The following is a 60,948-nucleotide window of genomic DNA, read 5'->3' on the forward strand; positions in this document are numbered from 1 at the left end:
AGAGATAATAATGATAGGTAGACATGAGACGTTGTGGGGATTAAATGAGTTAATACAGATAAAGTGCTTAGACCAGCATCACCTACTTATTTGTGGCCTATGATTAGGCTAATTGGGAGCTTACTCTGCGTCAAGTGTAACCCAGGTAGGCTCTCATTATCCCTAATGAGGAGATCAGGACATTAAAGCCTGACGGGGTGGAGTTCCCACCTTGGCGCAGTGGAAATGAATCCGACTAGGAACCATGAGGTTTCAGGTTCCATCCCTGGCCTCACTCAGTGGGTTAAGGATCCAGCATTTGCCATGAGCTGTGGTGTAGGTCGCAGATGCAGCTCGGATCCCACCTTGCTGTGGTATAGGCTGGCAGCTGTAGTTCCAATTGGACCCCCTAGCCCGGGAACCTCCACATGCCACTAGTGTGGCCCTAAAAAGCAGGAAAAAAAAAAAAGCTTGATGGGGTTATTCACCCACATTCAAGGTCACACACACACACACACACCTTGTTGAGGGCAGAGCCCTGATTAAAGACGGGTAGAGGGCTTCCTGGCAGCTGCCCCTGTTAACTTGCCCGCATCTCCCGAGACGAGAGGCTGGCGGCAGATAAAGGGGTGGAACTGCCAGAACTCAGCTGAGTCCCTAGTGAGGCTGAGGAGGAGTGGGGCTGGGATTCCACAGGCCAGGGGTTCCTCCTCCTGGGGACTTTGCATCCCAATGTCCCCGCACCCGTCAGGACCACACCCACGTCCCTGGGATTTTGGTCCTCTCCCGGGATGTCTGGTCCATTCTGGAATGCCAAGATAGGGTAAGTCAGGGAACAGAGAGCAGATATGAAGAAAAAAAATGATGGGGGAGGCTGCAGGCTGAGCCGTGGGAAGGAAGGTGGGTGGCCTTCTCGGGGGGGCCCTCCCCGAGCAGGGGACGCATGCGTCCCTCCGCAGACAGTCCTATTCGTATTGATCTACCTTATTTTCAGAAGCAAATTGATCTTGGCTTTTAACAACTTACCCAGGACAGAAATGCCTCTCGGAAGACTTTTCACATGGTAGACAGCCTGGGGTACCCGTGTTTGTGAGAACAGACCCACGAGACCGCCATCCTCTCCCAAGTGCCAAGGTCAGTGGCAAAGCCTCCAGCCGCAACCAAGGATTCACACCCGCAGTGGCCTTGGGACAGGAGCGAGCGTCTGCGCTTGCTTTTCACCAACCGCTTTTTCCCCAAGGGGCTGGGAGCAGCGCTCGGCCGGCCGGGTGGGAATGGAGGCGAGATTTGGAGACCTGGAGGAGGGTTGGGAAAATAAAGACTGCTCTCCCGAGGCAATGCACCGTGGAGAACCAGGGCCCAAGAGTGGGTTCTGAGCCGAGAATTCTGCATGACAGCCTGGCCTCCTCCATCCAGAAGATCAGCCCTGGGGGATCTGCCTGCCCCTTGGAGAGCTTGTTGCTAAAAACGTCAAGACTATTTGTGAACTTACAGAGCAGGTGGTGAGAGCTCCTCTCTCCCGTCATTAAATGGGGGTGGGAGGGGATGACCTCAAGCAAGTGTCCCCATGTCCCGGGGCAGAATGACCTGGGCACTGTGGATGGAGGGTGGGCGATCATGGCAGGGTCCTCCTGGTCCCTCCAGGGGTTGCCATGGCAGGGAAGGCTTGGGGCCTCCGATACCTGGGGCTCGGTGGCATGCGTGCTGTCATGTCTTCCCTGCACTGGGAGACAGGCTGTGTCTCTTAATAAAGGGAGGTAGATAGGAGTTATTACCCGTCACATGAACCCAAGATGAAATTTAGCCGCCCGAGGTGGGCATTCACCACGGATAAAAATCTGTCTCCCTGCCAGCTTCAAGTGCCGCTTAAAAAGCTAATGTATAATTTAAACTGGGCAATTTGGGAGCAGGCTCCCACCAGGCGCCGGCTAAGACTCTCCACCATGGGCCCAGGAGGAGGAACAGTCCAGACCTGAGGGGTTGGGGGTGGGGAGGGAAGGCAGGGGCTGGGTCTTCTTTTTTTTTTTGTCTTTTTAGGGCTGCACCTGTGGCACATGGAGGGGGGTCCAACTGGAGCTAGAGCCGCCGGCCTATGCCAGAGCCACAGCAACACAGGATCTGAGCTATGTCTGTGACCTACACCACAGCTCACAGCAACACCAGATCATTAGCCCACTGAGCAAGGCCAGGGATTGAACCTGCAACCTCATGGTTTCTAGTCAGATTCATTAACCACTGAGCCAAGATGGGAACTCCCTCGGAGTATTAACTTTATTTAGAAGTAGGGACTTGGCAGATTAATCCGTTAAGATGAGGTCGCATGAGATCAGGGTGGGCCCTAAATCCAATGGCTTGTGTCCCTGTAAGGAGCAGACACAGAGGCACACAGGGGAGGAGTTCACGTGAAAATGGGGGCAAAGGTTGGGATGATCCAGGCCAAGGATGGCTGGCAGCCACCACAAGTTGGAGAGAGGCATCAAGCCAATTCTCTCTGGAAGCCTCCAGAAGGAACCAACAACCCTGACAAGTTGATTTCAGACTCCCGGCCTCTGGAACTGGGAGAGGGGGCGTTTCTGTTGTCTGAAGCCATCTGGTCTGTGGTCATTTGCTGCAGCAGCCCCGGAAAAGCCAGGCACCCCCATCGCCTGGAGGGCCGGTCCGCTCAAGTTCAGGTTTTGTCCAACCTGCCTTAGGAGGGTCCTGGGTACCTAAGCCCAGCCCCCAACATCTACATGGCGTTTCCAAGAGGCTGAACCAGGGTCACAAATCCCATTTTGCGGATGGAGACACAAAGACCTATGGGGATGGGACCCGGCCCCGGCTTCCTGTGCCAGGCTTGGCCACAAGTAGGATGAGGGACAAGGCAGGATGCGGGGTGATTTCCAGAATCCCTCGGGCCCAGCCCCTCAGGAGGCTCCTCCCTCTACCTGGCTCAGCTTGGTCAGCACCAGGATGGGCAGCTGGCTCTCTCCTTGCTGTCACTGGCACCAAGCTGATGCCCTGATCTCTCCTGTATGACAGGGCTGAGCTTCCCTTGTTCCTTGCTTCCTGCAACCCTCAGCTGCTCCAAGATAGGAAACCTTACTTGTGTTTGTTTCCCCGATGCCCGCTCACTGGCTCCAGCCTCAACCTGGGGGAAAAGCTGCTAATGGCCCGTGGGAAGCTCCCCTATGGCAGCCAAGGCGCCCTTGGCTAGTGGCGGGCGGTGCAGCATGGGCACCCCGTAAACACGTCAATGATCATAAGAGGAAGTAAAGTTCATTGTCTGGGCTGTTTCGGGTACTGGAGGAAAAACAAAAACAATGTATGAACTGCAACGATGAAAGATTTACCGCATCCGTCAGCACCGTTAGAGGGGTTGGCTGGAATTATTGCAGCCAGGAAGAATTGTGTTTTAGGATCTGCCCCAGGTATTAATTTGTGGCGGGCTTATCCTGTCAGGAACATACAGTTCTGGTGGTGTTGAGAAGTAATACTTTTAAAGGGCCTGAATGCCAATTGGATGGGAGCTGGGAGTTGGCGCCGGGAGGCAGCTGATCCCCTTAGCAAGGTTTTCCAATAAGTTCCAGATGAAAAGCGGGAGGCTGCTGCGTAATATCATCTTCGGAGACTCTCAAACTAGATCTGTCCCCATCCATTGTGCCAGCTCGTGCATCACCAGCCTCCCCGAAGCCCAGAGTGACGCCTTCTCTCCTGCTCACAGGCCCCTTCTGGAAGGCTGCCAGCTCCGGGGGGTCCCCAGGGCCTAGATTCCTGAGTCCCATGGGGAGGTTGGGCATGGTGGGATCCACAGGTCCCTTGAGAGGCTGAGTCCTCCAGCCCTCCTCCTGCAAGTTCAAGGGAAAAGCAGAGCCGGCAGCCTGCAGACTATCCAGGAGAGGGCATTCCATGAGGCTCACCAGCCACCCCCTCTTCTGGGCACCTCTTCTCGCAGCCTGGGGCTGAAGTCTGCCCTGCCATTGCTGTGCTGCCAACGAGCCAGCTAGTCACCCCAACCCTTTCCCCCTTCTCCTTGGTGTTGGGGGTGTCCAGTCCAATCTGATTTTTGCCAAATGCCACAGGCAAAAATGGGGAATGGTGCCAAGGAGCCCACGGACCACACTCTCTCCTTGCTAAGCCTTTTCAAGTTTGCCTCTTCTTATATGTGAAGGCTTCGCGGGCTTCGTGAACTGTGTCCTTTTCATCCGCCCACTCGCCTTGGCCCAGGCCCTCCAGGAGCTGACATACTCAGGGAAGGCTGGAGCAGGGTGGGGAGGGGGCAGATGAGAAGGCTGGCATCCCTGAGGGTCTATAGGAACCAGCAGCCACCCCCCCCCACCACGTCCCACCCGGGGTCACAGCAGCAAGCGGGAACCAGCTGGAGTGGGAGAACCGGCCACAGGGAGGACATTGTAGGAGGGAAGGGGTGGGTCCATGTGGCTCTGGTGGCCCTTCCAGCCTTGTAAAGGGAGGACATGCAGGCGCTGGCTCAGCCAAGCTGTCGGGGGTCTTGGAAACTATCCCGAGACCCAGGTGGCACCAGGCTGTGGGCATTCCCGGCTGATGGGGAACTTATGCTTCGAGAAGCTCCACGGTGCTGAGTCCGGGCTGAGTCCTGCGGGTCTGGGGGTGGCTCATCGCCAGAAAGGGCTGGGCAGGTTCACGTGGATCGAGAGGACCCTGGAGGTCCAGCTCTCTGCTTCCGCCCCCAGAAAGCCTCTCTCCTCCATCAAGGATGAGGGGCAGGCAGCCCTGCTAAGCAGCAGGCATTGGGAGGAGGGAAGGAGCAGGAGAAGCCTGTCTGCCCTCGGAAGGGCTTTCCAGGGCTGAATCCGATGCCCCAAGGGGTTGGAAAGGCAACCTGGGCAGCCTGACTCAGAGCCTGGCTTGGGCTCCGAACCTGAAATAAACTGACACCTTGAGTTCTTCCTTGCCGCTGCCTGGAATGGGATGGCTGCCATTCTGGCCACAGTGGGCAGGGCCGGCTGAGGCAGGTGGAGCGTCTCTGGGGCTGGGGTTTTGCCCCTGGTCCTGCTTAGGATGCATGGCGGACACTCGCATTTCAGAAGCTGGATCAGTTCCTCTGAGCTGGAGGCACAAGCCGGGCTCCCTGTGGATGGGAGGTGAGAAAGGGTCACTTGCCTTCCTGATGAAGCGAGGGCCACTTTCAAAGGGTGACCACAGCTGCTGTGAAGCCGGGGTGGGGGGAGGTGTCTCACCCTGGTCACCAGCAAGTTCGCTGAGGCCTGAAAGGTTGTCAAGGCCAATTCCTGGGACAGCAAGACCTCCAGCTCCACTGACAGGGTCCTGGGGCCACTTCTCAGGTGGCTTCTTGAAAGCCACAGTCCTTGCTGCTGCCCAGGATGGGGCAGAAAGGGCTCTGAGGGACAGGAGGGCAGGCCAGTCCCACCCTTGTCCTTGACCGAGGTTGTTGGAGGCTGCTCTGGTCTGGGCATAAATCTGTCTTTCTCTGATTTGGAGCCAGAAGCAGAACAGCTGTAAAGGGTACATGAGGTGCAGGTGTCCTTATGGCCAGGAGTGATTTAAAAATGAAAGAACAATTTTCTCACATCGATCACATATATCAAGGTCATGTTTTCAGCCCCTTGCATGCCCCATCCTCGCCACCCCTACCCTTAGACACAAAGAAAAGGCATTTCTTTCCGGTCCCCTGGTCTGTGGCTTCAAGGCTGCATCCTAGATGCTCTTGGTCTCAGATTCCTCCAGCGCATGAGGAAGGGCAGTGGGGAGGGGGGAGGCAGGGACCGCCCATCCCTGGAAATCCAGTGGGTGGGTTTTATTGGCTGGGTTTGCCGTTTCTGGGTCCAGACCTTCACTGGGCTTGGAGGAGAGACATAGGACCTGGGTCCTATTTCTGAGTTTAGAACCAGCTGAGAACTGGACCCAGAATCAGAGAGGTTCAAAATCTCAGCTTTATTCCCATAAAAGCTGGCCTGGCCTGGGTGTAAGGCCATGGTGAGCTTCTCCACGCACCCTGATGGGTTGAAAATAATCCCAACATGGCAGCCATCCGTGGCTCTAAGAAAGAAATCCTGCCCCTTAGTCTCTCTGTAGAGATGCACCAATCAGGTGGCAACCTTCCCAGTGAACAGAGAGAGAGAAGGAGGGAGATGAAGCCCCGCCAGGAAGGGCTGAGCCGGGCACACGTGGTGGGTCATGTTCCCCAAGAGCCTGAAGGACCTTGAGAAGGAGTGAGAGAGGGGTGGGAGCGGGGGAGGACCCCCCTCCCATATCCTCAGCTGGCGTTTCGCTGATTGGAGGGAACGGATGCTTCTTCACCATGCGGGTCCGCTCAGGGCACTGCACGATGTTGGGCACACCCTGCTCTATTGCCTGTAACGCCCCAGGGTAAAAACCACCATGCCATCTTTCCAAACACCCCCTAGACAAGCAATATCACCCGACTGAGAGCCCCTGAGCCGTGGAGACCCAGACCAGGGCAAGGGGAAGACCCCCCACTCTCAGCAGTTTGGGGGAGGAAACAGGTTGAGAAGCCCCACCCTTTCCTCAAGATAACGTCTTTCAATGGATACAGGGATGCGGAGAAGGGGCAGATTTGGCCCCTGGAGTGAGGTGGGGGCAGGTCCAGTGAGGCTCAGATAACAGAAGGTGAGGGAAGCTAAGGAGATGATGGGCAGAAGCGGGCAAGAAGCAGAGAGGACTTTGGAACCCAGCGTGAGGTCTCTGCACAGACTGCCGGATGCTCAAGGGAGCCTTGGGGCGTTCAAGGAAGGGCCTAGCAGGTTTGGGCAGCCGTGACACCGAAAGAGCTCTACTCTACGCAGGAGCCGCTTTTTCTCCATGGCTTCCAAACACCTCAAAATGAGACCCTTCCTCGGTGGCATTCTTGAGGCTCCCTTACCGCTTATTCCACGCTTCTGGAAAGGACCCTTTGGCAGTTGTCAATTCCTGCAGTCATCCTGGAGGCAGGACTCTGGTCTAATTTCTCCCTGAGGAGAGGGGGGTGGGGAGTGATCCAGGGCTGGGGGTGGGGGTGGGGGTGGGAAGTGATTCAGTGCTTGCCCCGGTGTCAAAACCCAGGAAGTGATCAGCAGATGAATGAGGAAATGAGTGAATGGGTGAATGGATGAATGGATAGCACAGCGAGGGCCACTAGGCCACCGTCCTTCCAACCTTCCGGTCCACCTCTGAGTTTTCTCTCTTTACACCTGGTTTCAGGAGGAGCGGGTCTTTTTCTGACTCAACGCTGGGTCTCCCTGGTCTGGCTTCTGCTGGAAATAGCTGCCCCAGTGGCCATCCTCCTGAGGCATATGGAGGTTCCCAGGCTAGGGGTCTAATCGGAGCTGTAGCCACCGGCCTACACCAGAGCCACAGCAACTCGGGATCTGAGCCACGTCTGCAACCTACACCACAGCTCACAGCAACACTGGATCCTTAACCCATGGAGCAAGGCCAGGGATCGAACCTGCAACCTCATGGTTCCTAGTTGGATTTGTTAACCACTGCGCGGTGACGGGAACTCCCATCCTCCCCCTTAACCGCGCTGGAGCCCGCCTGGCCTCCGTCCACCCCAAGGACTACTCATGTGTTCATGTTAACTTTCTCCTGCCCTTCCTTCTGGCCTTTCCCTCACATCCGCTCTCCTCCGCCACCTCCTCTTCCTGTCTGAAATCACCATTTTCGAAACAGCCACCCCTGGATCATGACAACCGGGCCCTCTGCTGCCCCTCCCTTGCTGAGCCCCTGAGTTAGACGCCCCCTCTTGCTCCATGGCCTCTTTCCTCTTCAGGGGTCCACAGCACACGTTTTTCTCATTAAAACCATCCCATCTCTCTCTGGGAAGTCTCCACCACCACAATTAACTTTTTAAAAGGCTCCCTATTTATATATAAACATGAATGCCAGCCCTGCCTGGAGAGATCCCTTTATTTTGATGGGGCCAGGGAGGCACTTTGGTCCCAGTAGGATCTAGAGATGAGTTTCGTGTTGTTTAGAATAAGATGGTAGGACTTCCTAAGGGGTACAGCTGTCTGCATATGACATGAGTGGGAGCGGGCTGCCCGTGGCTGGCTGCGTTCAAGAATTGGGTGACCTTAGAGAGTTCATGGGGCAATTTCAGGTCAGAAACCTTCGGGTGGGAGGGGAGAAGCAAAGCCAGGCACCCCAGTGAGGCTTTAGCCCCCTGCAGAGGCAGGGGAGGGAGTTTAGGGCCAGGAAGAGCCTCTGCGGATGGAGGGTGGGACTGGCAGGGACCCCTGGCTTTGCTGGGAAGATGAATGGTGGTGTTTGGGTTGGGCTCTGCCGGAGGGGCGGGCCGGGACCTGGAGGCTGTCCACAGGAGGCTTCAGACACACAATTTCTCTTCCTCCCAGGGGCTGCCCTCGCTACATGGCAGGAGCACAGGCTCAGCTAGACCCCGGGTTGTCATGGCAATGCTATGCAGCCTTCACTATGCCCTTGCTGGGAGCAAGGGTGAGGATGGGCAGACCTGTCTGTACAGAAAGGCGGCTGCTTCTGAGGGAAAGACTAGGGCCCCAGGGCCGCTCCCAGCCCCGCAGGGGCCCGGTGTTTGCTGGAACTTTTCTGCAAACCCCCCAAAAGGAGGCATAAGAAAGTCCCTGGCAGAGTGGCTGGCACACAGTAAGTGCTTAAAAAATATGTTTTTTTTTCTTTTTTTGCTTTCTAGGGCCACAGGTGCATATGGAAATTTCCAGCCTAGGGGTTGAATCGGAGCTGCAGCTGCCGGCCTACCGCACAGTCACAGCAAAGTGGGATCTGAGCCACATCCACGACCCACACCACAGCTCATCGCAACGTCAGGTCCTTAACCCACTGAGTGAGGACAGGGATCAAACCCACATCCTCATGGATACTAGTCAGCAACAGGAACTCCCAACAAATACACATTTTGAAGTAAACAAATTTGGTCAGTTTGCTTAGGTAATGTTGAGGAGCAGATTGCATTTTGTAAAGTTTTTTTTTTCTTTCATCTCTTTAGGGCTGTACCTGCGGCCTATGGAGGTTCCCAGGCTAGGGGTCAAATCGGAGCTGTAGCCGCCGGCCTACCTCAGAGCCACAGCAACACCAGATCCAAACCATGTCTGCGACCTACACCACAGCTCGTGGCAACGCCGGATCCTTAACCTACTGAGCGAGGCCAGGGATGGAGCCTGCAACCTCAGGGTTCCTAATCAGATTCATTAACCACTGAGCCACGATGGGAACTCCCTGGGAACTCCCTCAAGTGACTTCTGAGACTAGACTATAAGAATGCCACGCACTTCCCCTTTGATCTCTTGCAGACACCAGCCATGCCGTTCTAAAGCCCAAATTATTTCCCGCAGAGAGACCCCACGTAGGTGTGCTGGCTGACAGCCCAGCTGAGGTCCCTCCCAACAGCCGGCACCAACCACTAAACTTGAGAGTGAAAACGCGTCCAGACATCACACTGTTTTTTTCATTGTTGGTTTTGGTGGGTGGAGGCAGTGCTAGACCTGCGTCATACGGAATTTCCCAGGCCAGAGATTCAATCTGTGCCACAGCAACCACTTGAGCCAATGTAGTGACAACACCACCGGATCCTTAACCAACTGTGCCACCAGGGAGCTCCCAGCTTTACACCGTTGAGTTGCCCCTAGTCGTCTAGTTTTCCCAGCCGAGACTCCAGACATCAGAGAACAGAAAACAAGTCCCCACAGAGGCCCATCCAAATTCCTGACCCTCAGAAACCCTGAGAGATACTAAAGTGATGATTGTTTTCATCCATTTAGCTTTGAAGTGACTTGTTACCTGACTAAAGATCACTGATGCTGTTAGCATCCAATATGAGGCTCCTCGCTGGCCTCCCTTCCATCTGGCTCATCTATAGCTGCCATTGATGGGAGCGTGGTCTGCCCAGCCCGCCAGTGGTTGCCAGGGTAACTGGGGGCCCTGCTCGAGGTGTGGGAGTGGATTTTTCAAGGAAGCGCCCATGGCATGGCTACTTTTCTCGGAGGAAACATTTACGTTTTCAGGTCTTGATCAGTACAGGAGACTCTGAGGCTCTTCCTTCTAGTTGTTATTCCAGCACCAGTTCTTGTGAGTGTAGCTACATCTGCTCTAGACTGAATGTTTGGGTTCCCCCAGAAGCACAGGTTGAAAGCCCATCCCCAACGTGATGAAGTTGGAGGTGGGGCCTTGGGGCGGTGATGAGGTCACAAGGGTGGGGCCCTCATGAGTGGGGTTAGTGCCCTTATAAAGGAGACCCCAGAGGGCTCCCTCCCCCTTTCCACTACGTGAGGACACAGTGAAAAGATGCCACAAATCAGGAAGAGGAGTCTCTTCAGACACCGAGTCTGCCGGCACCTTGATCTTAGACTTCCAGCCTCCAGATCCGTGAGAAGTAAGTATTTGCTGTTAAGCCCTGCGGTCTGTGGTATTTTGTTACACAGCAGACCAGACAGACTACCACACCCTTCCGTGTCAGCAGTTTGGACCAAGTGAATTCTTTGGAGTCTCTTGGCTCTGGACTTCTATGAGTCAATTGTTGACCCTGCTGTGCAAGGAAACTCTGAATCCGACCACGAGGGTTCCAGTACGAGTCTCGGGGAGGGGCTGGTAACCCTGTGGGGGGAGAGGGAGGGGGTTTCTCCCTCCTTCAGCCATTTACTAAACATTAAGGTGCTGGGTCCTGGACCTGAGTAATAGATGACACCCTGAACACTTTGCTTTCTTTGTTAGCTCCTTGTCTCTGCTGAGGGTCATTTACAAATGATTAACCGAAATCATTATTTAGATTCCGTCTAATCATGTTTCCAGACCAGCATGGATAACCACAGCTGTCTGGTCTGTCTGAGCAGTGACTGTCCTTAGAAGGGCTGGCTTGTTGATGTCCAGTCTACTAAGGGACGAGTGACCCCAGAATCAGGAAACTGGAATTGACCATGGCTTTGGTTTTCCTACCTCTAAGATGTCCCACCAGCGGACCCCAAAGCCAGGTTAGTTAAAGCAACTGGTCTGGCATCTGCTTCCTAGTTAGTGAGGGACTCCTGAGCTAGTAAGTCTTTAAAAGACTCATCCTGAGCCCCGGTTCCTTGGAAACTGCTGTGCTCGCCATCCAGGAGAATATCCTTTGTATTTTGTCCTTCTTCCATCCCAGCCTGGCCAGGTCCTATTCAGCTTCCACAGCACTTCCTCCAGGAAGACTGCCCTGAATTCTTCCCCAGCTTCCGCCACCAAAGCTGGTAAAGCAGCCCACCCTTGGGCTCGTGTGTGGCAGGTACTGGATCTGTCAGGGCTGCAATACACCCGTCTCCACCCCCACCAGAAGCTAGATGCCCTTGAGAGCAGAGACCAAGTCTGCTGTGCTTCTCGATCTGTTCCCAGCCCCCAGCGCTGCCCCTGGCTCATAGTAGGTGCTCAGGAAATACGTGTTGAACAAAGGGATCAAGACAATGCCCACATGCCAGCTGCTTCTCAGGCTCCTGGAGCGTGATGTGTGCGCATGCTCTCCTGAACGGACCACCAGGTGAAGTCTTATCATTACCATTAATGACGATAAGCAGCCAGATGCTTCCAGTTCCTCCGATGAAGAAACGAAGCCAACATCTAAAGACAATTTGGATCTTACTCAGATCTGTAAACTAGGAACAACTTGGATGAAAATGCAGCTCCCCTGCAGATGCAGCCAGAGTTCTAGAGACGGAAAAGCGTGATATCAAGGATTTTAGATGCTGTGGAAGATTTTCCCCAGGAAGATTGGAGGGAGAATCAAAGGGGGCCATTCCGTCCAGCTTTACTCTTCCCCTTCCTTAAGGAGGAAGATGTAACACTTGGCAGGAGACCCGGGACGTGGTGTCTGGGGAGGGAGGAGGCTGTGTTCTGCAAGGGACACAGAGCATCAGGTCTGGGGACAGGCAGGGAGCTATGTTCCCCCATCTGGGACTGCCAACCAAGGGATGGCTGTAAGTAGCTTTACAGGAGCTAAAGGAGGAAAAAAAACGGCCATGTCGAGGCTGCGGTGGGATGAGGGAGCGGTAAACTGTGAACTTTCTAAGCAGTGTCCCTGCGGGCTGGCTTTCTGTGGCTTCTAGAGCACTGGGTGGCTAAGCAGAGTCCTTGGTGTCATCTTGAGGAGACCTCGAAGTCATATTCTGCAAGAGGCAAGCTGCCCCTCCCTCAACACATCCTAAGCTCCAACTGTATACACTCTCTCCAAGTAAAACCCCACGGCATAATTGGGTGTGGAAGGAAGAATCGAGCGTGAGTATTACATTGTGAAAACCCCTAACTGCCTGGCCTGGCAAATGAATTAACTTGTTAAACAAAATGCATACATCTACATACATTTGAATACATGAATAAGATCAGCACAGACCCTGCCCGGGCCCAACTTCTCCCAGAGAGGGGAAGAAGGGGAAAAAAAGAGGAGAATGGAGAGGGGGGAAGAAGAAGCTGGGACCCCTCTGAGGCTACACCTTAAAGAGCCCACGCCTCTGCAGGCTACCTTTATAGATTAAACACAGAAAGCATCTCCCTGCTGCATTAAAAACTACCCATCAAAGCTGAGGACTCGAAGGAGCAGTAAAATCAATCTCATTGCATAAAGACAACAGCAAGCAATTGGCATGACATTTTAAGTAAATGCTACAGCCATTTGTAAATGTTCATTTTCCGGGAGACCCCATCTATTATATGACAGCTATTTTCTTAGCATCCCAGTGTGAAATCAGTCGGTTTACAGATAAGCCCGTTGAGGAGAATGGATATCAAGATGTAAAGTGCTATAATACGGACAATTTGTTACCGCTGCACCAAGTCGCTCTGTCATTACGTATCTGCCTCTTGCAAGGGTTGGTGACAAGTGGGCTGTCTTTTGCAGGTTGGCGTTAATGAGCAAGAGAGTCTGAACTGGGTGGAGAAGAAGCCAGTGGGGACCGGGAGGCAGCTGTGCCCATGGGGACCACAGACTACAAACTCAGAGGCAAGCGGGAGGAGACTTGATGCAGTCCTCGGGGTAGGGACTTGCCTTTTCCAGATGCTTCTTCCCCAAAGAGACCAAGGCGGGAGAGACGGTTCCAGCCCCAAGCCTGGTTACCAGTAAGGTCCCACTTGCCAGAGGGGACAGTCCATCAAAGGCCAGAAACATCCTTCAAGACTGATCGCTCTGCTATTCACATACCTGTGCTTCCCAGGCGCACAGCCAAGCCTGGCTCCTCGGTCCTGGACTTCCGTCCCCAGCTCCCTGTACCTCCTGGTGGAATGGGCCCACTGGGGCAGGGGAACATCCTAGCAGCTGCATTTCAGCCTGCTCCAGAGCTGCCCGCATTGAAATACGGCCTGAGAAAAATGGAGGGGCCTCCAGCCTCATAACTCACCACTAACTCTGACAACCGAGCCGTTTCCAGGGAGGAAATAAATGACCCTTCGGTAAACTTGGAGTTGAAGCTGAAGAGGTGCCAAGCTGGGCAGGTGACAGATCCCTCCAGGCTCGCCAGGGGGGCGGTTGATGGGAAGGACCTGGGCCTCGGGTGGTGAGAAAACCAAATGCTTGGTTTCAAGATGCATGGGAGTTCAAAGAGATGGACCACGGTGCTGGTCATTTAAGGCACAAATTTCAGGGGACCTAGTTACTAGGCAAGACCCTGCCAGATTTTATTGGGCCTTGTGCTTCCAGATTTTTTTTTTTTTTTGGCATTTGTTTTTTCATTCATTCAACAAACACTGGGGGCCTATCAGGTCTTTCCCAAGCAATCCTGACCCTTCCTGGGTTTTGCTTTCAGCCCGGGGCGAGCCATTTAGCCTGTTAACCCTTCTGGGGCCCCAACTCCATCCTCCATGCCTGTCTGTATCTGCATGTAATAGGACACAGATAGTTCTTGAACAAATCAATGAATAAATAAAAGAACAAATGGGTGAGCGCGTGAGTGTACCTGCTCCCCAGGTGCTGCTTCCCCGGTGGCTGCGGCCTCAGCAGGGCCTCCTCCCAGCACAGGAGGATTTGCTTTCACTGTGGTTGGTTCGGGCACAATTCCTCAAGAGGTATATCCCACGGCCTGAGTTTTAACCCAGAAAGAGTCCATCCAGCAATTAGCTCCTGTGACTCCTGGAGAGATGGGGAGAGGCAGAGTGGAAGCTGGAGGGAAGTTTGCAACTTCATGGTTAAGGGGCATCCATAGGCATGGCCTTGCCGGGTCCGAGGTGTCCTCCACGGTAGCAGCTGCTGTTTTCAACACTCAGGGTCCAGGCGAGGAGACGGCTGCCATTCATGGGTGTGTTGTGGGTCTCTCCAGAAACGCCCATCTGGACTCTGATCAGGCGTCTAGAAGCAGTTGGCTCAGAACCATCCTTTGCTGTCCACTCAACCTCATCCCAGGAGATGCCTTGAGGGTCCAAGGCCCTAAAAGTTGAGAGCCCAGCCCGCTGAGCTACCTTGGCAATGGCCCCCCTGAGCCCAGTGCTGTGGCTTTCAGGGCACTCGGCCCGTGAGGAGGGGCATGTGTCTGGGGAAGGGGAGGGTGACCCCCTCGCAGGTGGGGCAGGTCCCCCCACAGAGGGGAGCGGTGGCATCTGAGTTAGGCGCTCATTTGAAGCAGATGCAGGGGCGTGCACCTGGGTGGCTGGGTCCAGGCTGGTCTACACTGGGGAGTGCCTGGAGTTTACGAAGAAGCATATGGGTGCAAAAACCAGTTCTTCTAAGATAAATAAATGAGCAATTGCCAGCTGAGGTGCCACCACGAGTACTTAGCTAAATTAAGCAGTGTCATCCCCGAGGTAATTTAGAGGCCCCATTCGTCACCGCTCCTTCATCCCCTCTGTGTCACCACTGCTGATAGTTCTCTCTTGAAGGCAGAAAGTTGCCAAGCAAACCTCGAGTCACGTCCTCACGTCCACCCAATCAGCTCTTGCACCCAAGGGGCTGACATTCCAAGAGGCGGAGGTGCTGTTCCAAGGGCTCGATATTCCAAGGGGTTGACGATTAGGAAGGCCAGGGACCGACCAATCAGAAAGGCTGCCAGCCACTCTCACCAGTTATTTCGGCCAAACATCAGATGGGGGAGTTCCATCGTGGCGCAGTGGTTAACGAATCCGACTAGGAACCATGAGGTTGTGGGTTCGATTCCTGGCCTTGCTCAGTGGGTTAAGGATCTGGCATTGCCTTGAGCTGTGGTGTGGGTTGCAGACGCGGCTCAAATCCTGCATTGCTGTGGCTCTGGTGTAGGCCAGTGGCTACAGCTCTGATTCGACCCCTAGCCTGGGAACCTCCATATACCTCGGGAGCGGCTCAAGAAAAGGCAAAAAGACAAAAAAAAAAAAAAAAAAAAAAAAAACTCAGATGGGGGCAGGGGGGCGGGGAGGGGGCCTTGCCTTCCCTCTGGCTCAAAGCCCTTAAATACTATGAACTCTTTTTTTTCACAACAAACTTCAGAAGGAGAACCAAAGTGGACATACTTCTTCCCATTTCATACCTGGGCAAACTGAGGCAGGAGAGGAAAACAGTCATCTGATCCACTCTTAATGGACGATGATGGGTTTTGAAAACTCTCAGGTTGGATTCGATCCCTGACTCAGTCACTAAAGAGCTATGTGGCTTTATGCAACATCCCAATCTCTCTGTTCCCCCTCTTCCACTTCTATACAATGGGGCAGATGACAGCTACCTCCCTGGGCAGGAGAACATGGAGTAAGAATCCCTTCGCCTGCACACAACAGACATTTTCAAAGTGGGAGCCAGAAGGACTCGGTGTTGTCACAAGCTGCGGTGTAAGTGGTGGATGTGACAGGGATCCAGTGTTGCTGTGGCTATGGCACAGGCTGCAGCTGCAGCTCTGATTTGACCCCTGGCCCAGGACATTCCATGTGCCGTGGAAAAGAAAAACAAAAGTGGGAGCTGGTGACATCAGCAAGATGGTGGAATAAGCAGTCTGGGACCCTCCTTCCCCCCGTGACAACACCCACTCAACCACGATTCACAACTCCCTGTTCTGAGACGTGGGAGTGAGCTACAGATAAGTGGGGTGACTTACCTCAAGTCACATGGTGGATCAGAGCGAGGGGACGAGGTCCGAAATCCCAGTCTCAACTCTCAACCCAATGGTTTCCATAGCAACGGATACCAACCTGGTGACAAGGATGCATGATTTTGTGACATCTCAGAATATATCAAATTATCCGAAGGCCATCACAAAATAATCAAATCGCAAGCTCTGCTGTGCTTTTTCTTGGTGGGGTTGTCATAAAGATTTGACAACAATGACAAGATGTCAGTTTGGTTCTTAAGGAGTCAGGCATCCCAGGTTCAGCCCGTGGTGATGATTGCTGCCTTTAACTCTGACACGGGAAGAGTTTGAGTCAGATTCAATGACTTGAGCCTTTCCCAGTAACCCCCAGATGCCCAACAGCAATGGCCCCGGGCCCCTCTTCCCTGACTGTCCCCATATCCATCACCCCACGGCTCCGGTCCATCACCTCCACCCTCACCAGTCTCTCCTGCCTTCTGCCCACCAGACCTGAACAGAGTGGCAGAGATACTAAAGCAGTGCTTTTTCCATTTTAATGGGTAAAAGAAGCTCCCGGAAAGCTTGCGGAAATGCTGATTCTGAATGAGTAGGTCTTGGGGGCAGCTTATGATGCTGCATGCCTAATGAGCTCCCGGCGAGATGCTGCCGATGGCACTTGGAATCCAATGGGCTGAAGTGGTGATTCTCCCACTCTGGGGTGCATGGAAGTCACCCCCAGACTTTCCGATTCAGTTGGTCGGAGGCGGGGCCAGAGAACTTGCTTTTCTAACAAGTATGTGAAGGATGCTGACGTTACTGGTCCAGGAACCACACTTCGAGAACCACAGATGTTGGACCATTGGATCCTAAAGGATGGATGTGGGCAGATCGTGTCGAAAGCCCCCCATCCCAGCTCCCTTACTTGTCACCCCTGTGCCGGGACCAGGGGTCTCTCCATAGGGCCTCCTGTTTCCTCCCCACATCTCTCCCTGGAGGGGGCTTCCTCAGTGAGACCCCCTCTGACTGCAGGGCAGAGCCATCCCTCTGTTGCTGCACCAAGTACATACACAGAGCTAGAAGGAGAGAGACTAATTTTTGCAAAATCTGCACAAAAATCGGCTGAATTTATGTTTCCCTTGCAAGAGAAATGCTGCCGAGTGGAAATAAAATGCAGGATTCCTGGGCACTTCTATTACCCCTTCATGTCACTGGCAGTGACTGATGGCGAAGAGTAAGATTGCAAACGGAATCGCTTTCGCTTTGCCCAGAACAAACTCCACCCAGCGACAGAGCCTCCTGCAAATCTGTGGTCCTCCTAAGTGTCACCGACAGCCACTCTGAAGGGAGCCCGGAAAGCGGCCAACATCACCCAGCCCAGGCCCTGGGGCCATTCTTCACCTAAAAGCAGGGGCCCCTGCCGGCCAAGGGGAATCTGGTTTGATTTAATAGGGACCATTTTTCTTCCTTGTTTTAATCACGGGGTAATAACATAATAAACTCGCCTTTGTATAGTGTCTTTCGTTGCCAGTGTATCACCCAACACGTTACAGATTTAATAATAGAATTTCAGAAATAAATATTGGGGAATAATAATAGGAAGGATAAACAACAAATTTATGGAATCGTATGGTGGTTTATGGTGATAAACAATTCCTCAGACCGCCGGCAGCAGGAAATTAAGGGGTTTAGGAGGGAGAAGGGAAAAGAAAAGAGAGACGCCTCCAGGTAAGATGTGAGCTGGGGAGTTTCAGGGCACAGAGAGAAGGATGGGAAGTGGGCTGCCAGGGGGAATCCTGGGAGGTGGTTTCCTGCCCAGGAGCCAGGCTGGGGGTGTTGCGGGGGCGAGGGGGGGGGCAGCTTAACGAGGTGTGTAAGGTCCGTGGCTGGTGCAGGTGGTAGTCTCTGGAAATAAACACTGAAGGGCGAGGTACAGGATGCTTATTATCAATCAGCCTGGGTCACCGGATGCAGGGCTTCCCTGGAGGGTGGCCGTCTAGGGTAGCAGCTCTCTGTGGATGCTGCCTGCATTTCCGGCTCCAAGTCTTCCATGCAGGGCGTGGCTGGAGCATCCTCGAACCCCCCCCCCGCAATACAGCCCAGGGGATGTGTCTTGAAATTCAGCTTTGGAAGGAGGTCCTTTACGAGAAGGGAGAGTTGAGAGGAAATTTCTCTTCATGGATCAACCAGTCCGTCCCGGGCCTTGAGCTGGTACCGGCTGGAGGGCTCAGTAGGATCTGAGGTCTGAGGGGAGTGGACGGGAAGAAGGGACAGGCAGTGGTCCCGAGAGATGTGATCAGAATTTCCCTCGTACTTTGGCTCCCTGATCCATGGTTCTGATTGGAGAATTGATCTGTGATAATATCTGCAGGTCGTGTTTCTTGCCTGATTGTTTTTTTGGCCTGGAGATATATATATATATAAAACCTTTGAACAGTCCTGGGGGTTAGGGCACCGACCCCTCACACCGTCAAAATTCTGCACACTGTTCTCTCTGCCTCAAAAACAAAGGAATTGATAAATGACTCACCCGAGGGCAGGAAGCTGAAGCAGTCTAGACAGGACTCAAACCCGAGTCTTTTCATTTCACATACTGTGATCTTGAGTCGAACACAAACTTTTCTTGACGCTTATTTAATTTAATGATCTGGAAAATGAAAATACAGGTACTATAGCTACTGAAAAAAAAAATCTATGTGTTAAGTGGACCCACGCCGTTCAAACCCATGTTGTCAAAGGGTCAGCTGCCCTGTCTTTTTGTGTGGATGAGAAAATGGCAACGTGGAAGCTGAATAACTTGCCCAGGGACGGTGGGTAAAGGGGTGGCCAGGTCAGGACTTGATCCTTTGGTCCCGTGTGAAATTCATTTCCCCCTGCAGGCTAAAGACAACACGAAGCCAAAATTCTCATGGTGGCTTGGCGGTAATGAACCCGACTAGGATCAGTGAGGACCCAGGTTCGCTCCCTGGCCTCACTCAGCAGGTTAAGGGTCCAGCATTGCCGGGAGCTGTGGTGTAGGTTGCAGATGCAGCTCGGATCCCATGTGGCTGTGGCTGTGGTATAGGCTGGCAACTGTAGCTCCGATTCAGCCCCTAGCCTGGGAATCTCCATATGTTGCGGGTGCGAATATATTAAAAAAAAAAAAAGGCAAAAGGAAGCCAATGTCAAGTGCTCCAGGTGAGTAGGTGTGTAGCTTGGGCCCTCCTGGGCCGGTCTATCCCCAATCTGTGGACGAAGCACCAGGCTCAGTAGCTGAAGGCACCAGGCTTGGGACCTGGGAGAAGAAGCTACCAGGGCAGGTTGGCTGCGGAGTCCTGGGCCTGCTCCTGGGTCCCCCTGCGGTGCTGCCCTCTGGCCAAATGGCCCATGCAGGGGAGACCTACTTCAGCCACATCGCCTGCTTTGTACCAGCCACGGCCGGGCAGGTGGCCACCTGGAGTTGTTTTGTCCCCTCGGAAGCTCCTGTTGCCATGGTTCATGGCCACCTTAGACAATTCCAGACCCACGCAGGCTTGTAAACAAGTGGTGCTCGGTTGGCTGGCGCCTTACATGCACTTTAAATTTATCAGTCCTTTCATTGCCTTGTAAGAGGCGGCTGGGTCACACAGGGCATGTGTCCTTCCACCCAGAGCATCTCCAGGTCCTGCCTGCCGAGCAGATTAACTCTAGACCCAGCTGAGGGCCGCAGGGTGGGAGGAGCTGAGTGCTGGGTGGTCTCCCCTCCCAGACCCCCAATCTCCACCAGTTCATTTGATGCGCATTTCTTGAGCACCTGCTATGTGCCAGATGCCACACGACAGCCTCTGGATGCAGACTTGAATGCGCAGACAGAACACCTGCCCCCTCCAAGAACTGGCCCTGTATTTACAATCATGCTAAGAAGTGCAGGGATCCATGTAGACACCGGCACTGGGACCTGTATGAGCCTCACTGTCCACGTCTGTACAATGGCAGGGCTCGCTCGCCAGGTCCCCCCAGGAAAACAGAGCTGACTTCACAGCCCGGGTCCCCCTTCTCGCCTTCCTACGCCATGCTGTGACTGTGTAGCAGTGGCATTTGTCACCATTTCCTCCCTGTCAGCGCTGGCAGGTTGTGCCAGGATCTCCCGCTGGGAGTGCTGGAGTCAGACAACCGATTTGCATGTTATTCTTTTTAAAACGCAAAGATTTCCTTGCCCTCCCTGGGAAGTGGGGGCTCCCTGCTGGGGACCAGGGCCACCGATCTGGGGACTCTTAGATAGTCCACTCCCAGAATATCCAGGGAGCGGTTTCCTGATATCAGCCTTCCCTGGTTGGTCAGCCAGGCCCCCTGGGGGACAGGGTGTAGGGGTCCCCAACCTCACGGAGCAGAGATGGCACCTCAGGAGAGAGCAGGTGAGCTGCTCCCTTTATGCTGAGCCTGGAGCAGGTGCCCGCGAAGCCCAGCCCAGGCAGCCCTGGTTCTAACACCAGCTGGGATGGGGGACACCCCCCTGACTGCAGCCCCCTCCAGGCTCGATGGTCCCTTCGTCAAGCCCGCTTCTCATAAGGAACCCAACGGCTGCATCAGCACAGCTTTCGAGGCCCCACCAGGGTGGCTCCCACTGAAATGTCATCACCAGTATGAATCCAGAGCAAAGGGCAGAGCTTGAGCCCCCACTTTCTCATCTGCCAAATGGGGGCAATGAAATCGATGGGGCTTTGGGGAGATTTACAAGGTTCACGAGCAGAATCCCCAAGGCTCATGCTGAACCTCAGGAGCCCCAGTCTAACACCACCCTCTCCCCTGAGCTCACGGACCCGGATAGAGGTCAGAGTGACCGGCTTATCCATGGAGGCCGATGACCCTAGAGCTGGTGAACGAACACCACCCTTGGGCTGCCTGCTGCTTCCTTTTCCTTTTTTCTTTTTTGTCTGGCTGCCCCACAGCCTGTGGAGTTCCTGGGCCAGGGATCAGATCTGAGCCGTAGCTGCAGCCCTCGCCACAACTGTGGCAAGGCCGGATCCTTTAACCCATGTGCCAGGCTGGGGATCGAACCTACGTCCTGGCGCTGCAGGGATGCTGTGGTTCCTGTTGCGCCACAACAGGACCTTCAGCCTCTTTTTGTAAAATAACGCCTACTTGGAATGCGGCCAGGCCAGGTCATTTACCTAGTGCGTGTGGCCGCTTTTGTGCTCCAGTGGCCGAGTGGCATCTTTGCCACAGAGACTGTTTAGGGACACAAAGCTGGAAATCTTACTCTCTGCTCTTGTATAGGGGACAGTGGCGGACCCCTGTTCTAGAGCCCAGGGCTCCTGAGAAAACGGGCTTGGAGGGTACTCCCAGGGCCAAGGTCAGGGCTTCCTACGTTAGGTTCTGCCTGGGGAGAACTTGGCTGCTAAAGCAGAGTCACTGTCCACCTGGCAGACCCCGTCGTGGGTGGAAGGGAGAGCTGGCACCAGGAGGTAGCGAGTAGTGGCCTCCAGCTGGTCAAGGGAAGCCAGGCCCTGGCCCTGGCCGGAACATACTGACCAGGCTGGGACAGAAAGCCCTGGGGCCTGCCCTTCTCATCAGGCTCTTGGTGGGCGGTGCCAGGGAGGGGGAGGAGCACAGGCCCTGACTGGGGACATGGTTCAGCGCATGCCAGGTGACTTCCAATCCAATCCTTTGGGAAGCGTGAAGATGTCTGTTTCCCCAACACACCCTGCCCCCATCGGGAGGCTCTGGAAGGTTCTTGTCTTTAGACCCAGGTGGAAACTTAACCGTAGGAGAAGAAGAACCCATGTGCCTGAAACATCCTAAGTGCTCAAGAACGGCAGCTCTTACTATTGTTAACTGTTATAATCATAAATCCAAACGTCTCCTTGCTAATTCTACTCACTGGTCCTCATTCAACCTTCAAACAATTTAGAAGGCATCTACTCCCTTGGCAGTAGGAAACCTTTAGAAAAGTATCCGGGAGTTCCCGCTGTGGCGCAACGGGATGGGCAGTGCCTTGGGAGTGCTGGGATGCAGGGTCGATGCCTGGTCCGGCAGAGTGGGTTAAGGATCCGGCATTGCTGCAGCCGTGGCTGAGGTGGCACCTGCTGCTCTGACCTGATCCCTGGCCTGGGAACTCCATATGCCGTGAGGTGGTCAAAAAAAGAAATAAATAAAAATTGGAGATCTTTGCCTCCCCATCCCCAAGAGGCAGAGTGGCCGCTTGCCCCACCGGAGTTCTGGCCGTTTCCATCAGGGTCACGTCCCGGTGAAGAGGGTCTGTTTCATTGTCTCAGAGGTGAGCGGGTCTCTGATTGAAGTGGAGAAGGATGTTTAAGCCTATGCAGCTTTTCATTACAACAACCCGTTTGCAGAACTTCTGGATACTTTGAAACTTCCAGCACCTGGTAGCGAGCTTCCTGGAGTTCTTGGCTGATCCTTGCCCCTCGGTGTGGAAAAGGAAGCATGCCTGCTTGGGCCCCAGAGGTTTAATTCGGCTGTTGGCTCTTCCGAGCTGTAATTAGACACTTACTCATGGAACTTAAGGGAACCGCTTACCTCCCTGCGCCTCAGAGGTGAAATGGAAATAACCCCACCTGCCTGTGGGATTGTGGGGAAAAAATCTGTTCACGATTCCCGGCCTCCTGCCATGCGGCGGAGCTGGCGCACGTTGGCGGCGGCCGTGTCTGGCCCACGCCTCTCTGCAGTGCCGTTCGTGTATTGCTTTATGTGTTACCTTTGATAAATGGCTGGACTTTGATATTCTAATTGGTAACAGAAACAACACCGCAGAGGCCCAGGAGAAGCCCCAGGTCCCAGCTCAGCCTGGAGCTGAAAGGGTCTCCAACAAGAGGGAAAGATGGTTACCAGGAAAAGGAATGCAGGAAGCAGTTGGGAGAGTTTTCAGAAAGTGGGGGTCAGGGGAAAGCTTAGTTTTGAAGATGCGAGGTTGGGCTCCCTGGGCCTAGAAAGCAGACAAGGGAGTTCCCGTCATGGTGCAGTGGTTAACGAATCCGACTAGGAACCATGAGGTTGCGGGTTCGGTCCCTGCCCTTGCTCAGTGGGTTAAGGATCCGGCGTTGCCGTGAGCTGTGGTGTAGGTTGCAGACGCGGCTTGGATCTCGCGTTGCTGCGGCTCTGGCGTAGGCCGGTGGCTACAGCTCCGATTCAACCCCTAGCCTGGGAACCTCCATATGCGGCCCAAGAAATAGCAACAACAACAACAACAACAACAAAAAGACAAAAGACAAAAAAAAAAAAAAAAAAAAGAAAGCAGACAAAACAGGTGTCTCCTTGGGGATCAGGTGAAGGGGCAGGGATCCAAGGAGGGGGATTTCTCAGCTGGGAAAACCAGCCTTCTGGAATGTCCAGAGAGAGGGCTGGGAGGTGGCCGGACACAGGGGACCTTCAGTCTGGGAGGTGAGCAGGTTAATCACACCCTGAGCTGGACCAAACCAGCCCAGATGCCCTTGGAATCGGCCCAGCCCCGCCCCCCAACGCCTTCTCACACCCCCTCCCCCGAGCCCCACCCACCCTCCAGGAAAGCAGCAGCTGTGCCAGGACAGAGAGCCAGCAGCACAGCACGGTTTGTCACCTCCTGTAGCATTGTCGCCAGGACGCACCACCGAGTCCCCAGGGTCTCTAAGGCGTGTATGCAGATTCTGAGTGAGCAGCCAGGGGCCTGCTGGGACTCTGCCCATCTGACAAGCTTCTGTAATGCTGGGTGTCAGGACCACTTTGAGGGGTGAAGGCAGTGGTGAGCAGCTCTGCCGGGAGTCAGCCCAGGGTTCAGGTCCTGGGTGTGCTGCTTATGTCCCGGCTGTGTGACCTTGAGCACGTTACTTAACCTCTCTGGGATGCAGTTTCTCCTTTGGCCAAATGCAGGTCATAGAGCATCACAGGATGGCTGAGAAGATTCAGGGACAGGGGCACGTGAGCTCAGAGTCTGGGCTGTAATAAACACTCAACACCTAAGAGGGTTTAAGTTATTACTAATAATACATTATATCAATATCACAGCCTTATGAAGGCAGTTCCCGTTGTGGCTCAGAGGATTAAGGACCTGACATTGTCTCTGTGAGGATGCAGGTTTGATCCCTGGCCCCGTTCAGTGGGTTAAGGATCTGGCATTGATATGCGCTGTGGTGTAGGTTGCAGACATGGCTCGGATCTGGCGTTGCTGTGGCTGTGCCGTAGGCTGACAGCTGCAGCTCTGATTGGACCCCTAGCCTGGGGACTTCCATATGCCATAGATGTGGCCCTAAAAAAAGAGGGGCAGGCCTTATTAGGAAGATCATGGGAAGAGGGGAGGAGTATGGTTTTAAGGCTATTGCCACAGGCAGTCACCCCAAGCTCTGGGCAGTGACCCCCAAGGCAGGAAGTCTGCTCTCCCTATAGCTTTGCTATCAGGAAGGGGCGGATCCTATCCGTGGCTCCAAGGGACGTGGCACAGACCAGCCTCAGCCCCTCCTTGGGCCTGCTGGCCGTGAGTCTGTCACAGAAAGATGCTCGACCCATGCAGAGCAAAGCCAGCGGGCAGTGACGGTGGGTGGGGCAGAGGACCGCAGTGACATCGCCCTACCACACCCCTGCTTATAAGTGGATTTCCCAGGACTGAATAAGGGATCAGGTCTGCACGAAGGGGTAGGAAATTATCTCAGGCATCTGTTTATTTACTACCTACCTACCACTTAAATCACACAGCGGCTGGTGCAGCCTGAAAGCTGAGCAGCATTTTCCCAGCAAGTCCATGGGACACCCCCCTTAGGGGTGAACAAACATCCTGCCCAAGCCCACCTCGGACCTTGCTGTGACCCACTTCGTGCCGCACCGCTTGGCACATGTGTGCGCCCGTGGTGTGGTGGGGGAGGACCAGGGTAGATGGCGAGCCTGCCAGTGTGAGCCTTGGATGCCAATGGGAGAAGCCTGAGGAATCCACCTAGAGGCAGGTCAGCCTGGCGGCAGCTGGTCCAACAGAATTTCTCTGTGGTTGGGTTCTGCCAGCGTTACAGGCGGGATCATCCTGCATGGTGGGGGCTGTCCCGGGCTGTGTCGCAGGATGTTTAGCAGCAGCATCCCTGGCCTCTACCACCAGGTGCCAGGAGCCTCCTCCCTGAGTCACCAAGCAGAGATGTCTCCAGACCCAGCCGGGCATCTCCTGGGGGCTGGCATCCCGTTTGAGAGCCACTGCTGTGGTCTTGAGCCATCTTCTTATTGGATCCAGATGCCTCTGGAGGAAACGGGGGGCGAGGGTCTGTGAACTCTGCAGTGGGTGAGGGGTTAAAGGGACAGACAAGCCTCATCTCCTCCCTGCCAGCTATCGGGCATCCAGGGCTGAGAGCTTCTCAGAAGCCTGCTGCACTGAGGACCTCTGTTTGGAGAGAGGAGCCAGGCTGAGGAATGGGGAGTGGGGGCGTGGGGGTGATGGGCCCACAGGTGGCAGCCTCCGGCCCCCCACCCCCACCACGTGCCTCTCCAGGGGCCCTGAGGCTTCTGGGAGAAACATCTTGCGAAAGGGCAGGGCTGGAGCTGGCGCTGGGAGTTCTCGCCGGAGAAGCCGCGGGATGCGGAGGCTGAGTGGGGGGAAGAGAATGTTATCACAGAAACCTGATTTTTCTACACACTCTATCAGCTCCCCATCTGTTCCTTGATTAAATGTATTACTGTGCTCCCTCCCCGCTGCCCGCTGCCAGGACGTCTCCGGAGCCCTGATTACATCTGTGGAGAGAGCCTCAAACCTCACAGATGAGCGGGCCAATCGATCAGCCTGGCAGCTGACGTTTGTTTTAAAATCTGGAGGAAGGTTTGGAGCAGGAGCAGAGCCGTCGGGGGTGGGGGGGGGTGCGGTTCTGGATGGGGGAGGGCCTCTCGCCTCAAAGGGAAAGTCCCCCATCCTCTTTCTCAGCCAGACAAGCTAGGGCCCACTGGTTGGCATATGGTTGGCATCCGTATTGATTCGTAGCTCCGTGACCTTGACAAGGTCCTGCCCCTTCTTTCCTCCTCTTGGTCACGGGGGTGCCGGAGCAGGTGGTGTTAGAGTCTCTTCTAGGAGCAACTATCTGTGGCTTGCGACTCCAAGGCTGCTGCGTGGACCAGCAACCCCCGACATCCCCTGGGATCTTGTTAGGAATGCAGGCTCTCAGGCCAAGGCCAGGCCCGCTGAATCAGAATCTGCCTTTTAACAAGACCCTCAGGGGCTGGCCAGGCACATTAAAGCGTGAGAAGCCCACTTCGGCAGCTCCGTTCAGTTACTTCAGACGTGAACATCTGTGAGGACTCTCTCAAGGGAAATGCTCCACTACCTTCTCTGGCCTCAGAAAGCTTGTGTAGAAATATTCTTCCTAAGCAAGACTCTTAACCCGGAAAAGGAATCGGTTCTGAAGTCCCAGGCACTGCCTGAGGATTGCAGCCCATATTCAGCCACCTGCCTACACCACAGCCACAGCCGCACCAGATCCGAGCTGCGTCTGGGACCTACACCACACAGCTCATGGCAACGCCAGATCCTTAACCCACCGAGTGAGGCCAGGGATCGAACCTGCAACCTCATGGTTCCTAGTCGGATTTGCTTCCACTGCGCCATGATGGGAGCTCCTTGATCAACTATTTAATAAAAGCCTGGGGATAAAAAGGTGGGCGGGACCCACTTCCAGCCCCCAGGGAGCAATTCTGCAGTAGGAACAGGGAGACCCCCCCCCCATGGAAAAGATGCCCGAGGGAAAATCGAGTCCCTTGTGACAATGACCAAGCTTCTTCATCTCTCATCATGGCGTCCAACCAAGTTCCCGAGAGCAGGTCCAGCTGCTGTGACCTTCTGTGTGATGTTCTCAGGGCTACTGTAGTAAAGTCCTGAAAACACGGTAACTAAGACAAAGGTGGTCGCTCTCTTACAGTTCTGGAGAAGAAAGTCCAAAATCCAGCTGCTTCTCTCTAGGGAAGACTCCATCCCAGCCTCTTCCAGCCTCTGGTGGCTCCTGACATTCCTTGGCTTGCAGCCCCATCACTCCAACGGCCACATCATCTTCATGTCACCATCTCTTCTCTGTGGATATCAAAGCTCCCTCTGCCTTTTTCTTATAAGGACAATTGTGACAGCATGTTGGGACCACCTGGATAACCCAAGATAATCTTACCTCCAAATCCTCAATTTAATTACCTCTGCAAAGGCTCTTGTTTTCCAAATGAGATCACGTTGGCTGGTTCAAATTCGACATGGCTGTTTTTTAGGGGGCTGTTCTTTAGTCCACTACACATGCCAATCAAGATGTGGCCCCTTTGTGGGATCCTACTCTACACGGCTGAGACTCAGTTTCCTCTGTAACTGGGACAGTAATTTCCCCCAGGATGGCAGTGTGCGCGCATGTGCCTTGGCGATCCCTGGAGGGGAAACACAGCTGCTGGGCATCACCCCCAGAGTCCTTCAATCAGTGGGTCCGGGGAAAGCCTTAAGAATTTGCATTATGAGTTACAAACCTGACTAGTATCCATGAGGATTCGGGTTCAATCCCTGGCCTTGCTCAGTGGGTTAAGGATCAGGTGTTGCCATGAGCTGCAGCGTGGGTCGCAGATGTGGCTCGGATACTGTGTTGCTGTGGCTGTTGTGTAGGCTGGCAGCTGCAGCTCCAATTCCACCTCTAGCCTGGGAATTTCCATATGCCACAGGTGTGGCCCTAAAAATACCAAAAAAAAAAAAAAAAAGATTTGCATTTCTAACAAGTTCCTAGCTAATGCCACAAATCACTGGATTCACAAAGTGGTGATTAACCAAGTCTTTGAAGAGATCAATGTCGGTGAACAACCAGAAAAATGACACCCACCAGGGCTGCTTGGTACATTCTAAGACGGTGCGGCAGAAGGACCCGTCTCCCAGGAGAAGGGGAGCCTGTTGGGGGCAGGGCTGCATCCATCCATCTCCATCCTTCGTTTGCTGCTTGTGGTTCGCAGCAGCCAAGAGCCAGACACTGTGTGGGCGGGGCCTCGCCTCTGTCAATCCTCACTCGGCAGTCAAGGGCTTACCACGTGGCACTCAGATGCAGGTTATAGAGACCCAACGTCGGTGGACCGAATGTGAAGGAAGGTATGGAAATCCTGCAGAGGAGATAACAATGAGCCCTTCTGAGGGGGCTTCCGAAGAAGTGGTGATGCCCACAGGGTTTGGGGAGGGAAGTCAATTTGGCAGAAGCTCTGGAGAGAGTGGTGTTCCAGGCAGAGGGAACAGCCTGTGGGGGGCCGTGGGAGATGTCGTGTGGCTCAGTCCCCACATCCCAGAGCCAGGGCGGTTGTACTGGAGTTGGGCTGAGGACCTCGGAGCTGGAGAGCCTTTCCTGCCTCACCTGGGAGGAAGAATCTGCATCCTGCAGGCACCCTGGGGACGTTCCAGGGCTGTCTCTGGGAGGGTGACTTGTTTCACTTCCCCAAGACTGCCCTGTCCCCAGCGGGGGATGCGGGGGAGAGCTGCATGAGGACGAGACCGGACGCAGGAAGATGATGCTGGCAGCTGGTGAAACAAATCAGGCAACAGATGACAAGGGTCTAGACCAAAGCACACGCTGGGCGCTCATCTGGCTTGATGGATGAAGGTGCAAGAGAGCAAAAGAGCAAACCATCCATTGAGCCAGTTTCACTGCGGCTCGGAAGAGGGGGATTTGGAGGCCCATGCCAGGAATGGCCTGGTGTCCTTGGGCAGTTAACACGAAGGGCATCCACACTTCCCAGGCATCTCTGCATTTCCGCTCCCTTGGGGGCGGGGGGTGGGGGACACGCATCCTCTGTAATGACACAGCCCAGGTTCTGCCTAGCACCCCCACCCCCAAATGCTAAACTAGTTAATTTCTGTGGGGATTTTTCTTTAAGCCGGCATGACACAGGCTTTAAATCAATTTGAAATCCGTTGTCTACAGATCCACATGGAGAGGGTCCGCCGAGGACGGGCGCAATTATTCTCATCAGTCAATGGGGACAGGACAGGCGGCAATGGGTCCGGTTGTGCGGGGGAGACTCAAGTTTCCATTTGGGGGGATGACGTTAGAGGCTCAAGGCCACACCAGGAGGCCGCAATGCTGAGTGCATGAGGCATGGCCTAGGATGCAGGGAAGGGGCCCCCGAAGTGGGATCGAGTGACAGATGGAGACTCTTTTAACAGGGCTGGGGAACGCCTGGGGATGCTGAGGTCCCCACCATGTCCAGGGACTTTGGTCTTGGCTCTCAGTGTCGCTTTCCCTAGGATCCTAGGATTCTCTTTATTAAACACAGCAAGTTGATAATTAGAAAAGAAAGGGGCAGGATCTGGGCAGGACGGCGGCAGTGACAGTGGTGGCGGCGGTGGTGGGCAGGAGGAAGGTCAAAGGGACTCATTAGCAGACATGTGCAGCTGCTTTGGAGCTCAAGATCACTGCGAGTATTTATGGATAAAATCAATCTTGCCCCCGATACAAGGAGACAAGCCAAATTCACCAGCTCCATCTTCCCGTCCAAATGGCTCTCCTCTCCTTCAGAACACTGCTCTGTAATAGAGCCCATCCTGCCCTCCTCCCACCCCAGGGAGGTTTCCAATTTGTCTGCCCTAAAGTGAAGGACTTGGGAACACTGATCCTGGCCAGGTCAACTGGGGAGGAGGTAAGGGGAGAAGCTTCAATGAGAGGCAGCTGACATTATTTACCTGGAGTATCCCCCCCACCTGATTGTAGGCAGTGTTGCAAGATATAGCTTTGCCCCGCCCCTTCCTCAGCCCCAGAAAACACGCCCCCTACCCCCGCTCCCAATAACCAAGGTCAGTCAGATGACCTGGGTTGGCCAATCCCAACAGCCAGGGCCCAGTCAGGTGACACAGTTTGGCCAATCCCAACAACCAGAGCCTGGCCAGGTGACCTGGCTTAGCAATCTCAGAAGAGTCCAGTCAAGTGACTTGGCTTGGCCAATCCCAGCAGCCAGGGCCCAGTCAGGTGACCCAACCTGGCCAATCATACACTCCTTTGTAACTGTGGCGTGTGTAGTAAAAAGACGCAGGGACAGTTAGAGTTTGTTTGCCATGGCTCTTGCGACCAGAGCTGTGTCCAGTGACTGTGGTGACATAAGTATCACAGCCAGCCAAATCCTGCTGCCCAGCTTCCAGGACCCATTGCGCCCTACTTCCCAAGTATCTCCTCATCCTCCCAGTGATGCTGTGTACCCCAATACCCTTCCAGAACATTCCCTTGGTATAGGTTTCTGTTGCTTGCCACAAGAACCCTGATGGATTCAGAAGGAAGTTCTTCAAAGTCTGTGAAAGGTAGAAAAATGCCTCCACGTGGAGGGTTGGAATGAAGCATCCTTGGCCTGCCCAGAAGCCGGAAGGTGGTGCTGAGCTTCCCTTCTGCCGCCTCCTGGGTTTTCTGCCGCGGTGATTCCTTCTTGGAGGGTAAATAACAGAAAGTTGACTTTGACCCTCTTTTTTCCCAGGGAACATGAAGCTCTTTCATGCCCAGTTCTTAATGCCGCCACAATGTCGCCAAGACATGGGAAAGGGGAGCTGAAGGTCCAGCCTGCCCCCGACAGCAAGTCAGAGGAGGCATTAAAACCAACAACAGAACATCCCTCTTCCCACCGAGGGCAGCAGCCTGGCCTGATTTGCAGCAGAAATGGTCTCTGGAGAGGTAAGTGGGGATAAACCGTAACACCTCACCTGTCCAGGGCTCTCTGCCGGGTATGATTCTGTTAATGAATTCATTTCCCCCTCTCCTCAGGTCCATGCAGCAGGTGGTGCTACTGTCCCTATTTAATTTTATGGAAGTTTATTTACTTTATTTTATTTTATTTTTGGCTGCATCCATGACATTTGGAAGTTCCTGGGCCAAAGATCGAACCCACGCCACAGCTGTAACCAGAGCCACGGCAGTGACAATGTCAGCTCCTTAACCCACTGAGCCACCAGGGAACTCCAAGCGCCCATTTTAGAGTTAAGAAAACTGAGGCATAGAGAGGTTAACTAACCTGTACAAGGTAATGCAGGGGGTACGTGTTGAGATTTTGAGCACCTGGCTCTGGAGATCAGGAGCTGGCAGGAAAGCTGAGGAGGGAGGACCAAGGACAGGTGGCCTTGTGAGCCAGCACATCCTGGAGTGCTCGTGGGGGAGGCGGGGGTCTCCCTGGCCTCTCCGTTGATCCCCCTCGGATCAGAGTGGGTCACACCAGGTCCCCAGGGTGCCTCCCCACTGGCCAGAGCCCAGCTATCCTTGAATGACTGAACAAGCCAACTAATGACTTATCAGCATTGACTTTGGAAGTGGCCCTGTGGTGGGTACTGTCACCCTGTCTCAGCGGGAGCAGTAACAGGCTTTCCCTTCCAGGCCTGTGTTGCCCACTCAGCTAACTCCCATGGGGCTCTGGGGCCGGGTGGGGTCCAGGGTCATGGACCCCAGGCAGCTGGGCCTTTGAGGCTGGCCCCTCCTCCACTCCCTGGCCTCATTCGGGGTCACATATGCTGTCCCCAGAAGGGCATTCTGGTCTGTGGCTGGGACCATTTGCACTGCATTTCAGGGAGGAAGGGGGGCTGAGTGAGCCCCTGGGAGCCCAGGGGTCAAGTCTGCCAGGGGTCAAGCAAAGAAACAGATGTCAGATGGAATCTCCTCAGACACATAGAGAAAGTGGCCTGTGCCCCTTTCACACTCCAAGGAGATCGCAGGCGTGCCCTGGTGGCTCCCTCTGGTTCTGGAATCCTGTTTCCATGGATCTGGCTTCATTTCTAGACTGAATCTTCACCGCATCCCATGCACGCTGTCCTGGACCCAAGACAGGTCCTTTCTCGATTTCCAGCCAATAACACGAAGCCACCCTTCCTCCCCCTTCTGCGCGTTTTCAAAGCCGTTGGGGTTTGGAGAAGGTTGAGAACAGCTCTGCAACTTCCTGGTCATGACGTCCTTGCGCGTCAATCTCCATCCATCACTTTGTCCCTGCTGGTGGCCTGGCCCCCTCGCTCTGTCTTTCTCATTCTCCAGCCCGTCTCTTCCTAGTCCCCCTCCCTCTGACCTCAGAAGGTCTACCTTTTCCGCTGTTGTGAGAGAAGTGCAGCTTTCCCGGGCCCTCGCACTGACCCCAGGCCCGTCTCTGGGTCTCCTGACCCATCCAGGCAGCGGAACACAAAGGCGCTGGTGACACGAGGTCTGCGCCTCTGAAAGCAGGTGTGATGACCCACGGGGCAAAAAAAAAGCTTTGCCTTGAACGTGTAGTTTCATGGGACCTCATTACAGCTGCACAAGGTGGCTGCCGCTCACTGCACCATCCGCGAAGCCGAGGCTCAGAGGATCTGAGTGACTTGCCCTGGGCTCGCTGGGGCAGAGTAACAGAGACCCAATGTGCACTTAGCCTGGCTTCCTTAGGGCTGTCTGCTGGAGACGAGGAGGAAATCAGCCAGCTGCAAGGCCTGCTCTGGAGGCGGGTGGCAGCCAGAGCCTGGGAACAGATCTCTTGGCCGGTGGGGGTGGGGTGGGGGGGGGTGGGGGTCCCACGACCAAAGGGGAGGCACCTGCCAGAAGGACAATCAAACTACGGCCAATGGCAGTGAGGAGGGTCAGAGGTCAGAGATCAGACGAGAGAGGCCGAGAGACGCATGGAGCGTGGAGAAAAGGAAGGCTGGTGGGGAGCGGGGGCCAGGGGACAGGCTGGCCTCGGAAGGCCCTGTGCCTAGAATACCAAGCCCCCTGGATGTGCTGACCTCCATCCTGCAGCTGCGGCCCCAGCCACATGGGGCGGGTCACCGGCCTCCCTGGGGCTCCAGGAGTCTGCAAAACTAACAGACCCAGGGCCTGGCTGCCCCCACCTTGGCCACACAGTCCCCTGCCAGGCCCCCCTACCCCGGGTCCACAGCCTGCATTCCTGCCCCTCGTGGGCTCAGCTCCCCAGGGCCGGGTCAGGGGAAGGCCCTCCAGACGCATCTCCATCACGCCTGGCTCTGGCCGCTCCCTGCAACGCGCCCAGCAAATGAAAAACTCACGGATCAATGCCAGAAAAATGACTGTCCGCTCACCCTCGCCAGGGAAGAGGCTTTCAACTCACTTACCCGGGCGTGAGGAGGGAGGCAGATGGCGGCTCTAGTTTCTTAAATTCTGTCTTCAACTGGGATGCGCGTCCCATAGCTCGGAGCTGACTCATTCATTTATCTGTCGCCAGCCACTGAGGCGGCCACACCATATTGATGTGGCCACTGGGGTGTAAGGCAGACAGTAAAACGTACCCCTGGCTGTGAATTTGGGGTCCCCACCCAGCACCCCAGCACCAACGTGCCTCTTCATTAAAGCGGATGATGGGCAGATGCTCGGAGGACGGCCTGAGTGGGGACGAAGGGCCAGGCCTGGCACGGCTTTTCCTCTCCTCGTGAATATACATTAGGGCTGCGTTCGCACCGCCACTGGAGTTAAAGAGCTGCCGACACCTCCTTGAAAGCTTGGAGGAAAGCACGAAGCTCAGAAACAATTTGGCTCCTAGGCCCATCTCCACTCAGTGCATTTTCTCCTGCTTCTTTGCTTGTTGGTATAATTAAGGCAGTGGGAAGAGAAGGCGGGGAAAGGGGAGAGCCACGGCGGCCGGGCATGCCAGCTTCGAGTCACCAAGACTTGGGTTTGCAGCCAAGCTCCACCCAAAGCTCTGTGCCCTGGGCCAAATTACACAACCTCTCTGAGCCCCAGTTTGGTGGCCATAATGCTGCCTTCTTCAAAGGCCCGCGTGTGTGTTGGGGGGTTAAGGTGATTATGTGGGCAGAATGCTGACTGCCTGGCCCAGGGTTGGCTTCACCCATCAGTGTTCCGGGTATGAGCCACAGAAGCTGATTCTGGGTGGTAAAGAGACTTGCTGAGAGGCTCCTGGGAGGGCAGGGCTTTGAGACAAAGCGGCTGGAATCACAGCCAAAGTCACACCCAGGACTGGTCCAATGAGGACCTTCCATCTCCACGGGGTACCAGGGCATCTGGTTGTGGGTCCTGGATTCAGGGCAGCACTGAAGCCATCACACGGTGCTGCCCCCCGGGAACTGGATGGTGACTGCAGCCACCACCAAACATCAGCCCTCATCCCACATGTCTGTGAGCATCTCCAGATGCAAAGCCCCCAGAGGGGCACAACCGATCAACAAGTCTGGTCAAGGGCAAGGAAGGCTGGCAAGCAAGTTACTGGCATGTTTAGATTCTATACCAGGGAGGGGATTTGGACTGGATGGCCCCAATCATCCACGACCTTTATGCTCTGTGGTTACGGGAGTTGGGCAGACCAAGGCTATTTTTATCTGGTGTTGATGTCTGGGGCCGGCTCTGAAGGGTCCATCCCTGGCCTCGCTCAGTGGGTTAAGGATCTGGTGTTGCCGTGAGCTGTGGTGTGGGTCGCAGACACGGCTTGGATCCTGCATTGCTGTGGTTGTGGCGTCGGCCGTTGGCTACAGCTCCAAACAGAAGTGGTTGGAGTTCCCTGGTGGCCTAGTGGTTAAGGGTTCAGCATTGTCACTGCTGTGGCTTGGGTTTGATGCCTGGCCCCGGGAACTTCCACATGCTGTGGGTGCAGCAAAAAACAGAGAAACGAATGGAAGCTGGTGCCCACACAGCACTCAGGCCAAGGCTTGAGAGAGGGGGCCTCAAGTGTGAGCTTCCCCCAGAGCAGAGAATTTGGGTGAAGGTGTTGTATTCAGGGACTGATCCAGGAAGGATGTGAGAGGATGGGAGAACGAGAGGAACCATAATCCCTCCGTGGTCCAGGGTTCTCTGCCGGGGGCGACGCCAAGCACTTTCCATGGAAGGAGGAAGGAAAGGCAATGAAAGCGTTAGCGGGTGGGTTACCAATGCCGCAGGCACCTGAAGGTCATTCCCACGGAGACCAGGTGTTTCCCCCTCATCTGCCCAGGCTCAGCTGCCCCTGGAGGATGAAGAATAGCCTCCGGAGACTTGCAGGCTGCCCCATGTCAGAAGGCACAGAAAACGAGAACCTGGGGGATCTGCCTGCAGGTGGGCGCTGGCTGCCTCTGCGAGGGGGCAGGCTCCAGAAGCTAAAGAACATTCAGGCAGGTGGCCAGGGGACCTCCAGGACCCAAGTAGGCCCAAATAATATGTCCTGGGTAAGGTCCTCCTTCCTGGCCTCTCTCCATCACCCCGACCCTTTCACTCAGCCCGCCCAGGGCCACTTGGCTGCCCTGGGGAGATGGAGAAGCTGGCAAATGGCAGGAATCCAGCCTCTGTGGGCCAAGGGGAAGGAGGGAACTGGTAAAGGAAGAGGCCTTAAAATACCGCTCAACTGTTTAAGGATTGGATATCTGCACTAAATCTCGAGAAAAAGGAGTAATTACGCTGTCAGCAAAGGTGATATAATTTTTAAGACTCAGTTCCACAGCCATAATTTTTCCTCCTCCTTCCCGTGTCTCCCTGGGGGATTTAGGGACCAATTACCTGTCAGTTTGCTGAGAGGTGCTGTTCCCAGGCTGGGAGGCTTCACCTGCCTCGGCTCCTACGAGCCCCACTTGACAGCAGGGTGGCTGGGTGGGGGGAGCTGTCGGCTGCGAAGGGGCATACTGTCTTCAGCTGGAGGGAGGAGCCCAGGAGGACGGGGCACGGCTGGACCCTGAGCAACCCAGCATCAGGAAATGCTGCCCCCATTATTTCCCATTGAGGCCACCCCAGCCAGAGGCCTGGGGTGAGGCCCCGGGGCGGGGAAGCAGCAGGGGGCTGGGGTCTCAGGGCTATAAAGGGTCTTCTAACAAAATACAGGGTCTCTGGGCAGTGGGAGGGGTCTTTTAACAGAACCAAGCATCTCAGGGCAGGCCACGCCCTTCGAGCCCAGTATGCAGTGGCCATACAGAAGGAGTGGTGAGAATGGCTCTGCCATCGGGTTCAGCCCAAAGGGAGGGAGCCCTGGCCCTGTGTGACCTTGGGTGGTTAGTCAGCCTCTCTGTGTCTCAGGAGAAAATGGGCCAAAGCTGGGATCCGCATCATCAGGTTGTTGGTTATTATGATGTCGTCTTCCCCTTCTCCAGGGCTTGATTCTTGTTGGAGGTCACCCAGCTTCTCTTGAATACCTTGGCAGACAGGGAGCTCACTATGTGGAAAGGCAGCCCAGGTCCATTTTGGCCCACTCGGCGGATGCTGGCCGGGTCAAAGTGTCTTCTCTAGTATACACCCATTGATGTCGTTTTAACTCTCAGGTGTCACTTACGTGGGCTTTGCCAAGCTCTAGGGTTCGGGTGTCAACACCAGCAACCCCCCCTTCCCACCCCCCACAGGGAAATCCCAGCAGAGCCCTCCTTTAGTCTTCATGCTGGAGAAACAGTTTCTTCTCTGCCAACCCCTGGCCTGTGTGATCTGACTCTGGGAAACCCTCCCTGGCTGTCAGTCCTGAACTTAAGATATGCCTTGGAGGATCAGTGGAATCATCTCATCTTTATCCCTTTCCCTACTTTCTCCTCGTTCTTGAAACCTCAGGGATTCCTCGTAGCATCTCTCGAATAGAGGCCCAAATAGCTGGGGCCTCCTTCTGCCTTGGGCTTTCCCAGGAGGTGTTCCCATTCTGGCCAGCAGAGGACGCTGTGCTCCAGGTCATCCTGTGCCCCCAGGCTGTTGGGGCGCTGCGGGAGTTGGGGATTCAGAGATGGTCCGGACCCACCAGGAGCTCACTTCTCCTCCTGGGACTTCTTGTTCCAGGGGCATTTCAAGGAAGGGGATTAGGCTTTGATGAAGCTGTGTGGGCACCCTGGCAGATACCAATCCATATTAGCACAATATAAAGCCAGTATTTTGCCACTTCCTTGCCCTTCTCCCAGGCAGGGTTTAGCTTCTTCATCAAGATACAACAGAATCTAATGGCGAAGATGGGGCGTCCCTGGAGGCAGACTATCTAGCTTAAATCCTGACTCCCCTGCTCCCAGGCTGTGTGACCACTGCTCTGTGCCTCCGTTGCTTCATCTGTACAATGGGGCTGATATCTGAGTTCTTGCGAAAGTTAAATGAGTTAGTGCCTGTGGACCACTTAAGGAGCATCAGCCCATAGCATCACTATTTGTACCAAAGTGTCGCTGACCTCAGACTTAGGTACCACTCAGGGATGCAGACGTCCTGCAGGTAACTGTTCTGTCCTCTTTAGAGAGCAGTCCCATGATCATCACTGCTCAACTGTGCCCACCCTCCCCAAGATGCTTGTCAAGGGCTTCCTCCCACCCTCACCGATTTCTCGCTTGGTGACACTCCAGTTTCTTGAGCCTGTGGGTTGGTGTTTGCACAGTCCCCCTGTTCAGCTGATCTGCTCGCTCCCCTGGCCCTGACTTGGAGGGGTCCACACCCTTCGGGAAGCCTTCCTAGGTCTGTAGGATGAAAAGAATGAGCCTCACCAAAGTATATCCTTCAGACCCCACATTGCTTCCTGGTGGGTTAAGCTATCCTTTGAGTCCTTGTACCTCATAGACCTGGGACTTGAACTCATGGCGTGAGTAACTAGCACCCATTCTTCTTTCCTACAACTATCTTCCCTTCTCCCCATCCTCCCTGCTCCCACATAATGGCGTGGGTTCGAACATCAGATACACAAAGTCATGGAAATCACTCATTTCTTTAAATGTTGTGATCTGGGTATTTTATAGTGTTTGCCTCCCACTTCAGACTGTAGGTACAGTTTGAATTGCTGGCTGTAATGACCAGAAGGTTCTTTACTAGAACATCCAAAGCACTGGCATGGATGGAAGAATTGTCTCACCCATACTCCGCTTAGAGAAACCGCATATGGTAGCGCCAAGACCATGATGCCTGCATTGTTCTGGGCTCCTCTTTCCTTGCTGGGCTGCCCTGGCAGTGGTTCTCATGTGCCAGGCAGGAGCTTCCTCCCTCTTGTGGGTCTGAGGACTCCTGGTCTGCCTTCTCTCAGTCTCCCACCTCTGGCTCTTCCATTTCAGGTGGCTCTCCTTGGCTAAGTCATTCCCTCCGACCTGAAAGAGAGAGAGATGAAACACATGGGAAGGGGTATGCAGTGGAAAGCATTATCCGCATGCAACTTCTGTGATGTCGTTGCATCCTTCAGGAACTGCCCAGGAAGAGGAGGAAGCAGTAAAGGATGGAGCAGACTGGGGAAGGATGAGGAAGCTGGGAAAGCCGCGTAGAGGATAGTGGAAAATGCCAGCACTAGAAGTTGGGATGGGTTTTTTTCCTCCCTTCCTTCCACCCACACACCCACACACTGTGCACTGATGAGACACAGCGGGATCCAATGAGCTACCTTCCCCTTGGCTAGCAAGTTTCAGGGAGCATTTGCCTACAGACAGTCCTCGCCACCAGCTACCTAGGACTTTTCCTTAATCAGAGCCAGCCTCTCCACCCTTGAAGCATCTGGCTGAATATACCACAGTGATTAAAGGTATGGGCTTTTAGTCAGCCAGCCCGGGTTTACTCCCCAACTGGTGGCTGTGATCTGTATGACAGGTGTCAGGACCTAAGCTCTATGTCAGTAATGTGAGAGTAACAATATCGGCTCCGCATGGTTATGGAGGTATTTAAACACGACACGGTGTGCCAAGCATCTGATGTACAGAAATGCTTAATAAATGCATGGTTTCTATTTTTACTGGAAAGCAGACGGAGAGGACAGTTTGCCACAATTTCTCGACTCCCCACATCTTAGGGTGTCTGATTGCAGCCAGGCAGGGACACGCAGGTTTCTGGAAGGGAAGCAAAGCAAGGACCTCTCCCCAGCCCCGGAGGGCCAGCCCTGCGGCTAAGAACCATGGGAGCTGGATCCCCTGACATCATGCATGATTGAGGCAGTTGGGAAAATAATTAAGTGCTAACTTGTCATTTTTTTAATGAAGTTCTGGAGTTAGAGATTTATAATTGCTAATGAGCCAGGCTAATAATTAGTTGCTTTATAATGAGGGCGATGATCACTCAGACAGAGGCAGAGAGCGAGCCAGGCTCTGGCCTAATTTTTCTCCTGTAATTATGTGACATGCCCAACTGCCTGGAACTCCTCTTACCCTTCCGTCCTTCTGCTCCAGCGCGGTGCCAAGCTTCCCTGGCACTGTCCCCACTTCCCACCACCCTTCAGCTGCTGGACCCTGGTGTCCAGTGCCTCTTGCCAGGCAGCCATTTCCCAAGAGGGTTGGCATTGAGAAGCTACATGTCTCTGGGCTTCTCCCCAACCCCTGCACCCGCCCTCCACCTTGGAGAAGGGGTGGGAGCTCCTGTCCTCCCCTCTGGGGGCTCAGAGCCTGAGGGCGCTTGGCAGTACACTGCCCCGTAGCAGGCAGAGAGGGGTCCTGAAAACGCCAAGCCTCACACCACTCCAGATGATGAAGCAGAGCAGTTACCAGGGAGAGAAAGCCAGTTCAGAGGAGGCTGCCCACCGTCCATGCTCAGCAGTCTTCCCAGCTTCTCGAAGGCCGAGTAGGACGAGTCCTGGATGGGAAACCATAAAGCATGGTGTAGAGCCCATGTCCACCAATATGGGGCTGATGGACCCAGGCAAACCCCTCAACACCCCGGAGCCCAAGTTTGCCTGGGCGTAAAGTGACAGAGCTGCGCTAAAAAGACGAAGGTCTCCTCCAGCACGGAGCCTCTAGAGGTTGAGGGCTCTGTGACTTGGGCTTGGCTTTAGGATGGATGCAAGAGTACAGAAACTTCCAGCAGTCCTAGGGATGGGTTGCGGGGGGGTGGGCCTCTAACAGGAAGGAAGGGTCCTGGGAAACCAATGAGTGAACTGGTAAAGACAGATAATACCCAAGAAGACTCCTCTTTCACTATTTATTTGTGGCTCCAGACTCAGAAGAACAGATAATTTCTACTGCCTGGGGGTAGACCAGATCTCCAAGCAGCCCATGTCTTTATCCTCAGATACTAGGCATCTATTTAGAGTCAAGCAGGTGGACCATAACCTGGGGAATTCTGGTCATTCTTCCACGATGGGAATGGTTTTCACCCCTGCTTTCCCCCCACCTTCTGAGGTCTCCCAAGGCTAAGGGGGCTCTCTGTGATGTGATTGGGGACCAGTAAAAAAAAAACAAAAACAAAACAAACTGCACAAACCACAAAAGATACACAATTGTGATGGGGGTTTATATCCTGGGGTCCATGAGAGAATTCAGGGGGTCCGTGAGTGGGGAAAAAAAATACATCTTTATTTTCATTAGCCTTAAATAAAAGCTAACATTTCCTTTCATTTTGACGATAGGTGACAGACAAACCAGAGAGGTTAGCAGCACTTGAAACTTTTGCACCAACATAAAACAGATGTTTTCATATCGTACCACAGCTGTGGCCAGTATCTCAAAATATTATTTATGCTCATCACAACTTGAAACTACGGTAGTTATTAGACCTGCAGCTAGATCTTGTTTTTTAATGTATTAATGAAAGAGCACATGAATTACCATACGTTTGTTTTTCAAACGACAAATTGCTACAGGTTTGGCATGGATTTTTTTTTTTTTAATATTTGGATAACCATGTTTCAATATAATTGCTTTTTCAAATAACACGACATGTTTTCGTCTCCCTCTTCCCTCTCCCCACCCCATGTTCAAAATCCACCTTTCCTTTCTCCCCATCCCTTTGCAGCATGGGGCAGATTAGAGACTCCCTGTTGATGGAGGCATGATGTAGAGAAGCCTAGAACTTCAGGAGGGAGAAAAGATGTTCCTATGACCCAAGGATGGGAAGGAGAAGACACGAGGGAGAAGGGAGAGGCTGAGGGCACTGACCCTGCTGGCTCCCCACTGGCTGAGGTGGCGGCAAAGGTCTGAATCAGGCAGTGGGTAGACAGTAGGCATAACTCAAGCCCACTGAGTCCTGGAACCAGTCCATGTTGGGCTACATTGCTGGAACCAGAAAAGGAAACAGATGGAGTCTGAGTACACCCAGTTGTGGGGTTGGGGTAGGCATAGCAAGTGCCCCCACTCCAATTCACGATGGTTGTTGGATTCCTCCAATATGGCGCCGTCTTCAGAACTGGCCATTCATGGGCCCAACTGGATGATGAGATTTCTTGGTGCTGACACTCCTGCCCACTTCCTTCCAAGATAAAGAGCGTGTCCCAGGAATAAATGTTTGTTCATTTATTCAGCAACTATATTGAGACTCACACGGCATAGCCCTTGCTGTCCTGAGCTCAGGATAGAGCTGGGGAGACACCCATGAGGCAAATAGTACACCAATAATTAATGAGAGTTAATTAATAAATAATAATGAATAATAACTGAAGCCCAGGGCAGTAAGCAACTCTGAGGGAGAACTATATATCGTACAAAAAGCCTGGCTCTCAGCGGGCTCCTGGAGACTCCCACTGTTATATGTTACTTGCTTCTGATTGTCCTTTTTACGGCAAACTGAGAATTCAAGATTTGATTTTCTGGTCCTACAATGGTAACCACACACCCTGGATTTTTTAGAATAGCTCTGATTTCAAGAATACTATTCCTTTGTGCCCATAAACCATTGAAATGCCAATATTTCGGCAACCAAACAATACCTCTTAGATTGCCACCTCCAATTATGTGCACACAGAGCCTCTTGGGCTGTGGGTCCTGATTTGGGGTTTGGAAAATGTATTGTTGGGTGTTATACTGCTCATCCACTCTGGCTTCCTTTTCCCTACCTCCGGTCTATCTCAGACAGCACTACTGTAGGAAATGAAGAGTCATTGTGAAATTGGAGGAAGCAGAACAGAATGAGCAGGTAAGGCTGCAGCATAAAGAGGTTAGATATTACATTTTTGAGCCAAATGGGGAGAGAGTGTTTCTTCCCTGACATTAATATGGATAATTGAGCATTTTCTGTTCCCTCCCTGGACTGCCCCTCTTTAAAGTCTCTTTGTGTGTGTTGGAAGGGCCTAAGTTCTTGAGCAGATGGAAGAATTGGCCAAATTAAGTCTGGACGTGAAACTCTTTCTGCTTGGAAGGTGCAGGGCTCTGCCAAGGAGGCAGCCAGAGCCTTCATTTGGATGATCTCTGGCAGGGGTGTTTTTGCTTTTATTTTTCAAGTAAGAACAAAAATTTCTTTGCCAAGGGCAGGTGTGGGACAGACTTCCTGTCCTCTAGAAAATAGCCTTCACTCATGGTTGCATAACAATGGAGGCAAACAAATGTCATTTATTGAAGCCTTATTGTGTGCCTGGCCCCCAGGACAGCGTTTTATATGGGTTACTTCATTTAACCCTGACAGGGCTAGGAAGCATGTACTGTGTTTTTATGGAGAAACTGAGAATTAAAGGGGTAAATATTCGATTCCACGCAGCCCGTGCGTGAGTCATGGAGCAAAGATGTGAATCTCCACCTGCGATCCCAGCCCTCACTGGACTGTGTTTTTAAGGGCAGGACTACCCCCAAATTCAGTAACTTCCTTCCAGGCAGAAGGAAGCCTCTGGAAGATATTAAACTCCTGGGCAGATTTTAGAGAGTAAGGCAGCCTGGCACACCTCGATTCAGAAGTGAAAGGAAACTGGCCCTTGTGCTTATCTCATGTATGCTTGGTATTGTGCCAGAAGATTTACCCACACTCTTCTTCTGAAGATCATCACCGGAGTCAGGTATAATGATTCCCATTTTGTAGATGAGAAAACCGAGGCTATGCAGGAACCTAAGATTCTGGTCAGTATATGGAGGGACCAGCCTCCCGGCGCTAATCCCCATATTGAATTTATCCCTTCATTTAACAAGCCACAAGATCAGAGGGAGCAGGGAGGAGGTTGGTGAGGAACAATTAGCAGAAAAAATTTTAAAAATTCGATGAAGAGTAGGCTCCAAATGCCTCCTCCAGGAAGCCCACCAAGATTGGCACCTGCTTTGGTTTAATACCATCTGAGAGTCTTGAGCTCAGCAGATCCCTTAACCAAAAGACTTGTTGAGTGAAGCTGGTGGAAAATGGGATTGAATGCATCACACCTATTTTAATAGCACATTAAAAAGAGCAGGTGCCCTCTCTTGATCGGGGTCTTCCCACCCACCCCTTTGGCCCCGGTTCTGTCCTTGTCTCTTTCTGCCTGTCTCTTATCTATCACTCCTGAATGTCTTATCTTCTCTCATTAAGAGCTAGAGGGGAAAGACACCGCTCTAACTCTGCAGCTGCCTACTCACTGCTGCTGAGCTTCAGAGCACAGTATTTAAATCCTGTTAAATAACCTGTTTTCATGGGCAATCGCAGCCAGGTTAGTAAATTACCCACACGCTCCCTCTTTAGGCAAAACCGACATCCCAGGTCCGCAGAAAATTGGCCATTGTCCTCTAATGGTGGAATTGAACAGAGCAAATTGTTGCACTTTAAAAGAAAGTTGTTCCCACTCAGACAAAAAGTTCAGCCTACTGCTCTGGAAATTTCCAGTTCACGGCCCATTTCTCTCCAGGTATAAAGGAGAAAATAAATACCCTTGCAAGGCGAGTGATTAATTTCAGCCAGCATGTTCAAGGCTCCTGCTGCCGGCTGGCTCTTGGGCTCTTAATCGGTGGCCCTGGTCAGGTGGGGGGGCCCCATCTCTGGGATTTTAAACTGGCAACTTCTCGATTTCCACATGATTTTGAGCCACAGAAGGAACAGACTTTTCTCACGCTCTGGAAGATGGAGAGGCTGGTGGGCAATTACTCATTTATTTCCCCGAATCTTGGTGGTTTGGATCCTGACTTTTGCCATGATCACTGCCCTGCCTCCATACCTTTAATAGGCACCACTGTGTGCATGGTTCCACCTTAAGGGCCCTGCAGAGGAAGGGATGCTGGAAGGTGGGTGTGAACGCACTGCTGGATTCAGCAGCATCTATTGCTGTTTCTGAGGGTGGCTCAGAAGATGTCCATGTCGCCAGGTCACTACCGGAGGGTCCTGGTCTTGGACCACTTGTTTTTGTTACACTCAGAAGCCCCAGACATGGCACTACCTTCCCTCAATGGCCTGGCACCAATCATCTCTTATGAATCAGTCACCTGTTACCAGGTAACCAATAACCCCAAACTTGGTGGCTTTACAGCACTAACTGTGTATTCAGTCTTGATTCTGCCGGGTTGAGTTCACCCGGTCTGAAACATCTACCAACGTGGCCCAGGCTTCTCTGAGCCTGGGAGCTCGGCTGGGTAGGCCAGGCGCTGTCAGGTCTTGAGTGGCCTCAGCCAGGTCAAATGAGATGACAGGGGGCCCCTCCCCATATTGTGTCTCATCTTCCGTGGGCTTGTCCACAGGTGGTCTCAGAGTTCAGAGGGCAAGAGCAGAAGCCTCATGGCCTTAGATATAAACATTGTCCCATCCGTTGACAATGACCACCTTCTGTTGGCCAAAGCAAGATGCAGGGCAGTTCACATTCAAAGGGTGGTTGAAATAATGTTTCTCCAGCGAGTTTCCATCATGGCTCAGTGGTTAACGAACCCGACTAGTATCCATGAGGATGTGGGTTTGATCCCTGGCCTTGCTCAGTGGGTTAAGGATCTGGCGTTGCCATGAGCTGTGGTGTAGGTTGCAGCTGCAGCTCAGATCCCACGTTGCCGTGGCTGCGGTGCAGGCTGGCAGCTACAGCTCCAGTTCGACCCCTAGCCTGGGAACCTCTATATACCACAAGTGCGACCCTGAAAATACAAAAATAATAATAATGATGATGATGATAATGTTTCTCCTGAATTCACGTTCTCCTGGAACTTCAGAACTTCCTGTTTGGAAGTAGGCTTTCTGCAGATGTAATTAAGTTCAAGATCTCCAGATAAAAGTGTTCTAGATTTAGAGTGGGCCATCCATTCAATGACTGGGGTCCTGATTAGGAGGGGAAAAGACACAGGCAGACGGACACAATGGGAAAGACATGCGAAGTTGGAGGCAGAGATTGGAGCCAGGGGACCCCAAAGATGGATGGCAGCTCCCAGAAGCAGGGCACAGATTCCCCCACCTCGAGCCTTCGGAGGGAGCAGGGCACTGCTGAGAACTTGACTTTGGCCCTCTGGTCTCCAGAACTGTGAAAGAAGAACTCCTGTTGTTTAAACCGGCTGGGTTATGGTAATTTCTTACAGCAGCCCTAGGAAGCTAACGCAGGTGGCGGATAGACTCCCTCTCTTGATGGGAGAAGCTGCAAAGGGTGAGGATACAGGAAGTGGGAGAAACGGAGCCACGGTTTGCAATCTTGCACCTCGGCTTCCCAGTCATCCTCACTCTGTTCCTGCCAGGTACCTTAAAACTGAGGAACCATCACAGAATGCCAGCCGCCAGACGTTCAAGATGCCAAGTGGTTCTACTCTGCCCAGGCTCCAGGGCGAGTGTGTCTCTGTGAGCTGACGCTCTGGCGGCTGTGGACGCCTCTCCCCATCCAGCTCCAGGTCGCCTCCATCTCAGAAGGGGCCGAGGACGGCAGACGGCCCAGAAACTGAGGTCGCCAAGGCGCTGGGTACCACACTGGGCTTCTGGAGCATCTTCAACGGCTCAGGTCCTAGTGGCCTGAGATGACCAGGCCAGACCTGCTCCCCAGTCCTGGGTCCTTTCCACTGCCTAGGAAAGAGCACCCTTTTGGATTTTCTCAGCAGGATGCTGGAAAGAAAGTTTGGCAGAGACACCCCAGAGAGGAGCTGCTGTCTTGGGAGCCCAGAGGGTAGCTCAGTAGAGGGAGCCCACATGTTTTCTGAGTACCCATCTGGCGTGCATGCTTGGTATGGTTCAGACAGGCTGGACCACCAAGCCCAACTTGGGTTTTTTGTTTTTTGTTTTTTTTTGCTTTCAGGGCCACAGGTGTAGCCTATCCTAAACATGGCCACAGCAACATTGGATCCGAGCCGCATCTGCAACCACAGCTCATGGCAACTCCAGATCCTTAACCCACTGAGCGAGGCCAGGAATCAAACCCACATCCTCATGGATACTAGTCAGGTTTGTTTCCACTGGGCCACTATGGAAACTCCCACCAAACCCTGCCTTTGCGAAGCACTGTCCCCTGGGCTGTTGAGATGGGCTGGGGTTACAAGCACCACCCAGCACACCAGAGATGGGTGCATGGGGGTCACCAGCCAGGCTTCCTCCTGCAGGACCTGCATCTTCCCTTCCGTCTAACCAGTTCCTGAAAAGTTGCACTCAGGGCCGAAAGAGGCAAAGTCACCAGTGGAGACTGAAGAAAGAGCAGGGGTGGCAGGTGAGGGGAGAAAGACGGCATGAGAAAGCCACCAGAGGGCCAGATCCCTTAGGGAGGGGAGGTCATTCAGCACCTGGAGTCACCTTCGTTATTTTATTCAAGGGTATTGAGGGGGGAACAGTCTTATGGGTCTCTAAGAGGAGACTGATTGTCTGGCATCCAGAAATACAAGGAAACTGCCCCCTCCCCAACTCAGACTCTGGGCAGAGGGAGGGGGCAATTTCCTTCACTCCAGGGTGAAGCTTTTAAGGAAGCCCCAGGAAAGGGAGGTGACTCCTTTTTTTTTTTTTTTTTTTTTTTTTTTTTTTTAGGGCCACACCCACGGCATATGGAAGTGCCCAGGCTAGGGGTCAAATCAGAGCTGCAGCTGCAGGCTTACACCATGGCGACAGCGATGCCGGCTCCTTAACCCACTGATAAAGGCCAGGGATCCCACCTGCGTCCTCATGGATACTAGTTGAGTTCTTAACCCCCTGAACACCAATGGGAATCCTGGGAGGTGCCTCCTTAAATGCTGTGCCCTCCATGCCTGGTCCCAGCCTCCGTTCCTGCTGGGAGGCTCCCCGGGCATCTCACCGCCCCATCCCCATCCCTGGGGACCGGCTGGGAGGAGCCTGCATTTGACATAGGGGCTCTCACCTTCCCTGCTGGGCCATGGATTCCTTTTCCAACCTGGAGGCTCCTGGGGACAAGGGCTTGGCTGCTCTTTCCTCCAGATATGCTGGCAGGAAGGCGGGACCAGCTTGGGCCTCTGGACCCCAGATCATTAGCAACTTCCAGGCCCCTTCACGGCAGCCCACGCTGCTTCAGTTCCCCACAGGCACGTCACCCCTCCAGACCCCTTCCCGTGTAGGAGCCTTTGGGCACAATGGGGAGGCTTCCAGAAACCTCTCCTTTGGCAGGGCCAGGTTCAGCCTCCTCCTCCAGGAACCCAGGGAGCTGGGGCCACCTCCCTGTCCCAGCACACCCGCCTCCATCGCCCACAGCCTTCAGCCGCGGCACTCTGGACACTTGGGGCTGGGTCGGTCTTTGTTTAGGGCCATCCTGTGCTTTGTAGGATGATTAGCGGCACCCCTGGCCTCTACCCACCCAATGCCAGCGGCACCCCGCGCCAGTAGGACCCCTGCCTCTTGGTCTGCAGGAACCATTGCCCCAAGGACGGCCTTGACCTCCCAATTCTCGCATCATCTTCCTCGGCTGGAGGAGCAGCGTGAGCATTATTTCCAACTCGCACGAGATGCAGCAGGTGAGAATTGTGGTGGTAACGTGGGTACCGCTCCTCTGGGTGACTTTTTTATTTTTTTATTTTATTTATTTATTTATTTATTTTTTGTCTTTTTGCTATTTATTGAGCCGCTCCCATGGCATATGGAGGTTCCCAGGCTAGGGGTTGAATCGGAGCTGTAGCCACCGGCCTACGCCAGAGCCACAGCTACGCAGGATCCGAGCTGCGTCTGCAACCTACACCACAGCTCACGGCAACGCCGGATCCTTAACCCACTGAGCAAGGGCAGGGACCGAACCCGCAACCTCATGGTTCCTAGTCGGATTCGTTAACCACTGTGCCACCACGGGAACTCCATGGGTAACTTTTTTAGAATCAGTTTCCTGCCCCCAGAGATGCTGCTTCCGGATTTCTGGGGAGAGGCCCGGGAATCTTGAACCAAAGAGCCCACACGAGGATGGACAGGGAGTTTGGGGTTAGTAGATGCAAATGGTTACATTTATTTATTCATTTATTTACTTTTTTTAGGGCTACACCTGAGGCACATGGAGGTTCCCAGGCTAGGGGTCAAATTGGAGCTACAGCTGCCGGCCTGTGCCACAGCCACATGGGATCTGAGCCACGTCTGCCACCTACACCGTGGTTCATGGCAACACCAGATCCACGGAGCGAGGCCAGGGATGGAACCCCCATCCTCATGACACTATGTCGGGTTCTGAAGCCACGGAGTCACAGCGGGGACACTAACATTGGCTTAGTTCTTTTTTTTTTTTTTTTTTCAAACCATTACATTCAGAATGGATAAGCCATGAGGTCCTGCTGTTCAGCACAGGGAACTCTATCTAATCCCTTGGGATAGAACATGAGGGAAGATAATATGAGAAAAAGAATGTGTGTGTGTGTGTGTATATATATACATATATATTTATATATATATATGTGACTGGGTCACTTTGCTGTACAGCAGAAATTGACAGCACATGGTAAATCAACTACACTTTAATTTTTTTTAAATTCTTTTAATGAAAAGAAAAGAAAAGAAAGCCCTCTCAAGCATCCTAATGTGGGTAGCATGATGTGGGGGACTCCTCACTTTATTTCGTTTCAGTCCCCAGACCCACAGCACACACCTCCGGGCCGGTCTGACATCGGGGCCCTTTGTCCCTGTGCAGGTCCTGTGAGAGGTGTGTGCAGGGAGAAGCTAAAGTAAGGATTAGGGGGTGGGGGCCAGAACTTCTCAACCAGGAGGGACCCCAGGCTGCCACTGGCTCCAGAAGGCTCAGGACGGAGCAGGTGGGGGTGGAGGGAGCTGAAGGGCCTGGGACCAGGAGCCCTGAGCACCATTGGGGGCCACCTGGGGAATCTGCCCTAATGGCCCTGGGGAGGAGGACAGGGTGGGCTGGGCCAGTGGCCGTGGAGGCAGGGCCTAAGGCTCCTCCCCACTCCCATGCCTGCCCCGCGTAAGGACTTACAGAAACTAGAAGATGCCAGACGGACTCCTCCAAGCCTGCGCCCCTCATCCCATCCCGCAGGGAAGGTGAAGAGGAGTCAGGGGTGCAGGTTCAGGAAGGTGTCCAGGAGAAGCTGATCCTGGGCGAAGTCCAGGACTTTGGGTCCTCCGCCAGCCCCATCGCTTTGAAGTCTCCAGACTGTCATGTCAGAGAGAAGCAGGCAGAACCCTTAGCTGGACAAGAGCTGGCAGACACCAGCGCAATGATTAGAGCCGCTTCAGATCATTTTTGTGCCTGTCTTGTCACCCAGGCCCTGGTGATGGGATTCAATCACGGGCTGCTGGCACGTGCAGGGAGCTGGCCCAGAAGCCATGGTCCCACCCTGCACTGGGACAGCTGCTCCCCCTGCCGCTCCCCGCTCTTTCCTTATCCCAGAGGCCAGGCCTGGGTGACCAGGATGGTGACCAGAAACGGGGGCCACCTGGCCTCTCAGAGCCACAAAAACCAGAGGAGCCGCCTACAGCGTCAGTGGAACCATCTCGCTTTCATGTTCGAAAATTAATGCCCAGAGCTAGTCGGCAGGCAAGCAGGAGCCAGAACCAGCCTCTGACCCCGACAGCGGTGTGCGGCCTGTGGGCTCAAGCTCCATCCTCATCTCGGAGGGAAGACATCATCCTCAAAGCCTGGGCTTTGGGCCGGACTGTTGGGTTGGCACCCAAGCTCTGCTGCAGACCAGCTGTGTGACCCTGGCAATGTGTCTCAACCTCTCTGTGCTCCACGTGTCCTCATCTATAAATGCGGAGAGTGAGAGGACTGGCTTTGGAACCCCTCCTGGGAAAGAAGGAGCGACGTGAGCTCCTCTAGATTCATGTAGAAAATCCCTTACGAGCCTGGCCCAACGTTCACCTGACGTCACTGAAATAAGGAATTAGCCAAGGAAGAAACCGGACCAAGAGAAACCCCTGGCAAATTTCTGAAGACTCCCAGGAATGTTCCCGAAAGTTGGGGCAGAAGTGGGCAGGCTGTTCCCAGAGACCTGGACTTCCTGATGGAGCCTGGACTCCCTCTCCTGGGCCTCTGCGCCTCAGGGTGGCAGACTGGAAAGCACCAGGCTTAGGGGTCGGGAGACGTGGGTTTAGTTTCCACCCACCAGCTGAGTGACCTTGAGCTAGTTTCCTAACCTCTCTGAGCCTATTTCTCTGTCTACAAAATAAAGCAAATAACACCTATGGGATTCCAAGGTCAAAGACAATGTGTGGAAAGCTGTGAGCACAGGGCTCAGAGTCTTGCAGCTGTGAAGTTTTTCTAACCAACTACAGGCAAATCCCTGACCCCCTGGAGCCACAGAAAAATAGCAACTCACCCAAGGGGGCAGAGAGAACTGAGAGAGGAGGTGGTGAGTGCAGAGCAAGCTGAGCAGAGGCCGGTCCAAGAGGAGAACCTTCCAGAGCTCCCATCGAGGCGCAGCAGAAATGAATCCAACTAGGAACCATGAGGTTGGGGGTTCGATCCCTGGTCTCACTCAGTGGGTTAAGGAGCCGGCGTTGCCATGAGCTGTGGTGTAGGCCCTGTAGCCATAGCTCTGATTGGACCCCTAACCTGGGAACTTCCATATGCCATGAGGGCAGCCCTAAAAAGCCCCCTCACCCCCAAAAAAGGACGACCTTCTTGAGTTGCTTCTGTGAGTCATTAAAAGCCATGTTTGGTCTCCCGAGGTACCGCAGTGAGAGAGCTGTCATGAAATTACCTTCAAATGTGGTGGCAGCTTTCCCCAGACACTTGTTCCTGACTCCTGGCTTCTAGCATCTAAATTTCCATTAAGGAGCCACCGTGGCTGCGGGCAGGCTGGGCCCATTCTTTCCTTGAAAGAGATTAACTCTGCTCACGGAAATTTGATTTTTTTTTTTTTTTTTTTTTTTTTTTTTTTTGCTTTTTAGGGCCACACCCGCGACATATGGAAGTTCCCAGGCTAGGGGTCTAATCAGAGCTGCAGCTGTCAGCCACAGCCACAGCCACATGGGATCTGAGCTGCCTCTGCAACCTACCCCTCAGCTCAAAGCAACACTGAATCTTTAAACAGTGCAAGGCCAGGGATTGAACCCACATCCTTGTGGGGACAACGTCAGGTTCTTAACCCACTGGGCCACAATGGGAACTCTGGAGCGGGATTTTTTAACTTGGGCATGAGTTGGCTCATGCAGGAGAGCTTCCTGGAAATTGGGTGTTAAAGTCTCCAGCTCTGCTTTCAATTCTCTTGCAGGCTCAGCTGGGATGGGCTCAAGCCCTTCCGGTTACTGCTGAGAATCTAACAGAAGCCCTCAAGGGTTTACAATCTCAAGTTTTTAGGAGGTGGCTGCTGACCCGTTCTCCCTACACAGAGCAAAGCAGAAGAGAATATTCCAGACAAAGGTAAGATGGACAGAAGAAATTTTATTCCTACTGATTTCAGAATCAGCAGAGTCCTACCTGAAAGGTCCTTTCCTTGGTCACATCTGCTCACTCCTTTCCTTGCCCGAATGACTCCTCTTTATCCCTCAAAACCCTGAGGAAGTGCCGCCTCCTCTGGGAAGCCTTCCAGGGAGACCCCGAGGGCTCAGATTAATCTCTCCTCTATCCTGGAGTTATTTATTGGTGCGTGTGCCTATCTCCTAATTCATTTATGAGTTCCTCAATGACAGGGATTTTTGTCTCACTTGTACCTTTGGCTTTTATCTGGCAATTGAACTTGACTGTCGAGCTGCTTAGAGATGGAGACGTGGACCAATGGTTTTTGGAGTCTCCCTTCATCATCCTGGAGTCTGGGAATTGCTCTTTTTCCACAAGATGAATACGTGGGCTATTTAGTGAGGAAAGCAAAAGGATCATTTCCTGACCTTAATATGCAAACTGAGAATTTTTTCTCAGCGGCTAATAATCTAAGGGCTGCCTAGATGTCCCCTGGCAGGCACAGGGCTGGGAGGGCTCTGTAGCTCCCAGACTTTGTAAATGGCCTTAACCATTGCCAGAGCCCAGGCTTCCAGAATTAAATGTTGCACGTTCATCTGAGAGGGATCTCTCTGAAGCTCTCCCTTTGAGTCCTGCATGGCTACTGCAGAGAAGCTACCGTTAAGGCTCAGCCTCAGCAGAAAATGGAAATTGAATGGCGCGCTACCTGCAGGTTGGGCATTGAAAGTGGCTGTATGCTAATGAGGGTACCTGTGGACCTCGAGGGGCCTGGTGGGAACACTCTGTGTCCTGCCAGGAGGCTGTCACCCCTCATGGGTCAGTCATCATATTGCAGGACCTTGGGCAGCTCTGCCAGCAGTACTGTCACGGCTGGTTCAGGCTGCTTCGATGACTTATCACATCTGTATATCAGAATGAGTGGGCATCACTCAGGTGAGTTCTGACCCCAGCATCTGAAAGTATTTCCTTCGCTAGGAGTCTGTTGCGTGGGGCTGTCCAAGGTGCCCAGCATGGCTAAATCAAGCGACTTCTACTTATGTTGTTGAAACCCATAATTCTAGAACTTTCCTTGGTTCTCCTCTCCTCCTCCAACTCCTTCCTGGAAACTCTGAGTTGTGAAAGCCTCGACCCTGGGACTGGACCTTGAAATTGCTTTGGGGCTCTTCCTTAAGGAGACCTAGACGGGTTATGGCTTGTTCTGTACGCTCTCTCAGGACCAGGTAGAAAGAGACAGCCCCGGTCAGACTTTCAAATGCCAGATGAACGGGCCCCCTGGCATCCTGTTAGATGCAGATCCCAAATCAGTAGGTCACAGGCGGAGCCCGCTTCTGCATTTCTAGCAAGCTCCTTGGTGGAGTACCTTGCTTGAGAAGCAAAGGTTTACAAACATCGTTGAATTCCACCCTCACTGCAACCCCACATGGAGGGAACAGGGACCAGCGATTCATAAGCACCTGTTATGTGCCAAGTAGGGTAATCAGCTTTGCAGGGGGGCCCACTCAGGACTTTCAGAGGGCAAGCCAGAACCAGTTGGTCACTCCACAGAACAAAATTTAGTGGGTTTTTGCTTTGTTTTTGTTTTTTGGCCTTTTAGCACATGGGGACACTGAGGTCTGCAGAGGGGGGAGGCCAAGGGAGGAGAGGTTGGTTGCATCAGGGCAGGTGCAATGGCATGGAGTCCAGGAAGGCTTTGAGGCTCTTGGGGGTGGGGGACACCCTTGCTCTGGTGGAGAACCCCAAATTCTCATCCTTCAACCCAAAAGTCCGTGCACAGAAGAGTCCCTTCAGCTTCAGGGGGCTGGTTCACATCCGGATGCCCAGAGCCCTAGGTAGGATTGGAGATCTGGGCATCAGGCAAAGCAGCTTGAACTCTGATCACATGACTCTTCCCCACGTGTCCAGATTAAAAGGGATGGATGACCAGCACAGCCACGTGGACCAGCATGACCTCAGAAACCCTGATCACTGAGGTTGTCATGATAAATGACATGGTGCAGCCGAGACATTCTCTCTGTCCTTTAAAACACTTGGGCATCAACTCACATTTTCGGACATGATATAATTAAATGATAACAATCATTTGGGAAAGAGGAAGGAAGTTTTGTTTGTTTTTTGTTTTTTAGGGTCACACCTGCAGCATATGAAAGTGCCTGGGCTGGGGTCAAATTGGAGCTGTAGCCGCGAGCCTACACCACAGCTCATGGCAACGCCAGATCCTTAACCCACTGAGCAAGGCTAGGGATTGAACCTGAATCCTCATGGATATGAGTTGGGTTCTTACCCACTGAGCCACAATGGGAACTTGGGTCTTCTCAAGTGTTAGGGCAGAGCAGTGCCGTCTATGAAATCTCATCTATTCCTCCATCAACCCAAATAGCTGGACATTGTTCTTCCTCCCATGGCAGAGCTGAGAAAATGCCAACTCAGCGAGGTTCAGGAATTGTTTGAAGCTGCACATGTACCATCCGTCAAGGACTGAAATCCTTGTAGCCTGTGTTCTCTGCATTACGTCTCTGTCTCTAAAATACCACCTTTATGGGCTCCCTGTAAACATGCTGCCTCGCCTATGGTTAAATCCAGCCCAGCAGGAGTGCCCAGGGCGGGCAACGAGAGCCATCACTGCACACACTCATCCTACTACCCACATATTGCTACTGGGCACCACACTAGGTGTTGGTGCAAAGATGGCATTCCCAGGCCCTCCCTGCCCACCCTTCCCCCATGTCCCCTCTGCCTGTGGCTGGTGTGAACTAAAAACTCCCACATGGTGCCAAGGACTTGCCCAGACATGGTGCTTTAGAGACCAGACCAAACTTCAGCCTGGCTTCCACCTGTGCTGTAAGGTGGCTCCTGCTCCTGTGTTGAGTTTCTGCTCAGGAAAATCCAGGAAGGGCCAAAATTTGTGTTCAAAATGGCCCTTTTCCCTTCCCCATAGCTCCCTTTGTCCCCAACTCTGTTCCCCCTTTAAGACCCTCAATTGGAGTTCCCCTTGCGGTACAGCAGAAACAGATCCAACTAGGAACCATGAAGTTGCAGGTTCGATCCCTGGCCTCGCTCAGTGGGTTAAGGGTCTGGCGTTGCCATGAGCTGTGGTGTAGGTCGCAGACGTGGGTTGGATCCCGTGTGGCTGTGGCTGTGGCGGTGGCTGGCAGTTGCAGCTCCAATTCAATCCCTAGCTTAGGAATCTCCATATGCCGCTTGAGTGCGACCCTAAAAAGCCAAAAACAAAAACAACAGCCAAAAAAAAGACCTTCAATTATCTTTGTCTTAGAGTTTTTTGGGTTGTTTTGTTTGTTTTCGCTTTTTTGAGGTCGCACCTGCAGCATATGGATGTTCCCAGGCTAAGGGTCGAATCAGAGCTGTAGCTGCCTGCCTACCCCACAGCCGCAGCAATGCTGATTCGACCCCTAGCCTGGGAACTTCCATATGCCATGGGTGCGGCCCTAAAAAGCAGAATAAAAGGGGGGGGAGTTAAAGGGTTAACCAACCCCTAACAGCTTTGGGGTGTATCTTCTAGTGCCCCTTCCCTACACCCTGGTTACGGGCCGAGCTCCCTGAGGGAGCCACTCCTGGCTTGTTATCCAAGAGGTCAGACTGAAACATGAGAAGGCTGGCCAGGGATCTTCCACCCCAAAGCTGGACGCCCTCCTTCCTCTTAGGTCTCGGTGAAAATAGTGTCACTCTAAAGCTGCCTGTGGCCATATTCCCCAGCAAGGAAGCAGAACTCGTTTGCAACAGAGGGGAAGAAGGCAGACGAGATCCTGCACTGATGCGGAGAAGACTCTTGACTTTGAACCGTAATGTCTGCTTTTAACCCAAGCAACATCTGGCAGTTCGGATTCGCAGTGATTTGGGGTCGAAGGGGGTGGAGAGGGCATGGTAACAATGTGGACCATGAAAGCGCTTCTTTAGAGAAAGCAAAGATGCTTGCCTGGAATTCCGCCGTGGGAAGGAGGCTCACGCTGACTCTCTGCGATTGCTGGTGGCCGCCCTTGTCTGGGTGGACTGCATTTTTCTTTATTGAGGTAGATCCGTTGAGCAGGAAAGGGCTTATCAAAGGTGGGGAGAAACTCGGTGACCGTTTCAAACATCTCAAGGTGGGAGAGACGAGAGCCTACTCTCAAAAGGGAGCGCAGGGCTTTGCCTGAGTTAAGATGCTTTCTACATCATCGTGGGTCACTGCCGTGTCTCCCGACCCCAGCTGTACATGAGTCACCTAGCTTCCCAGCTTGAAAAGAAAAAAATTAAAAAGCCTCTTTCCCTCACCGGGCCGATGTAATTGGTTTGGGGTAAGGTCCAGGCATTGAATATTTTTAAAGCTCCTCAGGTGACTCTTCAAGGTCGTCAAGGTCAAGAGGAAGCCAGCAGTTCTCAGAATTCAGCAAATATCACATTCACCAGGAGGACTTGTTAAAACACACTGCTGGGCCTCAGGCCTGAGTGTCTGATTCGCCAGGTTTGGGGAGGAACCCAATAATTTGCATTCCCCACAAGTTCCAGGCTGTTCTGAGTCACACTGGCCTTAAGTATGATTGATTCGTTAAGAGTCCGTTAAGAAAGCAGACAGGTGTCTGGATTTCTTTAAATATCGCTTTCGAGTTGTTGCTACTGGCATATAGTAATTCATAATTCTTGATCATCTTTTTCAAGGTTGTTTTAATAAAACCCTGTAGTTTCTACTTTTTAAGGAAGGATAACGAGGGAGGACTCATTTCTCTGCTGGCCCTGACTGCGGGGATTACATCTCCTTGACTCACCAGGCTGGACTGTAAGCGGTCTTTCCTCGCCCTGGGGTTAGCTTGCCTCAATTGCAGACCAAATACCAAACAGGAAACATTTCTGAGTGTTGGGCTTCTGGATCAATCCCTAAGGTTGAGTGGCAGGCGACCAATACTCCCGATCTCCATCCTGGAAGTAGGCGGAGCCCATACAACTGGGATCAAGCTAGTCACACGCCCAGAGGGAACTTGAGTATCGAGGGCATGATGGAAAGGGGCTCCAGGGAAAAATGGGTGGCCATGGTAACAGCAACAACTAAGCATCCTGGGGCCCGGAGGTAAGGGGTGGCCATGCATCAGCATCCAGGCCATTTTTTTCCTGCCCACCCCTGTCTGATTCCTCTTCATTTTCCCAGCCTGCTTCTCCATCCTTCCCATCAACTCCATGAGCCTCCTGTTTCCTCTCCAAACAATCTCTTTTTGCAGAAGTCAGCCAGTGTTGGCTCCCGTGGCTTACTACTGAGAACATATTGGATGCCCTGAGAAGGTGCGTGGTAGGGGAATAGCCTAAGAGTGGCATCAGAATTTTCAGACGGCCACAGCATAGGGGGAATAATGGGTAAAGAAGTTCCCTAAGGACACTCACAATTTGTCATTACAGAGGAAAGCCTGCATGTGGGGAAGCTTAAGGGGCTGATGGAAGTAGATTGGTCAAAGGGCAAGGGACCAGCGTTGGCGTACAGGGACAAGGTAGCAGGTAGACAGGAAGTGGTACCTAAGAAGCTCCCAGGCGGCTGAGCCTTCCCCTGAGTGACAGCTGTGCCAGATGGAACATTCTATTGTTGGGGTAGTGGTGGTGATGATTTAATTAGATCGTTCCTGCTTTTTCTCTCTCCCTCGCCTGGTAGGAGGATTAGCTTTTTCCCCTATTTCTAATGTTGGTTAAAAATCGACAGGGCCTCATAGGAAAGCCGTGAGCAAAATGTTATCACCATATTTCATACAGCCTAAGACACCAGTGATTGTACGGCACACCATTATTTTCTGAACCAGGAAAGAAAAAAAACCTGCCAAATAAATTGTGACAGTGACTGTAAAATGAGCCCAATTCCAGAAATATTAAAGTATGAAAAAAACTGCATCTCAGAATCAATAAAATATGGTAATAATAGGAAAATATGCCCCTCAGCTCTTAGTTACTAAGCCCTATGTCCTGCTCTTTGCCTCTGTTTCCTCCCAGAATCCCTCAGGAACACCACGTGGCAGGTGCCATTACGATCCAGCAAAAGTGAGGCTTCGGAATTTGAGTAAATTGGTCCCCCAGCTAGCAAATGATGGGTGCTGAAAACTGGGCTCCCTGGCTTTTTGGGGGTGAGCTGAGGAAAGAGTTGGAACCAAGAAAGGGCCTTGTCTTCTCATATATCACTAGCAACACAGATGCTCAATAAATAATTGAAGGGCATGACTGGTCCAAAGAGGTAAAAGGTATTCACTTGACTTTTGATGGTGGAACAAACTCTGCTCCCCTCCGCTGCTCACTCTTTCTGAATATCTAAGTACAAGGTAATCGGTGGACACACTCTCCTTTTGAAAATGAAAGCACTGTAGTTAAAGCTGAAGTCCCTTTGACGACTTGCCTTGATCAAGTCTTCTCCCCTTCCTGCTACCCAGAGGTCAACGAGATAGCCATTTTAATGTATGTACTTCTGGATGTTTCTGTGCTTTTATGTCCTCATGTGGAAATAGGTCTATTTCCACATGTACGGAAATTATATGGTATTGTACTGTGGGGTTGTCTCCTGCACTTTTTTAAAATTACCTTTCTTGAGACACAATTTACCTACAACAATGATACTCAGTCTGCTCAGTTTTGGAAAATGTACACCCATACAACCACAACGCTGAAAATCAAAGAACAAAGTATTCTCATGGCTATTTATCTCTGCTCAAAGTGCCAGCTCTAGGCAAACTCTGATCTGCTTTCTGTCAGCACAGGTTTGCCTTTCCTAGGATTTCATACAAATGGAATCATACAGCAGGCACTCTTTGGTGTCTGGGGTATTTCACTCAGCATAATGGTTTTGGAAGTTCATATAATTGCTGTACATTTCAGCAACATATCCTGAGCTGTGCTGAGTTCCACTATATGAATAAGCTACCGTTTATTTATTCATTCTATTGGTAGAGGATTAGGTCAATTCTAGTTTGGGACTTTTATGAATCAAGCTGTTATGAACATTAGAATACAGGTCTTTGGGCATTTTTTCACTTCTCCTAATATGTCGAGGTGGAATTGGTCAGTCATATACTGTGTATGTTTTGCTTTATTAGAAACTGCCCAGTTATTTCCCAAAGTGGCTGGACCGTTTTTCACTCTCACCAGCAATGCATGAGAATTCCAACTGCTCCACATTCTCACCAACCTGTGGTTGTAAGTCTTTTTAATTTTACTTCTTCGTGTGTGTATATACTAAAATTAAAAAGACTTACATATACATAGTGGTATCTCATTGTGATTTTAATTTGCATTTTCCTGATGACTGACAATATTGAGAATCTTTTCATGGGTTCATTTATTTTGGTGAAGTGTCTGTTTAAACCTTTTTTTTTTCCCTATGGAATTGTCTGATTATTGAGTTGTAAAAATTCTTTATATATTCTGGATATGTCTTCGTCAGATATTTGTATTGTGAATATTTTCTCCCAGTCTGTGTCTTACCTTTTCATTTTCTTAATGGCATTTTTGAAGAGCAGAATTTTAAAATTTTCGTGAAGTGTAACATCAATTTTTAATGCTTTTTATATCCTACGAAATTTTTACCTATCCTAAGGTTACAAAAGTTTCTTTTGTGTCTTATTCCAGAAGTTTTATAGTTTTAGACTTGACATTCAGATCTATGATCCATTTTGAGTTACACTGGAGATAAAAAGATGACAAGATTCTGTCTCCGTATTCAAGTTCATGGCTTAATGTGGGCGATGCATAAGTCAACCAACAATTATAACACAGTGTGGAAAATGCGACATAGAAGTGTGCACACGCACCTCACTGCCTTTAATTTAATTACATAACTGTAAGTGATTGCACATAAAAAGCTAACACTAGGGTGTGAGCATATCTGTTGAGTGTGGACTGAGCAGTGTATGGCGTGAGGTAAGGATCAAGGTGCACTTATTTGTGTGATGCTGCCCCCTGCTGCCCCATTCACTTTTCAGCCCCTCCTAACTGGTTTCTAAACCTGCTGAGGCAGAGATCTCAGTACACTCCACTTTGATAAATTAGCCATTTATCAGTCCTCATTTTCCTTGGTGTCTCTACAGTATTCCAACTCACGTACCACCCTTTGCCCACCTCCCCTGTCTCTCTCTGTCTCTGTCTCTCTCTCCCCCTCCCTCCCTCCCTCCAGGTGTGTCTCCTCCAGGCTCACGATCTTATATCACCCATATGTCAAAGACATCCACATTATTCCAGCACCAGCCCATATATTATTCCTGAACTCTCAAATGGTCTGCCCAAATCCATCCATCTCCATCTGGTTGTCTAGCAGGCAGCTCAAACTTAGCCTGTCTAAAGAAGAACCACTTCTCATCCTTACTGCTCCTTGATCTCCTGCATCTCAGTAAATGGGACATGTCTCATGGTTGATCAGGCCTCTTTGGGCTGAGTACCTTGGCCAGGGAACATGAGTCAGCCAAGTCAACTCTGGGCATGCCGAGTCCAAGGAAAGGGAGTGGGGTTTCCATGACTTTGCCCCCTCCCCTTCTTTATCATTATTGTTCTGGGGCATCTTGAATCCTCTGGCTATCTCCAGATAAAAATCCCCTGGACCAGCCCACTCATTGTGGTGGTCTGCCTCCCAGATGCAGAGGCGACCTGGATGCTCTCGGATGGAATAAAGAGGAGTTGGTATTCTGAGTACTGACTTTCCTGGGTTCAAGGCAGGAAAGACACCCATCTTTTCTCTCCCCAGTCCCAATGCCCATCCTTCTTCACTGCCTTTTGAATTCCTACCCATCCATCATAGCCTGCCTTTCTAGTGAACCAGCCGTGACCACCGTGTGCCCCATGGTGAGCTCACTCACCCTGGGACAGTTCTAGCCTTTGCCGTCTCTCCCATTCAGTTGGCACCAGGCAGATGGTACCTTGTAGCATTAGCTTTTTATGTGCACTTACATTTATGTGATTAAATTAAAGGAGGTCATGTGTGTGCCCGCCTCAAGCTAGCGCTTTTCATACAGTATCCTAATTGTGGGTTGGCTCATATGTCTTTCGTATCAAGTCGTGAGCTCTTTGCATATGGAGATACCGATATCCTTCATCACCAGTGCCTGGCACCTTGTAGGTGTTCAATGTTTGAACACCCAGCTGTTGAAACTGTAAAGCACTAAATACTCCTGGAGCAGGGGATGACAAGTTTTAATGATGCTATTGATAAGTAGCCTCCCCAGCGAGGACCACATTGTCTTCTTCTATGAGCTCATCACAAGACACAGCAGGTTCTCACACACCTGGTGGCCAACGCCTACACCTGCCCGTTCATGTTAGGGAGACTCTGGTTGCCCCACATGTCCTAGCGTATCTCCTGGAATGTGCAGCCAGAGCCGGGATCAGAAGAGGAGGCTCCTGCCCCCCTGCTCTGCCACTTATTAGCTGGGTAACCTGTGTGTGTCCCCTATCCTGGTCCCCCAACCTCTCAGAGCCTGCCTTCTCATCTGAAACATGAGAGCTGGGCAGCTTGATGCTGAGGGGCCTCGGACAGCCCCCCATCTCAACACGAAGCTGTGCTGCTGGCAGGGACCAGGGAGGGCTGGAGTGTCAGGCAGATGTTCACAAATGCCACCTCTCCCACAAGGAGCCTGGGGAGAGGAAGGGAGGGGGTCAGTAATCGACAGCAGGGGGTGGTGACAGAGAGGAAGCTGAGAGCCAAACCCACCTCCCTTTAAAATTCCAGGCTGGCGGTGTGTGTCTTGGGTAAAGTTCAGGTAATTGTGCCTTCAGCTCGCCTCCCCCAGCTCCCCCGCCTCCAGCCCCGCGCTGGGCGGCACTGACAGGGTTATAATAATTGGGTGCCGCTTCTTAGATTCATCAGCTCCAGCTTCCTGAAAGGAACGTTGCAATTAGCCATTCTCACCCTGTAATAAAGTCTTTAATATCCACTTTCATGGTTCATATTACAGTCATGCAGGCCTGTCCC

At 52.7% G+C, this 60,948-nt stretch overlaps 2 long non-coding RNA genes across 2 annotated transcripts; both read left to right on the forward strand.

The window, feature by feature from the left end:
- Positions 29,865–39,260, forward strand: LOC110255909. The gene is made up of 3 exons (XR_002336868.1): positions 29,865–30,117; positions 30,288–30,481; positions 37,738–39,260. It is a non-coding gene; the product is annotated as an uncharacterized LOC110255909 (long non-coding RNA).
- Positions 46,980–58,197, forward strand: LOC110255974. Its single transcript, XR_002337004.1, has 3 exons — positions 46,980–47,160; positions 50,851–50,999; positions 54,695–58,197. It is a non-coding gene; the product is annotated as an uncharacterized LOC110255974 (long non-coding RNA).

The sequence above is a fragment of the Sus scrofa genome, chromosome 12 (assembly GCF_000003025.6).
Source record: "Sus scrofa isolate TJ Tabasco breed Duroc chromosome 12, Sscrofa11.1, whole genome shotgun sequence".
Classification (NCBI taxonomy): domain Eukaryota; kingdom Metazoa; phylum Chordata; class Mammalia; order Artiodactyla; family Suidae; genus Sus; species Sus scrofa.